This window comes from Solanum dulcamara, chromosome 6 (assembly GCF_947179165.1).
Source record: "Solanum dulcamara chromosome 6, daSolDulc1.2, whole genome shotgun sequence".
NCBI classification, from domain to species: domain Eukaryota; kingdom Viridiplantae; phylum Streptophyta; class Magnoliopsida; order Solanales; family Solanaceae; genus Solanum; species Solanum dulcamara.
Window position 1 is genome coordinate 56,645,289 of NC_077242.1, and position 72,089 is coordinate 56,717,377.

A 72,089-nucleotide genomic window follows, 5' to 3' on the forward strand; every position below is an offset into this window, starting at 1 on the left:
TTTTGCTCAATGGGTCATTCTACGACTCTTCTCTACGAGCTATAGAAAGCCCTACGAGCCGTAGAGGGACTCCTTCACATGGATGGGTTCAGAATTTTGAGACTTTTTTCCTTGTTTCTAACTTTTTGACTTATGGGGTCTTACAATATCTCCCCTTTGGAAATATTCGTCCTCGAATGAGATTAACTTATCATACGGAGGACACAAAAAGAGGACTAGCAACACAACATGAACATGATAACATCTTAAAATGCATGGAACATGAAAACTTCAACTTAACACAAAACTCATGACTTTAAAAATCAACTTTGTTATTCATGAACATGCATGCATATGAATGACATAGGAGGAACTGAATACGTAAGAGTTCAACTAGTTGGATAAGAATAACTTACTACTTTAGGCTTGAGTATAGGAAAAGAGGTATGGGTATCGTTTCATCATATCCGCTTCCACCTCCCAAGTAGCACTTTCTACTTGTTGATTCCTCCATAACATCTTGACGGACACAACTTCTTAACTTGCCGGTCTAAGATTTCCATCGGAACTTCTTCATAAGTCAAATTTTCTTCAACACTTAAATCTTTCAATGGCACAATGGAGTTTGGATTACCTACTAACTTCCTCAACATAGACACATGAAACACCAGGTGAACCATAGCCAACTCAAGTAGCAAATTTAACTCACAATCCACTTTGCCAACACATCTCAACATCTTATAAGGTCCAACATATCTAGCGCTCAATTTCCCTTTCTTACCAAAACACATTATAGCCTTCATTGGTGAAACCTTCAAATAGACCAATCATCCACCTCAAATTCAAGCTCTTTTTTCCTAACATCGGAATAGGACTTTCGATGACTTTGAGTAGTCTTCAATCTTTATCTTATGATTCTTACCTTCTCCATAGCATCAATACAGATCTAGACCAATCAAGTATATCTCACCAACTTCAAACCATCCTATCGGGGATCTACATCTCCTCACATGCAATGCTTCAAAAGGAGCCATTTAGATGCTAAAGTGATAACTATTATTATAGGACAACTCAATAAATGGAAAGTGTTCATCCGAACTTCCTTTGAAATCAATAACACATGCCCTTAACATATCTTCTAAAGGTTGGATCGTTCTCTCGGCTTGACCTTCAGTTTGGGAATGAAAAGAGGTACTTAGCTTAACTTTTGTACCGAGACCCTTTTGAAATGACTTCCAAAAATGTGAAGTGAATTGTGTACCTTGATCCTATATGATGTACAAGGGAACACCATGAAGTCTCACCAACTCACGTACATAAAACTTAGCATAATCTTAGGTGCCATAAGAAGTCTTAACCGGTAGAAAATAAGCCAACTTGGTCATCTGATCTATCACGACCCAACCCCATAGGCCATGACTAGGCTCGACCTGGACACCCATATACATACTTATTAGTTGTATTTAAGCTGAACTATGAATAATATAATAATTTACAAAAGATCTTCCAATGGTTCATAATATCTTCATATAAATACATTCTTATCATTTTTCTCATGTGGGTATTCTTACTCTTCTTTGTATTTCCGGGTCACCACTAACCATACCTTGAAAGGACACGCAAGCCGACAAGGCCGACATTACATATCAATATTCATAGCACATCATATAGATATAGCTGAATAAACTTATACACAACCCACACATATATCTACAGACCTTTAAGAGTATCAATAGTATCATATGGCGGGACAAGGCCCCCGTCGTACCCCTGAATAAACAAATATATACATCAAAAGAATCGGTACCAAAATATAGGCTACGGTACAATGGAGAACTCCAAAATAGCTGAGTAGAAATCCTAAGTTGGCGAATTTCTAAAATGAGTATTTGTACCTGGGGTCATAAAATGCAACCCTCCGAAGAGAGGGGGTCAATACGGAATACATACTTAGTATATAAAGCATAAAATACCATAAAGGAGATCACATCTGAAATAAAGATTCAGGAGACAAGTATAATAATCAATAAATCACTGTACCTGGATCTTATGAAATGAACTCATGTATATTATCATCATATATCGTACCCGGCCCATTATAGGACTTAGTGTCATAATTATATCATTATATTATCATATGTATATATATACCGTACCCGAGCCTCTAGCAAGGGACTCGGTGAATGGAGTAGTGTACACTTTATCATACCCAGCCCATTATCGGACTCGGTATCATAACCATATCATCATAAAATCATATCACCATATACCATACTAGGCCTCTAGTAAGGGACTTGGTGAATAATATAGTAAAATTACGCACGACAACATACCTAGACTGGGACTCGGTAAATAATAGAATAACAATATGCACGAATGGAATATCATGAGCAACCATGTACAACTAGATCATCATCTGAGACTCAATAGAATAAAGGGAATAACTAACACTAGAATGCCCAAAGTATGAAATTTATTGGCTAAGGCAGTGTAGTCTGCGACAGGTCCGCAACAGATCCGCGTCGTAGACCTGGCCATGAGGAATAACCCAAGAAAAATCAAGAATTTAAGCATGAGGTAGAATGGTCTGCGACAAGTCCACGTCATGGACCTGGGACAAATAACGATCAAAACTGAAGCTTGAATATAATTTGCTAGACAGTGTGGTTCGTGACAAGTCCCTATCGTGGACCTGGGTGTGGGTAATGCAACAAGATAATGCGAACAACTATTGTAAGTTAAGGACACTAATTATGATAAAGCCTATAAAAAATAGGGACTTTTATACACTTCAAATGTATAGAGGACTCAAGGGGCAATAGCTCAATCACATTAGGAGCTCTAACATCAAGAATTAAATAAGGATCATAAATTACATTTAGAATTTATGAATAGAATTACCCCAAGCTCATATCATTCATTACTTAATCTAAGACATGCCAAAAGAAAGAAGAGATAGCTCTACATACCTTAAACTATATCTAAATATCCAACGTCTATTTCTCGATCTCGCGGGTCTAAAATTAAGATAACATAGGGCACAATTAGATATCCACATCACTTACTAACTAATCCAAGTACAAATGAAACTTAATAAAATTCGAGCAGCATTTCCCCTGCAAACTTAATAATCCTCAAAATTCCAATTTAGCCAAACACCAATTAAAATGTCAATGACAACAATACCAACAATTTCATATCAGTATAGAATTTAAGTCCATCCTTAATTTACTTCCAAAATAGCCCAATATACATTCGGATGTCGATGCTTGTATTCACTTCTTTATTTCTGTATATCCATAGTATAACAACAAAAACAACTATAACCAATCCTCCGATATTTCAGTCTATGAAACAATCCCCAAAATATTATTGCAAAATAACCACAATTATCATACCAAACAGTACCAAAATATATATATTATATCTCCATACACTTTATTCTTCCAAATTCAAGAACAACAACTAATCAACAACATCAACAATTATTATACATCAAAACTCAACTAATTCCATCCATTTAATCCACCCAAAACATTCTCTTAATCCATAATTTTCAACAAAATGACAAACGAGTTTATAACGTTATTTTCTCCGTTCTAATTCATTAAAACTCTAAATAAACTTATTAACAATGAGAAATGGACTTTAATATTACCTTAAGTATGGAGTAACCACATTAACACTTTCATTCTTGGATGAATTTTTAGTTTAAATTGAAGGCAACGCGACGTACAACACTTTTCTCTTCACGAGCTTCAGATTTTGGAGCTCGGATCTTGGTCGAATTTGATGTTTCTCTTTAAGATCTTCCTCTCTCTCTCTCTCTATCTCTGGAAATTTCTGGATATTTCTTGGTTTGAGAATGAGGAAAAAAGCTAAAAATATCCCTTAAATAATGTGGGTATTAGGCCTGACCCGAGTTGGATTCTGGTTGGGTCTAATCCACTGTTCAGCTCAACCCTTCTTCCTTAAAACATCCATTTCTCCTTATCTCGATGTCTCTTCTAGACCCACAACCTATAGTTCGAAATATATTTCAATTATATACAACTTTTAGTTTGAAAGTTTTCCCAAATTCTAAAGAGGTTATGGCATCCCAAAGTCGGATTATCCAAAAATGTGACTTTAAAAAAAAATATTTTTGATGGCTTTCGCTTTTATTTGGATCAAGGATCCTTCTTAAGATGTCTTTAACTTTACATATATTATACATATAACTTGTCATTTACAACGAATCATGTCATTTTAAAATTCAAAATTAAAAATCATTGAATTTATGTTCGTTAATTCATAAATAGTCCAATGTGCAAAAATATGAAATATAACACGATCTATAACAACCCAAATGGAATCAAGTTTCTTCTTAGTACGAGGCAAACTCATTATGAAATCCATATTCACATCTTCCTACTTCCAAGTAGGAATCTCAATATCTTAAGATCGACCTTCCGGTCTTTGATACTCAACTTTAACTTGTTGGCAATTTGGACACATAGCTACAAACTTCGCTATGTCCTTCTTCATGCCATTGCACCAATACACTTCCCTCAAGTCGCGATACATCTTGGTGGAACCCAGATAAATCGAGTATTGGGAACTATGGGCCTCATTCAATATCAATTCTCTTAACTCATCAACATTAGGTACACAGAAACGACCTTGGTAATGTAGCACACCATCTCCCCCTTGGGAGAAAGCCTTAATGGCTTTTTCGGCAACCGACTTCTTTAACTCAACCAAAATTGGATCTTGGTCTTGCTTGTCCTTGATATCCACTACAAGAGATGATTCTAAACCATTATGAATAATAAGACCTCCGCCATTAGAATCAACCAAATACACACCTAAGCATGCCAATCTATGAACATCTTTAACCAATTCTTTCTTATCTTCTTCAACGTGTGTCATACTACTCACGAACAATCTACTTAGTGCATCGGCAACCATATTAGCTTTACCCATATGATACAACACACTAATATCATAATCCTTCAATAACTCAAGCCATCTTCTTTGCCAAAGGTTCAAATCTTTTTGCTTAAACATATATTGTAAACTCTTTTGGTCAGTGAACACATCCACATGGACACCATAAAGATAGTGTCTCCAAATCTTCAAAGAAAACATAACCGCCGCTAGTTCAAGATCATGTGTTGGATATTTTCTTTCATGCACCTTAAGTTTTCTAGAAACATAGGCTATTACATTATCATGTTGCATCAACACACAACCAAGACCAACCCTTGAGGTATCACACTATACTACGAAACCATTGGACCCTTCTGGTAAGGTCAAGATAGGAGCAGTAGTGAGATAATCCTTCAATTTTTGGAAACTCTTTTCATATGCTTCCAACCATTGGAACTTCACCTTTTTTTAGTCAACTTGGTCAAAGGTGACGAGATCGATGAAAACCCTTCCATAAATCCCCTATAATATCCGGCTAGGCCCAAGAAACTCCTAATACTGAAAGGAGATAATGGTCTAGGCTAATTCTTAACTGCTTTGGTTTTCTTAGGGTCAACCATAATTCCTTCACCGGATACAATGTGACCAAGGAAGACGACCTCCTTTAACAAAAACTCACATTTGTTGAACTTTGCAAATAGTTGTTTATCTCTTAGAATTTCCAATACAATCCTCAAGTGACTTGCATGCTCCTACTCATTTCGAGAGTAAACCAAAATGTTGTTGATGAATACAATCACAAACATATATAGGTATTGATTGAATACCCTATTCATTAAGTCCACGAAAGTCGTAGGAGCATTGGTCAAACCAAACGACATGACTAGAAACTCATAATGGCTATACCTCATCTAAAATGTTATTTTGGGAATGTTACACTCCCTCATCCTCAATTGGTGATAATCGGAACAAAGGTCTATTTTGGAGAATTAACTTGCCCCTTACAATTGATCAAACAAGTCATCTATTCTCGTAATTGGATACTTATTCTTGATGGTTACCTTATTTAATTGCTGCTAATCAATGCACATAGTAATGAACTATCCTTCTTTCTAACAAACAATACGATATCACCCCATTGGGATATATTTGGCCTAATAAAACCTTTGTCTAACAAGTTTTTCAATTAATCCTTCAATTCCTTTAACTCCATCGGAGCCATCTGGTAAGGAGGAATAAAAATAGGTTGAGTATCCAGAAGAAAGTCTATACCAAAATCAATCTCCCTTTTGGGAGGGATATCGAGTAAATCATCGGGAAAAACATCCGGAAACTCATTTATAATAGAAACCAACTCTAGGACAGGGGCTACAGAATTCTCATCCCAAACCCTCATAAGATAGTGTATACAACCCTTGGAAATCATCTTTCGAGCTCTAAGACATGAAATAAATTGACCATTAAACACGGGGTCACTACCCTTCTATTCTAGGATCGGCTCATTTGGGAATTGGAACTTAACCACTCGAGTTCTACAATCAATAGAAGCATAACATGTATATAGCTAATCCATCACAAGGATGATATCAAAATCGGTAATCTCAAGTTCAACTAAATCACATAAGGTAACTTTATGGAAGACTGTAACCAGACAACTTCTATAAACTCTTTTAGCCACAACCGACTCACCTATGGGAATATAAATAGAGAAAGGATCTGATAATGTCTCGGGACTAACATCAAATCTCATGGCCACATAAGGGAAAATAAAAGATAAATATTCACCCGAATCTAGGAAAGCATAGGCATCATAGAGAAAGACCTATAACATATCGATAACAACATCAGGAGTCTCCTCCACCTCTTACCTACCATGGAGAGCATAAAACCTACTATTGTGTTGACCACCTTTTGGTTGCACTTGGACACCTTGAGCAACTTCTCATTGAGGACGAACATCCTTGACCTTGCATTCCTTAGCATGATAACCCGGCTTACCACACTGGTAGCACACATTCAACCCGACTAGGCATTCACCCTTGTGGTTCCTACCATACTTCTTACATGCGGGAGTAACTTGGCCTATAGGAGCACCCCTTGAGGTTTAGGTTTGGGTACCCTATCTTTGTCAAACCATGGAATAGTGACATTAGAAAACCCTTGGCTGAAGTACTTTTGGTGAAAACAAAGACGTCCACCACTTCCAGACTTAGCATGAGAGAATTCACTATCATCAGTTCTTGGCCTCTTAGACTCCCTATTATTCACCTTTAGAGTCTCACTTTCTACTTGCTCCTCATAGTTCATGAGTCTGGATATATCTATCTCTTAAATCAACATCGCCATTTTTCATTCTTTTGCAACCATGTCCGACACACTCGATACAAATTTGCTTATACGAGCTCTTGAGTAGGTAACCATGAATGGAGCATTTTTTGATAATTGAGAAAACTTAAGGACATACTTTCTCACACCCATACCACCTTGCTTGAGGTTGATAAACTCTTGAACCTTGGCCTTCCTGCACTCTAGCGGGAAAAAGCGATCAAGAAACACACCTTTGAACTCATCCCAAGTCACGGGTTCCAGCTCTCTAGGCCTCTCACTTTTCTATTGATGAAACTAAATTTGAGAAACACCCCTCAATTGGTACATAGACAACTCTTCCTTTTCAACCGGGCTAATCCCCATGATCTCAACATTATTATAAATGTTATCGACAAACTCTTGGGGATCCTTATCAAATTTAGAACCCCAAAACTCTAGAGGATTCATCCTCATGAAGTCAAGAACTCTTATTGCCTTCATACTAGCATTCGAATTCATGGGAGCAACTACCTCACGAATTACTTAGCTGTAATGGCTTGAGCAAGTACTTGAAAAGTCGCTCGAAACTCGGCATTGGAAACTTGATCATTTAGAGGGTCATTCAGAGCTTGTTACTTCTCTTCAACCATGTTCCTTCTAGCAGTGTATCTTCATGTAGGCATATTCTCAAAATTGCAAAGAACAAGCATTAGAGGGAAAAGACTTCACCACTCTACCGCACGACATAGATCATTAAAGAAGCGACACTTTTCCTAAGACATTTTGTAGCCTTCTATTTATGGATGTGGTGCACTTCACACCAATGAATAAGATTTTACTTAACGCGGCATGTTAGACTCCTAAGATTCTTCTAAAGCTTATGCTCTGATACCAAGTTTGTCATAATTGGACCTAGTTCCTAGTCGTAACACGGCAATCGGGATGTGAGGGCCCCAACCATAAGTTATCTTAGCTTATATCGCATACATAAGGTAAAGAACAAGATAAATATGAGTAGAAGTAATCATTAAGTGGGGAATGGGACTAAGGGAAATCAACTTTATAACTGCCCAATTCGGACTACACCAATGAATATTGTCTAAACATGCCTCTAGTCTAATCTTTGATGGAGGCTTAGGACAAGATCCTAGCTTACCCTAATAATAGAAGAAATGTTTAACACTAGTAACATGAATAAAAGTCTTGTCCTCGGTAAAATGAGGACTCACCAACTTATTTGAAATCTAACGAAAACTCTTGCCATAAGCAGGGTAGTTGTGAGTGTTGTTCATCCCTACATTATGAGATAATGTAGGCAAAATAAGCATTAGTATATTTGAATGTACTAAGTATGTGAGGTATGCATGAACAAGTAATAGTATATTTGAATATGCTAAGTATGTGAGGTATGCATGAACAAGTAAAAGAACGTATAAATATGACAAAAGTTGCATGACCAATCAGAGTGCACATGAGTATAGCTTAAAAGCAATTTAAAAAATAAGAAACTCTTGGTCAATGCATATCATAAAACTTCAACTTTCAAATCATAACTTGATACCTCATAACTTAACTTGAACTTGAACTTATATGGGATAAAACCGTTAACCAACAACTAAGACCATACGAGGTACTACAGGGAATCCAATGACTCCTGCATTGAAACAAACCGATGAGTCCTATATCGAAATAGGGGAGGCTTTCTTGCTAGGGCATACTCCAAGATAACTCAACTAGGCTACGTGGATCCACTAGCTAGGCCATAAAGGAAACCTACGTGGGCAACATAGTTTGGGACTTTAGGTTGCTACTAGGATTTCCTTAGATAACCAACTGTATTATACGACCAAACCCTGCCTAGAAGTCCTCTAGGTACTTAGTCAATATCCCAATGAAAAATCATAAAACATAATCATAACATAGTAGGTAAAGATAGTTATTGCCTATCAATCCATCTTTAAAATATTTAGGAAAAGCTCATCTTACTTGGTGATTCATAAAAATCTATAACTTCGGTGAGAATTCTCCTTATCACCATCTCAAAATATCTAATGATCTTAACTCTAATCATCATCTCAATCTTTAACTTTAAAATTATAATCTCAATTGTAACTCATTGCAAAACTATCTTTATAAATCATTTAACTCATGATTAACTCATAAAATCATCTTTACTTCATAATCATGCTTGAAAATATAGCTTTATGCATAGGCATCCATAATTCAACTTGAAATCATATAATTCATATAAGAACATGAATATAAAGATCATTGATAACAATTAAAAATAAAATCTAGTCACCCCAATGTAATTCATCAAAACTAGGGTTCATAATCAATTGTAAATTGAATAAAAACTTGAAAAATCTTTGAGACTTCATGGGTGAAAAGGGCTCATGAATCAATCCCCACATACCTTGCTTGAAATTACTTAAAATTGAGAAGAAACTTTGAAGAAATCTGGAAACCCTAGCTTGAATTTGGAGAGAAACCTTGAGAGAATTTGAGAGTTCTTGCCTTGGAAATTTTGAGAGAATAAACTGAATAGGAGGAGATTTTCAAGAATAGAGTAAATAGACTTTGAACTTGGCCATAAAAGTGTCTAGGTTCTTTGAACCGAACTTGGAAAAATACATAAATGCCTTTTATTAAATCCTAGATTTAAGTCTATGAATGGGTTCCTACGGGCCATCTAAGTGTTGACGAGTCGTCCAAATAACTCATCCTGCAGGTTTGTGAAAAGTCTTGAAAACATAGTCTCTGAAGTTTTTGAATGGCCAATGTTTACGACCCATAGTCTCAGAAATAGTCCATTCTTAAGGCTCATCTTATAGGTTTGAAACCTGCAAATATACTAGTCTCTGAATTTTTAGGACGGGTGGTTCTTACTACCCGTCATTGCTTCTATGAGCCGTCCTGTCAAGTAGTCATTTTGGCCTTAGGGAAACTTCAACTTTTTCTCAAAGGGTCACTCTACGACTCTCTTCTATGAGCTATAGAAAGCCCTACAAGCCATAGAGGGACTCGTTCACATGGACGGGTTCAGAATTTTGAGACGTTTCTCCTTGTTTCCAACTTTTTGACTTACGGGATCATACATTTTCCCAATACATGATGGCATAAGCTAATTGAGAAGTGGTAGATCCTGTGAACCCAAATGTGGGTACAGCAGCAACTAGGGTTCAGGACTTCACTTAGATGAATCCTCTAGAATTTCATGGTTTAAAGGTGTATGAGTATCCACAAAAGTTCATTAAAAGGATTTCAAAGATAGTGGACATCATGAATATGACTCTGATGGAAAAGGCTGACTTGGCTACTTATCAATTTAAAGGTTTCGCTCAAGTTTGGTTCAACTAATGGAAGGAAAGAAGGGCTATTGATGCATGTCCTTTGGATTGGGACAAGTTTAAGGTATTTTTCTAGACCATTTCTTACCTCTTGAGACAAGAGAGGCTAAAGTACAATAGTTCATTAACATGAAACAAGGTAAAATGAGTGTCAGGAAATATGCTTTGAAGTTCACCGAATTATCCAAATATGTTTTGAGAATGATAGCCGATTCTAGAACTCTTATAAGCAAGTTTATTTGTGGTATTTTGGATATGGTTGTCAAGGAGTGTAAAACCACAATCTTTCTCAAGGATATAGATATTTTAAGGTTGATGACTCATGCCAAACAAATTGAGAAAGAGAAGCTTAAGGAGAAGACTAGGGAGACTAAGAGGGCAAGGACCGATAGTGGTAACTTTTCTCATTTTAAGTTCGGTAATGGTGGTCGATCTCAATTTTCATAGAAGTAATCTAGCCCAACTTCATCTAGTGCTCCAACTATGAAGTTCTACTAAGATAGGATATCAAACTCTAAGCTTCAAGGAGGAGCTTCTAGTGGTCAGATGTCATAACCCATGCCTAGGGCCTAGACGTGATATGGCTATTGAGGAACCCAAAAATACCTCAAATAAGCCTTTTAGCATTTTTTTAGTCTTTCATAGGTAATGAAAATAAATAAACAAGCAAAAATCATAATAGTAAATCTTCAACTTACATATATCCAACAATACCTCTAACTTTTAGATTTAACTGGGCTAAGACAAGTCCCTAGCTCACCCTCAATCATAATAGAAAAAAATGTCATAGTAAGTGTCTAAACATCTCAAAATATCATAAGCTAGAAAGATAATAGAGTATTATTCTCGAAATATGGGAACTCACCAAAAGTAATCTTTAAACGAAATCTCAACTAGCCACGTGGAGGAGAATGAGGAGGAGCATTGGTCCCTACATGGTGATATCATATAGGCAAAAGAGTATGCGTTAGTACTTTGAATGTACTAAGCATATAAGCATGCATGAACATTGAGAAAACATTAAAATATTTATGTAATATAAAACATAATGCAATGTATGCATAATCAATCATATAGATATCATTTAAAATATTTATTTTGTGGGAAAATGACCATAATCAATATTTAAGACCATGCATTTATTACATGGAATCCAACATAACCCCCTACATTGGTCGGGGAGACTACTTTCTTGGTAGAACTCCGTCAACTTCATTCATTTCTTTAACTTTAACTTTAAGGGCTATTTATGGATCCATTAGCCTAAGCCTACAAGGGCTCCTATCTTGGCACATAGTTAATGAGACAAAGGGTTGCTACTAGAATTCTCTTACCGAATCTCACCTCAATAACCCATTTATTGCTAAGTCAATCCCACAGAATAGTTTAATACTTTAAAATAGTCATAGCATATAGCTTGAGAATTCAAAACATCATATTCGGTAGAATAGCTCATTAAAATCTTTGGTAATTCAAATATGCAAGAATTGTCCTTATTGCATAAAGAATCCATTATTCATATCATTTCATCATTCTTTCATTTCATAAAACTCCATTTTGATCATAGATATTGCTTTCATAAACATTCATTTGGAGTCAAAGCTTTCAAGTCAAACTTCATTGAAAACATAGTAAGACTAGGTGGGTTAATATCATTTCAACTTTCAAACATGAATGTAAATAAAATTATACATAAATACTTTGAATATATCGATTAAAAATTATATTTTAAACAACCCATCATGAATTTCAAGAACTTTTAAAGAGCTAAATAGAGAAAATACTTACAAACCATCAATTCATACATATGAAATCATTTTGCATCAAAATAAATCAATAATCATTAGTTTAACCATGATTCATTCTATTAAGTATAAATAAGAATTACCCATAAGAAAATCTTACTTGAAATCAAGATATTTAGTTAAAAGAGTTTTGAACTACATGGGTGGAAGAATCCATGGATAAACACCCACATAACTTAGAGTAAAGCTTAAAGAAAATAAACATAATTTATCATATAATCAAAATACTTTAGGAATGAGAGTGGAAGGATTACTCTCATTGAAGTATTACATACCTGAAATCCGAAGCGTTACTCAGAATTGAAGGACTTAATAAACACTCTTGAATTCTAGCATTTTCTCCTCGCTGGAGCATTTTGTGTACTATCCGGAGTATATGAATTACCAGAATAGTATTTCTAAACTACTAAGAATTAAAACTATATTTTGAGAATGATTAAAGGAGTTTATAGAGAGAAAAGTTGCATAAAAAAGCTTGATGAATAAAATGATAAAATAAGGTGGGTATTTATAGGTGTGAAGGAGAGACCTAACAATAATTAAAATAATTATAAAAAAAATCTAAAAATTTAATGGAAGATTGTGCTGTCATGAAGGACTATTGATGTCATGGTGATGTCAAATAGAGGACTATTGATGTCATGGTGATGTCAAATAGAGGACTATTAATATCATGGTAATGTCAAATGGATCTAGATCTTTTCATGGTTGGTGAGATAAACCTTTTGTTAACGGAATACTATTTTTTGGAGCTGCGTTTGAAAAAGATATCTTCCTTATTAGGATTTAGTGTATATATGAATTGTTTCTCTAGAAGTATACTTTCATGTCGTTCAAGAATCAACTAATTTGGAGCATCAATATGATTTTTCTTCTACAAATACTCCATTTCGTCACAGCACCATGTCTTACAACAATTAATTTATTTGACCTATTTAACCTCCGAAACATAAAATATGATCTTCATAAAAGTTGTAGGTAATGATATTCGAGTTATTCAAAAATTTAAATCATCTAATTTGGACAATTTTATTAAAAGTTATATGCAAAATACAGAATAAATATCATTTTTATCGAGAATTAAAACATCATATACAATGTTTTTAGGGGGTGTTACATCAGACTATCCCCGCATATAGAAAGTGTGGGAAAACCATCAAAGAGATTGCCTAGCAGGTTCTGATGCATATTTTGGTTGTGGTAAGATGCATTATAAGGTGAGAGATTTCCCTTCGATTTGTAGCAAGGTTAAAGATGGTAGTCCAGAATGGTTTTGGTTCTGGTGATACCAATTACCCGGCTTAGTAGGTTACTTCATCTGGTTCTGGTGATGATCAGTGTCAGAATGGTTTTAATTCTCTTCATACTCGACAAGATTAGGAGCATTCCTTGATGTGGTTACTAGCATGTTACAAGTCTTTCAGTTTGATGTTTATGCTTTGTTAGATCCTAGAGCAAATATTTCTTTTGTGACTCCTTATGTAGCTATGAAATATGATATCGGCCCTGAAATCTTGGAACCTTTGTCAGTCTCTACTCTTGTTAGTGATTTTATTGTAGCTAAATGGGTTTATAGAAATTTTCTGGTCTCAATTTTTCAAAAGACACCTCAGTTGATCTTGTAAAACTAGATATGACTGACTTTGATATTATTCTTCATATGAATTGGCATTATGCTTGTTATACCTCTATTGACAATAGAACCCGAGTGGTTAAGTTTTAGTTTTCGAATGAACCATAGATTGGAAGGGTAGTGATTCAATGTCTAAAGCTCAGTTTATCTAGTAAAGCTAGAAAGATTATTTCTAAAGGTTACATGTATCATCTTGTTTTGGTTAGGGATACGAATTCTGAAACCCCTACTCATGAGTCAGTTCCTATTTTGAATGGGTTTCCAGAATTATTTCTAGATGATCTGCCTGGTATTCCTCTTGAAAGGAAAATCGACTTTGGAATTGACCTTCTTCTAGATATCCAACATATCTCTATTCCTCTTTATAGAATGGCTCTGGTAGAACTTAAAGAGTTGAAGGATCAGTTAAGGGACCTTTTGGACAAGGGTTTCATTAGACTAAGTATCCCTCCATAGGGTGCTCAAGTTTTCTTTATTCGCAAGAAAGAAGTTCTTTTCGTATGTTTATATATTATCGATAGTTGAACAAGGTAAAAATTAAGAACAAGTATCATATCCCAAAGATTGATATCTTGTTCGATTAGCTTCAAGGTGCTAGTTACTTTTCAAAGATTGATCTTCGATTGGGTTATCATCAACTTAAAGTGAGAGAATGTGACATTCTAAAGATTGCCTTTATAACTTGGTATGGTTACTATGAATTTTTGATTATGTCTTTTGGACTAACAAATGCTGCTGCAGCTTTTATGAATTTGATGAACAGGGTGTTCGCACAATATTTGTATATGTTCATGATTGTGTTTATCGATGATATATTAATCTATTCTCGGAATGAGGATGAGCATGCAAATTATTTGAGGATTGCATTGCAAGTTCTTAAGGATTGTCAGTTGTTTGCTAAGTTTAGCAAGTGTGAGTTTTGATTAAGGTCACATGCATTCCTTAGACATATTATTTTCGGTGAAGCTATTAGAGTTGATCCTAAGAAGATGAGGCGGTTAAAAATTGGCCTACACCTCTTTCTCCCATAGTTATTCGAAGTTTTTTGGGTTTAGCTGATTACTATAAACAGTTTGTGGAAGGATTTTTAATCTATTGCTTCACTTTTGACTTTTTAAACTCATAAAGGATGAAATTTTAATGGTTTGAAGCAGGTGAGAAAAGTTTACAAGAGTTGAAGATCGACTTACTGCAGCCTCGGTTTTGACTTTACTAGAAGGATCTAATGGTTTAGTTGTACTTATTTTAGGTGAGTTAGTGCATATTTATTCAGGCGGAGGCGGACACTGATTGACTACTAGATCTAGGGACGAGACTAATCCCAAAAGAGAGGTCTTTCTTTAGATTTATGAAATCGCTTTGATTGAAAATCAAGTCGAGAGCCAATTAGGTCGATCAAAATGTCCTTATTTCACAAGCTCTATAACATTATCAAGTTAGAGTCTGACTATCTCTATTCTAAGTAGCACTCGAGAAAGCACACACAAAGCAGTGTATTGTGATGCCTTAGGGATTGGTCTTGATTGTGTTTTGATGCAAAATGGTAAAGTGATAGCCTATGCTTCTAGGCAACTTAAGGTTCATGAGAATAATTACCCGACTCATGACTAAGATGGTTGTGTTTTCTGTGAAAATATAGAGACAATTTTTATGGTGTTTATATAGATATGTTCACCGATCATATGAGTTTGCAATATGTGTTTAAAAAGGATTTGAATCTTCACCAAAGAAGGTGGCTTGAATTGTTCAAGGATTATGACTTGAGTGTTCTTTACCATCCGAGAAAGGCATACAGATGCTCTCAGTAGATTATCCATGAATAGTTTTGCTCATATTGAAGATGTGAAAAAGGAGTTAGTTCGTGATGTTCATAGACTATTGGTTGATTTTGAAGATGGTGGTGTTATTGTGCAAAAACTCTCAGAATCATCTCTTGTGTCAAATGTGAAGAAAAAATAAGATAGTGATCCAACTTTGATTGAATTAAAGAAATCAATTTCTGAAAAATCTATAGAGGAATTGTCCCAATAGGGAGCTAGTGTACTTCATTACGAAGGTCGCTTATGTTTTCCGGATGTTGATGGTTTGAGGCGACAGATATTATTGGAATCCCATAGTATATTCACCCAAGATCCACTAAGATGTATCATGAGTTGAGGGAAGTTTATTGGTGGAATAGCATGAAGAAGGATATTGTGGAATTTGTGGTGAATTGCCAACAATTAAAGGTTGAGCATCGAACACTAGAGGTTGGCTCAAGATATTTGAAATTCCTACTTGGAAGTGGGAAGACTTGAAAATGCACTTCATTACGAACTTACCTCATACCCATCTACAACAAGATTCAATTTGGATTGTTGTAGACGGAATGACTAAGTCGGTGCATTTTCTTCCCATTAAGACTTCTTACTCAACCGAGGATTATGCTAGGTTCTACATTCAAAAGTTGGTTAAGTTACATAGTGTTCCATTATCTATCATTTTAGACAGAGGCACTCAATTTTGGAGATTATTTTGGAAGGGTCTTGGCACTCAAGTTAAGCTTAGTACAACTTTTTACCCTCAGACCAATGCTCAAGCCGAGATGAATATTGAGACATTAAAGGATATGTTAAGAGCCTATGTGATTGACTTCAAAGGTAATTGGTATGACCATTTTCCATTAATTGTGTTTGCTTATAATAATAACTATCATTCAATTATTCAAATGGCTCCTTTCGAGACTATTTATGGTAGGAGGTGTAGGTATCCTATTGGGTAAGGTTGAAGAAGTTTCCTTGATAGGTCCAGAATATGTCCATGAAGCTATGGAGAAAGTTAGACTCAATAGAGAGAGTTTAAGGATTTCCCAAAGCTTGTACAAATCCTATGCAGATGTAAGAAGAAGAAAGCTCGAATTTGAAGTTAATGATTAGCTTTACTTGAAAATCTCACTTATGAAGGATGTGATGCAATTTGTGGAAGGGCAGCTTAGTCCCAATTATGTAGGCCCATATCAAATTTTGAGGTATTTTGGTAAGGTGGCTTATGAGTTGGATTTGTCTTTGAAATTAGCATTGGTGCATCCGGTACTCCATGTTTCCTTATTGAATAAGTGTATGGGTGATCCTGCTTTGATTGTGCCATTGAAGAATGTTGGTGTAAAAGAAAGTCTCTCATATAAAAAGGCTCCGGCTGAGAGTCTTAATCATCAAATTTGGAAGTTGAGAAATAAAGAAGTTGCTTCTGTTAAGGTTTTTTGGAGGAATCAATTAGTTAAGGGTGCTAGGGAGGCCGAAGCCGACATGATATCCGATTATCCTCGTCTATTTCCCTCCACTTTAGTTTCAGCTTGAGGTATTAGCTCATCATGTTCACCCTTTTGGATTCATGCATCTTAGTCATTCTCATATTTTCATATGCATACATGTTCATGAAATCAATTTTTAAAGTCATGTTTTAGCTTGGGATTGATTACTCCTTAGTTTTATGCATTTTGATGAATTATGCATTCATGTTGGGGGTTAGATCTTTTTTCTACTCTATTCATGCTAGCTTGAGTCCCATTCAAGGATGAATATTCTCAAGGTGGAGATATTGTAATACCTCAGAAGTTGAAGTTCAAAAGTTTGTTGGGAAGGAAAAATTGCAGAAATCCTTACTAGTGCTAATTCAGACGGGCCTACCTACGGACCATCAAGGACCTATGGTCAGTAGGAGGGTGTTGTAGATGAGGTCCTGAAGTTTCATTATTTTTCAAGTATCAGAAGTTTTTGGACGATCTTGTAGGACAGGCCATATGGATGTTAAAGGCCGTAGAGGAGCTCGTAGTGTTGGGTTCAGAGGCACTTTGTTCAGGGTTGGGTACACGAGGGTGTTGTAGATAAGTTCATAGGATGAAGTTAAGAAACTTGTATTTTTGACCTTGATTCTACTAGCCCTTTTTGACGACCCGTAGAGTGACCTACAACTCATAGATAGTGCCCATGGTTCATCTCCGATAATTTAATTCTAGGGATATTTTAGACATTTCCTAATTCCTAAACAATGTAACCACCCAAACCCTTCAAAATTTCCCCATTCCCTCTCATTCACTCAAAACCCCAAAACTCTCTCAAGAAATTCTCTCTCAAGGTTATCTCCTTCACCAGGCTAGGGTTCAAGGATTCAAGTCTCCTACTTCAATTTCAATCTAGGATTTCATTGAGGTGTGTGCGAATTTAATCCACGGATCACTTTTCATCCATGGACTTCCAAAGTATTTTCAATTGATTTTTTCCTAAACCCTAGATTTTTGATGATTTTGCATTGGGTTCAATCAATTATAGTTTGTTTCACTTCTATTGATCTTATTACGCATGATTTAATCTTAATTACATGTTTTGATGATTTTCTCATTGAGGTGTGTGCGAATTTAATCCACGGATCACTTTTCATCCATGGACTTCCAAAGTATTTTCAATTGATTTTTTCCTAAACCCTAGATTTTTGATGATTTTGCATTGGGTTCAATCAATTATAGTTTGTTTCACTTCTATTGATCTTATTACGCATGATTTAATCTTAATTACATATTTTGATGATTTTCTCATGGACCCATGCATTATGCCTATTTTATGATTATAAACTATGTTTGAGAATTCTGCATGCATCATGATTTATGAACTATGATTTTAAGGATGCTTCTAGATAAAGCATCAATGATGTTTTTAATAAAAATAAGGTTGCTTCAAAACGTGAAGTATTCTTAACATGAAGGATTTCCATGATTTTCTGTGAACAAGCCTATAATGATTTAGATGCTTAGATAAGTGTCTTTATGAATATGTTATGAAATCTTGATTTGTTAAAGAAGTTATTCTTATGATTTCAAGTATGTTATGATGAATTTGGCCTTACAAGATTATTATCATTTTCAAAGACTATGATATGATTATGACTATTCTTGTTGAGAGTTGTACCTAGCACCGAGTTAGACAAGTGGCGATTACCCAGATCCCAGAACTACTTGCCCCCATAAGATTTGCCTTAATTTGCCCTAACTAGTGGATTCACAAATAGCTCATGTTAACAGTCTGTTAGTATTTAATTTTTTAATTATTTTGTTATATAAAATTACCTTGCCACTTTTAATTGTTTACCACAAATGAATCTCAACCATGAAACAATTAATTGTAGACATGACATGAATCCATATTACCATTGAACAATACTGGACAAAATTTTACTGGAGTGGATCTTTTCCCAGCGTTTGGCCACAATATCCAAGTATTTGGCAAGTGATTTTTGGGTGAAGTTTTACCATGTGTTTGTCCATATATTTTCAAAAAAATATTTGGCTTTTTCAAAAAATATGATGTATATCCATAAATTCTAAAAATGAAATTATCCATAAATTTGCATTATCATTTTATAATGAACATGTTGCGTTAAAAAATAACCTTATATCATAATTGATGACAATCAACAACAATAAAAATAACAATATGGGCAAGAATAGTACAATAATCGCATATTCAAACTTGTCACTGATTCAGGATAAATTATAACCAATTAAAAACAAGAAAAAACTACACAAAATTGACTTAATTGTGAAACTATTTACCAAAAATGGACCGAACCCAATCTATTTAGGCTTAATGGACAAGTGGCTCAAACTATTTACCCTCTTACCCCACTTTTTCTTTCTTATTTCACGCATGATGTCAGCTGACGTCAGCATCACTACTATAAATTAATCCTCTGTGATACTTACCATATCATTATCATATAAAATTGAGTTTTTAAAATAAATAAATAAGAAACAATTAAGAGAAAATTATTAAAGTCTCAATCTTATTTATTAAATTATAAATTAGTAGAAAATATATTTTTATATTTTTTTTCTCTTTTAGCAATTGTTTTAAAAACTTGTGTCTAAATTATGATTTTTTTTAAATTAAAAATATTGAAGAAATGAAACATACCTCTATAATACCATGACAGTATGTAGATATATCTTAATGGTATCATGGATGATTGAGTAATCTCATCGAAGGACTGAAGCAAACCTCAATGAAAACACTGATCAATTATTCTTTGGTACCACAAGAGTATATTATACTTTGATGATATCAAGGAGAAAAAAGCAATCCTTCAATGAAAAAACTGCTCAGTTACTCTCTAATACCATCAGAGTATATTTATATATTATAATATACTATGATAGTATCAAAGAGAGAAAAAAAGGTGAGCGCTAACGTCGGCACGCGAATAAAAATAGATGTATGTCATTTTAAAATAAAAGGAAAGTATGAAAGTAATGGAGGATTTAAATGTAAATATTTTACTTTTTGGAGGTATAAGTGTTCTTTTTCCTAAAAAACAAGTTGTTCTTTTTAATGGAGTTGGTTATATATAAATATTAATTGAGATTAATAGATGAGTGTTTTTATAAATTATAAAAAATAGAACTTGGGAATATGAATGTTTGCTAAATATATTGTCAAGTAATGACACGTTATATGGCCAAACACTAATTTTCAAGTTTCTTCCAAATATATTTATGGCTAAACGAGATTGTTGGTTTATTTTTTCAATTTCTCTCACTAAAATAAACAGTTAGAAAATTTTGAAAGATTATAAAGAAATTCATATGTATATGTGTGTTTATATATATATAAGGTTGGCAAAATGATGTAACATATTTCTATTATCAAAACATGAATTTATATTTTTCACTCTTTTTTTCCCAATTCTAATTTAAAAAAAATTGTTCTTTCGTACTTTTACTTATTTAACCCTTTACAAGAAAAATAATGTTTTGTGAAATTTATTTCACTTCTTTCCATTTTCAGAAAATCAAAGAAATGATAGGAATATATCTAAATTTGAATTTAAAATTCTTTATTTATAAAACTTAAACTTAGCAAATTATTAAAATTTGTGAAATAGTAAAAAAAAAAAAAAGAAGAGTTGTTTGTCCAAAAATATATATATATATTTACTCTAGACATGTTAAAGTGGAGTATATCTACTCTCAAATTGTTTTCATATATACGGATTTTATATGAATTAGATCCCTCGTAAAAATTGATTAAAGTGAATAAAATTTCCTTTTTTTGCCTTTTAGTAATTGAGAAGTAAAAAAATAATTTTATTGTAAATTATTGTTGATGCTTCAATAGAACGTACAATAACACATTTTATTGTAAATTATTTATTTTGTATGATCACGTGAAGAACGGTAGTTTTTACTAGTTCTCTTATTATATATAAGAGAGAGTTGAAGGTTGAAGTAGGTACGTCTTTGTCAACGTACATGTTTTAGTAAGGGCATTTTTTTAAAAAAAAAATTAAAATCATTTCTTTTGTTATATTTTTATTTTATTAGTGTATAATTTTTGCGAAATTATGATACCCACTTAAGCTATACCATTTAGTTTTATCCATTGAAGCAGGCACGTATCCGTTGACGTGCATGCTTTAGCAAAGGCATTTTCGAAAAAAAGATTTAAAAATTATATCTTTTGTTATATTTTAATTTAATTATTATAATTTTTACGAAATTATGAGACCCACTTTAGCTATACCCTTTAGTTTTAAATTCATATCATTCAGCTTTACCTTTATTACTGAGAATGTAGCTAATATGTAAATTTTGTAATTATTTTGAGTAAAAAATCAACTGTTAATGAAAAAAATACTTTAATTGTGGACATCCCTCTTCACATTAGATTTACGAGAAAAAAGAATGAAATAATTTAATACCGCACAATCTTTTATATATATATATATATATATATATATATATATTTGGAGCAAAAATTGAAAATCATTTAATCAATACCACTTAAAATTTAATAATATTTATCATGTGGATGATTTAAAATTATTTAATTAACATCACTTTTTTTTGGTTAATAATTAACATCACTTACAAAAATAAATTTGAGAACAAATATTAGGCCTATGCACAACACAAATTTTTTGTAATTAATTCAAAATAAAAGGGACAACAACAACAATCCAGTGAAATCTCACAACGTGGGGTCTGGGGAGGGTAAAGTATACGCGGACCTTACTCCTACCAAGGTAGGACGACTGTTTCAAAATAAAAGGGAATACATTTTAAAATATTTAAAGTATTAATATATACCCCAAATTTTTTAATTACTCTCTAATAAGATCCAAATTTAATTTAATCAACCAATTTTAATTTCTAACACTTGGATATATCTTTTTGACTCATTTTTGGCTACAAAAAATAGGGTCTTAAGACGAAAAAGTTCTTAATTTAAAAAAGGTGATATTGACTTGGTCAAATGAGATTAAATGAAATATGGACTTGATTAGAGTGATTAAAAACTTTAGGATACATATTAGAATTTCAAACCTTTAAAAAGTCTTCCCTGTTATTTCAAATTTCAAAATTTGAAATTTCTCCCTTTTTTTATTAGCTATCAATCTCTCTCCTTTTCTTTCTTTTTCCGTCTCTTTTCAGATTTTCTCTTTCTCACTCCATCTTATTGTTCTTGCTTTCTCTCTTCCTTCATTATCATCATCATCATCTTCTTCTTCTTCTTCTTCTTCTTTGTCGTCGCCATTGTTGTCACCGCCATCATCACCCCCGTCATCGCCGCCGTCGTTCATTTTCTTATCACATTTATTCTTTTTGTTTGTTTTTATTTTTACGGAATGTTTTACTTTGATTTTGAGAATTTCAAAAAAATTATTTAAGTTGTTGAAAAAAATTCTACAAAACATCAAGCAACTATAATAGTTGTTGCAGCAATTGCGATAGTTGTTGCAACAACTATGATAATTACTGCAGCAATTACGATAGTTACTACAAATAGTTGTTACAACAACTATCATAGTTGCTACAACAACTACAACAGTTGCTTGAATTTTTGCAGCAACTTTAACAATTGTTTGAATTGTTGCAGCAATTGTTGAATTATTATAGCAACTTCTGCATAGTTGCTGCAGCAATTTCGATAATTATTTAATTTTTTTAATAGAAAATAAGGTGTACATAGAAGGGGAGCCTTGGAGTAACTGGTAAAGTTGCTGTCATGTGACAAGTAGGTTACGAGTTCAAGCCTTGGAAACAACCTCTGGTAGAAATGCAAGGTAAGATTGCGTACAATAGACCCTTGTGGTCAAGTCTTTCTCCGAACCCTGCGCATAGCAGGAGCTTTAGTACACCGCACTATTCTTTTTTATAAAAATAAGGTGTACATAGGAGGAGATAATAAATACAACAGTGATTGTGATAGAGGAAAAGGTTGGTGGTGTTGGTGGAAGAAGGGGTGATGGTTGTTGTAGCAATGGTGAAAGAGAAGAAGAAGAAGAAGGAAGAAGTGGTGATAGAGGAGGAGGTGATGATGATGGAAGAGGGAGAATAATGTGATGATGGTGATGGAGGAGGAGGAGTTGATGGTGGTGAAAGGCACGGCAAAAGCAATTAGAAGGGTAGAAAAATATTGACGATAAAAAAGAAGGGGGGGAGTAGGGTGGGAGGGCGACAGAGGACAAGAGTGTGGGGTGGAGTCAGAGGGTCGTTGTATAGGTAATAAAATTTAAAAATTTTAAAATTAGTATCATTGACACTAATTGTTAATGTTAAAATTGTCAACTCTGCTCAATAATCATTACTCTTTCTTAATTTTGGAATTTTTTGTAACCCTAAAGAAAAAATTCCCTTTCTTTGTTCAAAACCCCTAGTCCACTTCTCATTCTGCAAGGGACGATGGCGGACCGTGATCGAACTCGAGACCGCGACCGTGATCGTGAGCGTGAACGTGAACGGGATCGTGAGCGTGACCGAGAAAGGGACAAGGATAGAGACAGAGATCGGAAACGAGACCGGGAAGACCGTGACCGGAGAGACCGTGAACGTTCTTATACCCCTGACCATAACAGAACCACTCGGCATACTCGCTCCCGTACTCGTTCCCCTTCCACTGACCGTCACCGCCACCGCCACCGTTCTACCTCTCGTTCCCGTTCTCCTACTGACCGTCGCCACCGTCACCACCGCCGCAGGAGTCCCTCAGCTGAAAGTCCTCCAAGGAAAAGACATAAAGATGATGGTGAACGGGATAAGGAAAGGCGCAGAGAAGTTTCGGATTTTGTGGATGGGATAGCCAAAGAACAACACAAACAAAAGAAGAAGAAGAAGGAAAAGGAGGATGGAAGTGGGGGCGTTGGTGAAGGAGGAGAAGAGATGATGGATGAGGATGAGGATGAGATTGAGGTGATGAAGAAATTTGGGATACCAGTAGGGTTTGATTCTACAAAAGGAAAGCCAGTGGCAGGAAATGATGTCGGTGCTGTAAGAAAAGTCACCAAACGCCAGCCTCGACAGTACATGAATAGGCGTGGTGGGTTCAATCGGCCCTTGCCTGCTGAGTGCAACCGCTGAGATTTCCAGGTCAGGGTTCTAATTTTCTCTATAAAGCCAAGAGCTTAGTACATATATTTTGGGGTTAGTTGTGGAATTTTGAGTATTAGAGAGTTGATTGTATGCATATTCTAGTATTTCAAACCTAATTATGTTATTTGATTAGGGAGAAATATATCAGCAAAGTATCATTGTTTTGGATTTGAAAAAGGCAGACAGTGTAATATAATGAAAACCTAATGTATTAGTAAGTTGTGTTTATCAACATTGCCATTTGAAGTTTTGAGTGCATAACATGTGCATGTTTGTTTAACCTTATATGCGTTTAATTAGGCTTCAAATACTATCTTACCAAGTGTTTTACTCAGGGGACTGGTTGCGGAAGCAGCCGTTTTTCAAGCTTAAATTATGATACTCCTTCAAAATAATTAGATAATCTAAAAGTGCATTTGAAGAAATATTCCCTCCAAAAAGCTTTTCTTTTAAAATTATCCTCCTTGTAGATTGTGGCATTGTTCTTTGTCCTTTTGTTGTGTCATGTTCATGAATTTTATTTTAGAAAAATATAAGTTTCTGGGAAACACTTACTTGCTGATTTTGGTGGTATATTATGAAGAGTGTGCAAGAGATCTGATAGTCATGGGAAAGAGTGGAAACCGTTTGTGCATTAGCAGAATTGAGTTTGCATAGGAACAATGATGCTCTGTTGATGCATACTTATCCTATTGCGACACAAGTTATGGATCAATAGTCAAGATTCTCATTGTCACCCTTAATATTTGAACTAAATTGTAACAGTAGTGGGTGCTTGTGAGTCAATCATTCAAGGTGCTTTTCACGGTGACATATTAACCCAGACTGGGTTTATGTTACTTATAATTTGGTGAATTCTCCTTTATGGTTATCTTTGTCTTACCTGAAGAGGTTGGATGAAGTTATTGAGTGGCTTAGTGCAAACTGTTCCAGACTTCCTGGTGTAGCATTTTTTGTTTAGTGATAGACTCTTATAGCCTGTTTGGCCAAACTTATCCCCCCACCCCCTCCCCCCCCACAAAAGTGCTTATTTTAAAAAGTAAGATGTTTGGCTAAGCTTTCGGGGGAAAAAAGTGCTTCTGGGGAGTAGCAGAGTTGTTTTTCAAAAGCTAAAAAAAGTAGCTTTTCCTAAAAAAGTACTTTGAGAAAAATAAACTTAGAAGCACTTTTAAAGAACCCGGTCAAACATTAATTACTGCTCAAAAGTGATTTTCAAATTTAAAGGCCAAACACACTGTTTCTCACCATAAGTATTTTTTGAAAAATACTTTTTAGTATAAGTTGATTTCAGAAGCTTGGCCAAACATGTTATTAGTAGTCTAAGGTAGGTGAAACATTGTATAATCTATACCTGTTGTAGAAAAAAATGTAAAAAACAAAAAGACAACAACATACTTATTTATAAAAAAGAAAAAGATAATAACTACACCTTAAGACTAAACAAGTTGGGAGTCATCTATATAAATCCTTTAACCATGATTCTAGATTTAGAGCCTAGTTGGATTGACTTTTAGCTTTTGACTTGCAAGCCAAAAACCATAAGCTTAGCTGCTTCTTCTTCTTCTTCTTCTTTTTTTAAAATCATTTTAAGCTTAAAACAAGTGCTTGTAAGCACTTTTTTAATTTACCCAAACACTCCAAAAGTGTTTACAAGCTATTTTGTCTTAAAATCACCTAAAATAAGCCAATCTAAACATGTTCTTAGAGCTCGTTTGGATTGGCCTATAAGTTGCTGAAAACTGCTTATAGCTTATAAGCTGTTTTCATCTTTTTTGAATGTTTGACTGGCCTACTAAAAGTGCCTAAAATAAGCCCCAAAAAATAATTGGATCTGTTTGGTTTAGCTTATCTAAAGTAGCTTATACTGTTCTTTAAATTAGCTAAGCCAAACAGACACTTAAATTTGTCTCAAAGCCAATGTAAAATAAAAAGGAAGAGGAAAATAAAAATTTTTAGTCTTACCACGAGTTTTGGGATTCAGGTTTGTATTGCACTTTAGTTTCTTGAGCTGTGCTTTTCTGTGATGTGTAGTGCAAACCTTCTTAACATGACTTGAGCTTGACAAAGTTAGGTCAAGGGCAAGGTACCTTTAATGTGCCAATGGTAGACCTTACATGCTATTTTTCTTTTCATGTTGTAGCTCCAAGCTAAATATAGAAAAGAATCATGCTCTTGGGGCTTTGGTTTAGTGGTAAGAGCGCATCATATGATGTGTGGGTTAGGTGCACCCCACATGATACGAGTTCTAACCCTGCTACATATAAATACTTCGTATTTATTTACCTGGAGAAGGGTAATACGGGTGGACTTGTTAACCACTGAGCTCCGAACCGAACACCATTATCCCGCAAAATTTCTCAATCATAAAAAACTTTTGGAGAGATGCATTGTTTTATTTGAGGAGCGTGCAAGTTGACCCAGACACCATCGTTATCGAAAAAATAAGGACCTTGTTTTACTTTTACCTTACTAAAAGAAAAGAAAGATAAAAATGTTGTGTTAGTCTCATTATGTTTTCTTTTTGATATGGTAAACCCCACCCACCCAAACCCCCTACCCAAGAATCCAACAATCCCTTTTTACTTTACTTCTATTTCCTTGGTGATGCAAATTCCCAAACGTTATGGTTGGATATGGGGGTCCTTAATACTAGGCGAATGATGCAGACACATCTTTTATGTGTATTTTTTTAGATGAAGTAATTGATTCCATTCATGGCATCAAGAAGATGCAAAGTAGTAACAAAAGACTGAGCACTAGTATGTTATCTCTAGTACACTATCATAGAGCAAACAAAATCTACAAAGCTATCAGGGGAATCCATTGGGGACAAAAAATCCAACTACATAAATACGAAAGTCATTTAGCTTTGAGCATAGATTGGCTAGTTGAGAGGCCATCAAAACATCTTCTATTTCTTTCATTCCAGATAGTCCAAAAGATGGAAGCTGGTATCATCTTCTAAATCTTTTTGATGGTGTTGTCAACTTTCCAGTGGCTCGAGCATTCAAAAACTTCCCTGATAGTGTTAGGCATTACCCATATGAGGCCAAAAAGGGAGAGGAACATGTGCCATAAGCCTGCAGCAGCTGGACACTGCAGAAACAGATGGCTATGAGTTTCTGCTTCTCTGTTGCACATGTGGCATCTATTCACAATCTGAAGCTTCCTCCTTTTAAGGTTGTCCTGTGTTAGAGTGGCTTCATGCATTGCTGTCCAGGTAAAACAAACAATTTTGGGTGGAATTTGACCTTCCAGATTAGCTTCCAAGGCCAGTTGTCAGTGATAGCATTTAGGTCCATTGCTATCTTGTAGACTGCCTTCACCGTGAACTTTCCTCCATCAGTATGCCCCCATCTGAACTGGTCTGGTGCAATGTCATTCCCTATGAACCTATTGAGAGCTTGTAACAGTTTGAGAAAATCCTCTATTTCCCAATCTTGCAAGTTCCTTCTGAAATTTAGATTCCAAAAATTTCCATGTCTTTAATGCTGCACTGTTGCATCTGGCTCCCAGGCTATTTGAAACAAAGCAAGGAAATCACCCTTTAGAGTGGTGTTCCCCAGCCATCTGTCCTTCCAAAACTTGACATGCTGACCATTTCCAACAATCAGATGATGATTTCGTGAGAATTCATCCCAAAGCCTGCTTATGCACTTCCAAACTCCTACTCCATGTGGGCCAATTTCTTGTTTAGTACCTAAAGGGAAGTTTCAAATATCACAGAAGAGAACTTTGGCTTCACCCAATATGCAATGCTAATGAATTGACATGTATGATGTTGGAGAATACACTTGTTCCCCATTCATTGTGCACGGGTTCCCTTAGGGGTTTATAAGGTCCTTGGCTACCCTACACATTGCATTGGAGGCTTAGATTTTTTAACATGGTATCTCAATCAGACTTTAGTGAGCCCGTTTGCACAACCACTCTCTCTCTTCATTTTCTATTGCTTTGGACTTCTCTCATTACTAGTGTTTTGAGAAGTGAGAAGCGGAAAAAAGTGACAGGGGCTCGCTTCACAGAAGCGAGAAGCGTGAAGCGAAGTGCATGCTTTTTTCAGAAAAAAGTGCTATTTAGTATAAAAATATAAAATATAAAATATGCATAGATAATAAAATATGCCCCATTGGCATATTCACTTCAACTTCATCATCCATTTCATCATCATCAACAAGATTAACCATGGATGCTTCAGGATTCATTTGAGTTTTAAATTCATTTTTTTCGTAAAATACTCTTTTATTTCTTCCTTCACACTATTCGGGACCTTTGGACACACTTTAACATCTTATAACCACCAATAAGATGCTTCTTGTGACGAAATATTCCGCCATTATATGTCATACCACAAAACACACATTTGATTTTTGTGTTACTGCCCATAGCAATTCTATATGCCCAAGCTGGATTCCTTTTTTGTGCCATTAAGAAAATACAACTTACTACAAAGAAAAAATAGAATAATAATTTAGTCACACAAGTCAAATTGTCAAAACAATAACAGAGCAGCTGCAGCAAAATTAAAAGAGCAACTGCAGCAAAATTAAAAATAATAATAAAGCAGCCAGATTATGTGGAAAAAAAATAGAGCATATGCTTTATCTTCAAAAGAAATGGCCAAACTGCTGAATAAAACTTGAAAAAAATAATTCTACGTAGACGACAGTTGCGCAGAAATAGAAAAAGAAGAAGAGAAGAAGAGATGAAGAGAAGAACATCGCAGCAGTTGCGCAGACGGCAGAACTGTTGAATGGAAATAAAAATAGAAATAGAAAGAGAAGAACAGAAGAAGAGAAAAAGAAAAACTAACCTGGTTGAACTGTCGAAGTTGAAGAAGAAGTCGCAGCAGCTTGGAACAATTAATTATAAGTTTTACAGATTTTTTTTAAAAAAAAAACCCTAGTGCCGCTTTTTCAAAAAAAGCGAGCTTTTTTCTCGCTTCTAGATGAAGCGTGCTTCTCGCTTCTCCCATGAAGCGCACACTTTTTTGAAATCGCTTCGCTTCACGGTGTTGAAGCGCTAGTGCCTCGCCTCGCCTCGCTTCGCTTCACGCTTAAAGCGAGCGCTTCGGCGCTTTTTCACAACACTGCTCATTACTCTGTCCATGGAGCTGCTCTGTGCTGCTTCTCCCTCAAATCAACCCATCAATCTACTGATATTTCTCGAGGCCCACTTGTTATAGGCCTAATCTGCCTCCCTCTATCTCCACTTTCTATTGCGCCTCCTCTCTTTACTACCAAAATAAAATCAGACAAAATTCAATCCTCGTGTGAACTCAAGTACCAGTTTAAGGAGTACACTTGTCTTTCATCAGTTGTATAAGGGTTTTTGAAGGGGTATATAATGTCATGGGCTACTCCACCCTGGCCTTATGGTTTTGGGTTTCCGATATGATGTCTGCATATCTGTTTATTTTTGATAAGCTTCTCAAGTGTTTTCTTACCCCACTGTGTGGGACTACGCTGGGTATGTTGTTGTTACTGTCGTTCTCAAGTGTTTTCTTGGTAAACCACTATTTAAACAGGTTTGTCTGCAAGCCACCTTATTTTCTTGTTTGCTTTGAAATTGTCTTGATGTAAGAAGCGTAGTAGTTTTCTGCTTAGTAGATGTAAGATTAATTGCTGTTATATAAAATTATAAATGGAAATTCTGTGAGAGTGTTGACTATTTGGAGCAGAATAAAGGAAGAAATAGATACCAGGGGCTATGTTGAGTGTTTGGTTTGTTGTTTTCAAAATAATATGCATTGCATAAATTTTAACAATAGGTTGTTTTTTTACAAAAATACCCTTCACTTTATTTAATTTTTTATATTTTCTTTGCAAGCTTTAGTTATTCAATATTCATTCTTAAAATAAAACTTTCATCTTCTTTAGCTTAAATATTTTTATGTGTGTATTTCCATGATGTTTGTATGTATTTAAAAATAAAACTTTCTTCTTATTTAATTTAAAAATAGAATTTTCATTTAAGTTTGTTAAAGTAAAAAAAGATTTATGAGAAATTAAAATATAAATAAACATAAGAATTAATCAAATAAATTTATAAATAATGTAAATATATATGAATGTGAAAAGTGATGTATAAAAAGGATTTAAAGGATATCTTTGTCATTTACCTATTTTATCCCGTTATCCCGGGATTAGTATACCTCCAAGAGGAGGGATAACTTATCATATACTAATTATTAATCCCGGGATAAGTTATCCCAAGCTTGCCAACCAAACAACAAATTAAGTGCCACTATAATTTAATCCCAAGACTATTTGGTGTTATACTTCGCACCAAACAACCCTAAGGGTACGACTAGTACTAACCTTTTACCCTAATATGCAACCTCCACTCCTTCCTAGCTAGAGTCATGTCCTCGATAGTATAAAGTTGCTCCATTAACTGTCTAATAACCTTTCCCCAATAGAGTCGGGTGTTCGGTCGGTTCGGTTCAATTTGCAAATTTCATTTCGGTTTTCGATTTGGTGAAAATGTTAACCAAACCAAAATAAAATAAATTCTGATCGTTTCGATTTTTATAATTTTGATTCGATTTATTTCGGTTTGGTTAAACCAAATTTAATCAACAATAAAACAAGGATACACATATTTTCAATCACAAGACAACAATTCAGGTTCTCTCAAGTCTCGTCTTTCTGTAGTTACTAGTGAGCAGAATTTTGGCCATCATATGTACGGTACCTTACAATTTATAATGTGGTATATTATCCACATGCACCACAACTCCACAAGCCTATCACCTATGACAATTGACAAAACTGCTGGTTGGTATGGTTAGAACTTAAAAATGTGCCACAACACAAGCACTTGTTGCCCCAAATGCTATGGAAGAAAAATTTGCTTGTGTATTTTAAGTTTTCACCTGTGCAAATTACCAGTAGGCACTAGCTGTATTAATGTCACTTCTACAACAGACAACAATCAACACTAAACAGTACTCTCCAGCAGCAACAATCAACCACTGCAATAACATCCAAATTATAGATTTGCCTGTGAAAAAATGAAATTCTTTAGACAAATGATAGACATTCCATAATAACATATATAAAACTGCCAAAAAAGTATGTATAGAAGTCTTTTACTTACAGTTACTTGGATTGTTCAATGTTTAGTGTTCAGTTTGGTTGGTTTTTTTCGGTTTGAACCGAAATAGGCCCAGCACTACTCCCCAATACTTTTTTGGCCCTTCTCTACTCCTTTGCGTACCCCCTACAACTAGCCCCTCGCACCTCCTCACTGGAGCGTCAACGTACCTCCTGTTTACACACCTAAACTATCTCATTCTCGCTTTCCTCATCTTATCAGTCATAGAGGCCACTACCACCTTCTCCCGGCTAACCTCATTTCTAATCTTGTCACTCCTAGCATGCCTACACATCCATTCAACATCTTTATCTCTGCAACATGCATTTTCTGAACATGTGAGTTCTTGACTTACCAACACTCCAACCCATACAACAAGAACGGTGAAACTACCACTCTATAAAACTTACCTTTAAGTTTAGGCGGTACTTAACATACAAGACTCTAGAGGCAAGCCTCCGTTTCATCCAATGCCACACTGAATTTGCAATCCAAATATTCCGTTTTGGTCCTGCTCAACCTGAACCCTTTTGATTCTAGAGTTTGTCTCCAAACTTCCAACCTAGCATTAACTTTGTTCAGTGTCTCATCAATCAGTAGTATGTCGTCAGCAAATAACACACACCATGGAACCTCCATCACCAAGACAAATAAGAAAGGGCTAAGGACTGATCTCTGGTGCAGCCTTATATTAGCTCGGAAGTGCTCCGAGTCTCCTTCCACCATTCTAACCCGAGTTTTGTCCCCATCTTACATGTCCTTTATCGCCCTAATACAAACCATCGGGACACTTCTAGCCTCCAAGCTACTCCAGAGGACATTCCTTGGAACTTTGTCATAGGTCTTTTCAAGGCCAATGAACATCATATGTAGGTCCCTCTTCCTTTTTCGATATTTTTCTGCCAGTCTCCGCACAAGATGGATATCATCCTTGTATGAACCAAATTGATTCTCGAAAATAGACACCCCTCTCTTCACCCCATCTCCACCACTCTCTCCCAAACCTTCATAGTGTAGGTTAGCAATTTCATACCCCTGTAATTGTTATAGTTTTGAATATCACCTTTGCTCTTTTGTTTCATTGTACTCCACCTCCATTTGTTAGGCATTTTTGTCTTAAAAATTAAAAGCAAATATTCACAAAATATTTCAATGTTGCTCAAAGGACAATTGATAAGTCTCTTCTTTCCGTTTCTGTCTTTATGAAGATCAATATTTTTTTCTGTGCAATTACAATTGTATGCATAAATGGTTAGCTCAAAAGAAATAAATTGATATTTTTACATTTTGTTCATTCTGGCATGAGTTGCCTTCATTGTTCCAGCTTGTCAACACATCAGGTCTACCTGGCATTGCACATCTGATGCCTATGAGACTGGTCAACAGATCCATAGTTGTCTAGTAACCCCGCAATGTAAAAACGGATGGCTGATTATCTCTGCATCCTGTCCACACATGTAGCATCTCGAACATGGTTGCATTCCCCCCTCCTAAGATTATCCTATGTCAAAACAGATTCCTCAACCCACCAGCCATCTAAAACATGCCACTTATGTGGTATCTTGACTTTCCAAATCTGTTTCCAGGGCAACAATGTGAGTTGGGAACCTGCCTGATTTAGATCTCTATAGGCCAACTTGACAGTGCAAATGCCACTGCTATGCTTTGGTCATCTTAAGGTGTCTGCACCCTCTTATAGGCCATTCCTCTGCTCCAGAGTTTCGAAGAACTCTAAGGGTTTGTTTGGTAGGAATTATCAGGAGAAATAGTCCATGTATTATGTATGGTATTATTTAGTATTACGTTTGGTAGGAATTTTGGGTCTATGTATAATGTTTGCCTCGATTTGGTACCGCTCTAGCGGCCCGCACCGAAACAATGCTTTACCCCTAGATGTTCAGTCAACTACTGCGCCTCAACACATTTCGGGGAGAACCAACTAGCTCTGGGTTCAAGTGGCGTTTCACCCCTAACCACAACTCATCCCCTGATTCTTCAACATCAGTTGGTTCGGACTTCCACTTAGTTTCACCTTAAGCTTCATCCTGGTCTCTAATCCATGGATTAGTTATACACCCTACATGGTATTAGCTAATACCTTCCATTTGGTGGTATTAGTAATACATAGGTTTAATACCATGGGATTAAGCTATGTAAAGACAAAAATACCCCTCAAATCCTTTTAATCATTTTATTTATTTTCTTGATTTTATGTTTTATATTTGTACTAGTAAATTTATTTAAATAAATTAGCTTACAAATTTTATTATTTAGAGAGTTGTTTGTTGTTAAATAAATCAAATACAAATCAATAAAATATTTGAAATGTGAGTTGTTTAACATTTATTAATTGAAAGCAAATATATTACCACATGACGTTTATGATTTTAATTGATGTATTATTTTATTTGTTGATATATATATGGTTTTCTAATTATTTATATTTTGAACAATTTATAAAATTGCATACATATTAAAACTACACCTTGCAATTTTTAGGTGTAAATGTAGATGGTTTATTTGATTTTACAACCGTTTACCCTTTTTTCAGTTTTAAAAGTAGATGGTCTATCTTTTTTAAATTGAAAATTGATGTTTTGTGATTGATCAATTTATTAAGATGACAATTATTTACCCTCAAATAATTCAAGTGAGAAAATAACAAACATGACAACAAAATTGTTCTTCTCCTAGTTAGAAGACCACAAAAAAAAATTAATCCGGCGTTTATCTATCTTTGACTCAATTACATAAAATAGAAAATCTCATAATAATTCAAGAGTATAATTGGAAAGAAGCTTTTTGTAGAGTTTTAATCCAAACACAAGATTAGGTGGGAAGCAATGAACCAAACACTTGATAAAAGATAATCCTTTCATTACTAATCCCTGCGTTCTTAATCTTTGTACCAAACGACCCCTAATATTCTTGGCATCTACCAATCTTGCAATCTCCTCCTGAATCTTGGAGTCCAGCCTTGTGTGGACTAAACTACCTGTAAAGTTCACTCCTTTGTAAACTTATGCCAAACAAATCAGGGAATAACTGCTTCAGCTTACCATTCTCATGCCAAAAATCTTCCCAGGACAGTTTTCCTTCCATCCTTCACATTATATCTCAGTTTTTCACTAAAGTTCCACCACAAATTTCTGATAGATCTCTGTACACTGACACCATATGGAGTGGTTACCCTTTAGTCATCCAGTACCCTTCCTTGCCATACTTTGTACCACACCGCCCCATAATGTTTGTTCTTCTCTAGTGAACCTCCATAGCCACTTCATTAACAAACATTTTTTTTTGTTTCATTAGGTTCCTCGTACTCAGACCCCATCTAATCACCTTTCCCTGACCTAGAAAATTCCTTCTTAATGCGTCCAGTTTCTTTTCCACGCTTACAGGTAAAGGAAAAAGGGACATTGTAGGTAGGAAGAGCATCAAGGACAGAGTTGATTAGGGTCACCCTTCCTCCCAAGGATAGATACCGTGATTTCCACCTTGACAACTTTTTCTCACACCTTTCTAAAATTCCAGTCTAAGTTTCTTTGGATTTACTCCTTGCTCTTAATGGCATTCCAAGGAAAGTAGTTGGAATACTTCCAATTTCCCCTCGAAGAATCTCTGCTTTCTGCTGTAATCTGTTCACATTATTTACTGGATCAATTTGACTCTTTCTCCAATTGATTGACTAAGCATCAAGAACAGTTTGTATTTTGGGAGAGAAGGTGATACTGTGATATATTGGCCTCATCCCTATTCCTTTTAACCATGTAGCTGGATATTGGATTATTGCTGGCAATTCTTCTTTTCTTAATCACTTTTACTGGCTCTTGTAAGCAGTTTTTGTACTGTTCTCAACCAATCAAAAGTTTGGAAGCACTCATATTTTTGAGAGTTTACTGAAATGTGATATTACTAACAGTCTTTCATCAGATAAACGTTCCAATAACATGAGAGCAGTTATGTGATGCATTTTTCTTTTTGGTGTGTCCTAGAAACAATGAATACATTTTAATATCTAGAAATAGTTTAACTTTAAGCTTCCCATTTTACCTTAATGAGATGATTTATAGCCATAAAAATATCTCTGACTTGTTTTAGGCCACAAGTTTCCAGTGTCTCTTTCTTAAACTCCGTGCCCAATCAAATTACATAACATAAAATAAGACGGAGGGACTATTTCTAAAGGACATTTATTTACCCAGCTCATTTTGTAGTTTTTTTCTCGTGTTAGAAGTATTGTGATATAATAAGGGTGGAAAGTGGTGAAGTTTATAGGTAATGACTTTGCTTTCATGGGGAAGGTTCTATGGCTGGATAGATTGTGATGAGTGTTGCCAACATGTGGTCTGATATTGAAAATTTGTTAGTTCAAAACTGCATGTCTCCTGAATTTGGAGCTAGTATTTTCGATATGTAGGGTTATTTGTTGGAATAATTATTCGATGATGTATCTGCATTTGCATGTTAAGGCTCTTCTTTATTTGTGGTACTTAGAACAAATAATGATTTTTAATGTGATTCTCTGGTCTATCTACAGATGGAAATGCATTTTCTGCCAGGCTTCTTATATGAGTCTGTCCCTTTATTCAAGTAATGGAGACAATGTAAGATACTTTCAATTGTCTGTTTAGGTAGTAATGTGCTATATTTCTCAGAACTTCATGATAATAGTACTCGAATAGTTTCACAGTTTGCTGGCAGCCTGCAGACGATCAGTAACAGATGCATCGTTAATTCAGGGTCCTGCCAAATGGTTAGCTGGTTAATCAAGTGCCCCTTCTCCCTCCCTTTAAAGCAGTCATTCTTAAACACCATATGTTATCTCATTGAGGTTACTGATGCGAACGTGCATGTGGACCATCACATCTTGTGTTATGTGTTCTCAGATCTCTTGTGAATGGAAGGCACTTCTTCATAAATCAGCTTGCATTTGGATTCAGCTATACTGTTGCTCGCTATGCGCACTCAATTCTTGTATTGATCCCTTTCTGATACCTTTTATTGATTCGTCCCCTTGTTTCCAATGATCTCTGTCAATTTGTTTCTTGATGTTACAGAATCATTCCCAGTTTTGAGGCATAAGCCTTTTAACTCAGGTGGGGTAGTGTGCATGATATCTGATTGTTCACTTCAGTATGGAACTAGTTATAATGGAAAATGAGATTTTCACAGAGTAGTAGTCTGATTTAGTCTTGTCAGGGAAAGAAAGAAAGAGAACGGAAGTGTTTTCGGGAAAAAGGGTTCCTAACACTTGTGTTTTCTTCTCCAAAACCTTTTTTTAGGGGGGTGGGGGTGGGGGTGGGGGTGGGGTGCGGTGGTGATGGTTATTTGATGACTTCAAGAAGTGGTCAACGTGACCCAGTTGTGTAGATGGCTAGGTTTGAACTAAGTTGAAATTACTTCTTGTTTTATTTTTAACATTATCCTCTTTTGGCTGATTTTGTTCTCTTTGAAGAAACTGTAAATTGTTCAGTGTTGATTTATAAATAACGTAATAGAAATTACATCATCTATGGAAGCCCACAAAGGAGCTACTTGAACTTTTCTCTGGGGGCCTTAGTGATTGAAAGTTAAATAATTAGGACAACTAATATTTACAGTATCTCTTAAGATAGGGTCCGACTGGAAGTCTGGAACCCGAACTTTGATTTCTTCTCAGGTCAGCCTCACTACTGTCCAAAAATAAGTGTAAAATGAGTAACCATTCTTAGATGTAATTGCAAGTGATTTAAGTGCCTTTCTAGCCGGTCAAGATTTCTGATTAAACGGGCACTAAACAGTTAAGGGAAAACTTGTTACATTGCCGCTACCGTCTTCTCACTTTCCAAATGATGTTCCTCATTTTGTTTTGGGCGTTTTGTTCCTCAAATGCTGATAAATAAACAAACTTGTCTTCATAATCAACCTGAAGGAACAATTAGGCCAATAGGTAGAAAAGGGATTTGCTTGGGAATTTAGGGTAGTTATCTCTAGTGCTAGGGCTATAAAGTTGTTCAAACATCTTTATTTGGTCTCTTTGTCCAGCCATTTCTGTTTTATTTTTACTTGCAACATCTGCAGATTGCAGGTACAAACACATCTAAAGTGTTTTATATTTATGGACTCAGGGTCCGTACACACATTTAAAGTAGTAGTAAGCTAGTTCACTTTTTTTTTGGTGGCCTGGGAAATTTGGTATATCCTACTATTTGTTTAATATTGTTGCCGTTTTTGGGGTTTGTCCATCCGGTCTCCAGAACTAGCGTTCCCTATCAAAGAGGTCACATTCATGGTTCCCAATACTTCCAATCAAGGGTGAGGAAGTCTTTACCATTCCACTCCCACCCCTTTGTTAAGAGTCCTTACTGAATTTTTTTGGCTCGAGTTAAACATTTTTCTGCAAAATGCTAACGTTGATTTTTTTTGTTTTGCTAGTGTCCAGAAAAGAGAGTGATTGACGAGGAATTTGACTAGCTTTTTAATATTTTTGACATGGCTAGAATTTGTTATAGCATCTTCCACTTTTTGCATATGATTTCTCGCAATTTATTTTTCAGTGTTCCAAGTACCCTTTCTGAAGTAACATAATACCCTTTCAACAAATTTAACATGAAACCAAACACCATCATGGAAATCTTAAACATTCCGTTCAACACAAGCTTGTTTTTGAAATTTCCTCGAAAATTTAAGGTACCTTCGACAGCTATTACCATTTACCACCTTGTTGTAAATAGCATTTAGCCATTCCATTATTTTTTTCAAAACTAAGAAATACAATTTCAACCATAGACCTTTAGGTCCCGAGTTCAATACTCACGCCCTTTACTGTCCTCCAAGGTTAAAGCTCAGTTGTTTATGGAATAAACAGAAAGACCATTACAAAAGTTTTAGGGAGGGGGACTGAGAACACAGATAGCAACTTTTATGGTGCAGGTTTCTGAATGAGGAAGGCCATGCACTGCGCCTGTTTAACATTGTCAAATGCCAAGCAGCGAATAAAAGCATTTGGGTAAGCTTTCTTGCATTCTTGGATTTCATTGAGAACCTGGGAAGAGTCATTGCAGCCAAACATGGGCAACTTCCAGAGTGTCCAGTACCTCCCATCATAGTATCCTGGCATGCTGCTATTTTCCCTATGTACATATCCCACCTATCGCATACACAAAGCAAAACATTAGTAAGTCATTATATAAACTATTAGTTTTTAGTTTTTATATACTGATGGTGTAAATTCACGCTATCAGTTGACCTAAAAGGTTACATGGAAGTAGGAGTAGTGCAACAATCCATTATTATAATGAGAGAATATAATCTCAAAAATACATATGAAAAATCCTTAAGCAGATGGTAGATAATTCAATCGGATTTCTGACATAATTGGCGTGTGAACCCAAACGAGCATCAGACACTTATAGGTTAGGTCCCACGTTCTTTGTTGAAGAGCCCGTATAATGTATACCCCATTTTGGGATCACCACTTATAAATTTACAAATATATCACATGGGATAACTTTAGGCATGCCATACCTAAAGTTAGGCTTGACAATTTCATGGCCGAAGTTCAGACACATGTCTGATTATATTATTGTGCCTGAACTTCAGGCCAATACACTTGAAGTCGAACCATTTAAAACTAAACTTTTATCATATGTAGTTTTATTCAACAATTTTTGTTTGAGCTTCAACCTTTTTTTGCAATTTTTATACGAAGCCCAACTTCAAACACCACATGTCTGAAGTTGTTCCGAAGTGAATAGACAAACAAATTATTTTAGAAAGTTATGCGTGTTAACTATCGGTGTCCAAATAAGGTACTTCATGAAATTTTTATTCCAATCATCATGGCTAGCCAAAGAACTTCCATGTTCAGAAGATGGAAGTTGCGGAAATGAAGATGCTGAGATGGATGTGTGGACAAATTAAAAGTGATAGGATCGTGAATGAGGATATCTGGAACAAGCTAGAAGTGGCTTCACTATAAGCCCACCGATCCTCAATCGCTATAACTATACCTTCACCACCACCAAAATACTACTGCAAACAATTTATGAATAATATTTTGTACCTCGGTTAGCATTAGGAGATTGATGTGGAGCTCTAGCATATACTATCAGTTGTTTGTGAAGGATAGGTGAAACCCATCCATATTTATACTTGGTTAAAGTGCTCTAATTAGATATTCAATATTTTTTTATATGACTGATTGGTGCAAATAATTCTCTGAAAGGTTTTCTTATATTCATGTAAATGATGATACCTGGTCAAATTCAAGGCAAGGAATCCAACCCTTTTTGATCATGTAATCAACCTCCTTTGCAATGGACGACTCTGATTGAGGTGGCAGATATGACAGTGTCTCAAACTTCTTATTATCGATCGGATTCCAAGTCTGTTCATTCCATGCACCCAAAAATAGTTAAAAGAAAATTTTGAATTCTACTTAAAATGTAATTTAGTACCTACATAACGTGATCCCACACAATAATAACATATCTAGTGTAGTGGGATTTGGAGAGGGTAGTTTGTATATAGCTTTACCCCTACCTTATGCCTTATGAAGGTAAATGCAGTACTATTTGCGATAAGACTCTCGGCTTAGATAAAGCATAATCAACAAGACAAGTGAGTAATACAAATACTCTCTGCTTAGGTAAAGCATAATCAACAAGACAAGTGATAAAACAAATACAACAACAAAGAAGTCATTCTTAAATAAAGCAGAATCAACAAGACAAGTGAGACAATCTTTTTTTTTTTTTTTTGTCGTTGTTTAATCGCTGAGTAAAACAAAAAGGAACCTTGTGGGGTTAATTGAGCAGTGATATCAGAAAAGTGAACAAAAAGGATGTTATAGCTCGAGAATGATAGATTGATTTAATCGTGTACTCTTAAGTAACTTAAATGTAATGGCAGGTAAACTTTAGTTATAAAAATACCTTTTTTTAAAAAAAATAAAAAAATAAATTAAAAAGTGATTATTTTTAAGAGCAGAGGTGTTTGATTATTATTTTTTTGATTATTTTAAAGAGTTGAGGTGTTTGATTAATTTTTTAGGAAAAAATAAGTTTTTGAGTAATAATAGAAACTATTTTTGTTCAGCAAAAGAAGAAACTATTTTTTAAAAGCTGAAAAAACTTTTTTTTTTGTTGCTAAAAACATACTTTTAGAACTTTGAACAAACACAAATTGGTGTTATAATATTGGAAAAGTGTTCTTCAAGTTAATTAGCCAAATACAAATTGCTACTCTCTGAACCGTACTTTTTCAAAAAACACATGAGAAAAATTAGTTTTCAAAATAAGTAAATTTTAAAAGCTTAACCAAAGAAACTATAATCATTTTGTTAATCAAGAATAAATGGTACTCCAAGTAACTTATAATACCAAATTTATTTGAATCCAATACTTTGATGTGTAACATTACTAAAATCATAATCATAATAAATCATAAATGTGAACTCACAACTTTAAAGATCCAATAATATCAATGCTAAAAATGATTAGATCTGATAAAATTTAAATCTTGAATTTGTTGGTTGCTACATGCAACTTGCTATAACATGTTAGAGTGCACCGATGGTATAACACATTTTAAAACTAAAAGGAAGTCGAATTCACAAACTCCCAGTGAAGATCAAAGTTGAAGAACCAAAATAATTTACCTTCATGCAGTAAATTTTAGAGCGATTGGAGAGAGTGTTTTTGGGACTCCAAGTGATTGTATCCTTAGCTGCAGAAAAAAGGTTTGATTTTAAAGCAAGATAAGTTGATCCAGTAGTTGGAGCTACAAAACTTGAGACAGACATGTTTGCTCTTTCACTATATAAAAATGAGTTTATGTGGAAGATGTGATGCTTTTATGTATAAGAGTTGGTATTGTTGAAGTGGTTACATAAGAGGACAAACGAGAGTGAGGTACTAGAGTTGGGTGGAAGGACGGTATCTACGAGGATGGGACTTTTGTTAGGCATCATAATGGCATTGGTTTCATCACCATTCTGTTTTATCATACACCTCCCTTCATGTTTGTTTTTATAATAATGATCTACCCTGTACTTTGTCATACTACACTCATTTTGATATATTTTCTTTGTATCCAGGAGCACCCATTGACTCCCATCTAAGCTATATATATTTATATATAAATATCTCAAAAAAAACGGATATATTGAACCAAAACATTGATGGGTGCGTTGGTTGGGATGATAGAATAAAGTTGCTTTTGTGGTGGGAGGTGCACGGCGTGATAATAACGTGGATCAAATGTTTTAAAATATTATTCTCCACTGCATTTTCTTCTTTCTTTTAGTCTCCTTTTCTTTTTCACTTTCTTTATTTAATTAAAATTTACTTTATAATTTTCTTTACCCAATTTCTTGTGACAAAGAAAGAGTGAAAAAAAATCATTGTCCAATCACTCTTTTTTTTTTTAAAAAAAACAATTCTTGTCATTGACTAAAAAAATCTAACAAACTAAGAGCATGTTTGGATGAACTTATTTTAAACAACCTATAAGTTGAAAATTGCTTATAAGTTAAAAAAAAAAGTAAGTGCAGCCCAACTTATTTTTTTTTGACTTATAAGTTGTCTTCAACTTATAAGCTGCTTAAAATAAGTCCATCCAAACAAACCCAATTATTTATTAAGGCTTATTTTAAGCACAAAATGACTTTACGTTGGCCAGCCAAACACTCAAAAAAGCTGAAAACAGCTTATAAGTAACTTATAAGTCAATCCAAACGGACTCTAATTCATTTTATTTTCAAGAAGTGATTTTTTTTTAGTAATGGTAAATATTAGTTTTTTCATTAACCTTTTAAACTACCGTGTTTAAATAATTGCGTACATATACTACGTGAATCGTGATTTGTAGCTACTCTATCTTATATAAAGGGAAAATACATAAATTCCCCTCTAAAGTTATATCAAAAAGTCAGTTACATACTTAAATTATCATGACGACCTATTACATACCTAAATTATCTAAAAGTGAAATTATTACCCCCTCTATAATTGACGTGGCAAAAAAAAGCAGCGCGTCAAATTCTATAAAGTAAAAAAAAATTAAAAAAACAAAATCACCCCACCCACGTCATTTCTTCTTCACACCCACCTACTCTCTTCTTCTTTACACCCACCTATATTTACTCCTCATTTTGAATCTTGATTTTTTTTCTTTCAAAACCCATTAAGAAGAAGAAGAAGAATTCTCCCCATTTTGGTGGAGAAGACGATTGGGGTTTGTGAGGGGGGGGGGAGTCGAATGGGTGGTTAATAATTAATTAGAAGTTAATTAGTATAAAATATAGTTAATAAAATAAAAATTAATTAATAAAGAAAAGAAAAGAAAAGAAAAAAAACTATAAAAAATCGAATGGGTAGTTAATAATTAATTAAGATTTAATTAGTATAAAATATAGTTAATAAAAGAAAAGTTAATTAATAAAGAAAAGAAAAGAAAAGAAATATAAAAAATCGGATGAGTGGTTAATAATTGATGGATAGTTAATAATTAATTAGGATTTAATTAATATAAAATATAGTTAATAAAAGAAAAGTTAATTAATAAATAAAAAAAGAAAAGAAATATAAAAAATTGAATGGGTGGTTAGTAATTAATTAGGAGCTAATTATATAAATTATAGTTAATAAACGAAAAGTTAATTGATAAAGAAAAGAAAAAAAATATAAAAAATCGAATGGATAGCTAATAATTAATTAGGAGTTAATTAACATAAAATATAGTTAATAAAAGAAAATTTAATTAATAAAGAAAAGAAAAGAAACAAAAATATAAAAAACTATAATTTTTGATGTGGCGATGATGTGACACCACGTGGTAGCGAGTGTAATACACCACATACTATGAGAGTTGTGTTATGTGTTCAGGTGTGTAATAGTTTCACTTTTAGGTAGTTTAGGTGTGCAATAGGTCGCCATGATAGTTTAAGCGTGTAACTGACTTTTTGGTATAACTTCATGATAGTTTAAGCGTGCAATAGCACGCACACACATAAATTTCTGGATCCGCCACTATTTCTATCACCTTGCTATTCGGATCAGATTTCACACACCTCAACTAATTCCATCAAAACTAACACAAATGAGAAGAATCATCTAATGTTTTGTCTCCACTACGATTTGAACCTGAGGCCTCATTGCTGCCAACTAAGGCTGGCAAGGGAACTGGTTTTTTTCCGGTTCAATCCGGCTCTGGTTCCGACTCCAGTAGAACTGGTAAGGACCTGGTCACTTGTGGTACCAGAACATGCCCTAGAACGAGTCCTAGGTTTTTACGCGGTAGATTGGGTTTCGATTCGATTCAATGCTAACAGATTTTAATTTTTTTAAAATTGTAACGGCTATATAGCTGTTTTCAGCTTGTGGCCATTTGGAGGAGGGGGGGGGGGGGGCACTAACAGCGAATAACAGCCTCTGCCCTCCCCATAACACCCAGGGGCAGTCCTACGTGTTTGCAAGCGGGTTTAATTGAACCTACTTCATTCCAAAATTTACTGTATATGTAAGAAAAATTATTGCTAAATTGAATATAATGAATAACTTGAATCCATATGGTACAAAGTAGTTGTGGAACAACGGTCCAGGGGGTTCAAATCCCCGCTGAATGTGCAGGTTCGAATACCCTCCTTGTAGCATTTCATGTTGGTATTTGCTACTTTTAGTTCAGTATTAATTAGTTGGCTTTGCTGCTTTTAGAAAAACAAAAAAATTACGTAACTATTATGAAACTATATAATAAGAAGAAGGAGAAAGTAGGGGAGAAGAGAGAAGACTTCTTATTTCTCTTGAGGGATATTTAAGAGTTAATTACAATGAAGGAAATCCCCTTTATTTATAGGGGAAAACTGACTTGGTCCTAACTTGTAGGATTCCTAATTTTTCTCTCAAGAAATCCACATAATAGACATTCACTATAAAACAAATATGTTTATTACACTCACCCTTGGATGTCTATTTGATAGATTATGTGCCTCGTTAAAACCTTACTAGATAAAACACAGTGGGAAAAACTTCTAGTGAAGAAAAAAAAGTACACAATCTAATAATATGCATTTTCGGATGCCTCATTAAAAATCTTACAAGGAAACCCCAATGGGAAAAAATCTTGAGAGAAAAAAAGAGTACATCGCGTATTAACTCCCCCTAATGAGAACATCAATTCAAAATTTTGAATCTTCGCATTCCAAGCTTGTACATCATCTTCTCAAAATTTGTAGTTGGTAGAGACTTGGTGAATAAATCAGCCATAGTATTACTTGAGCAAATTTGTTGCACGTTGATATCATCGTTCTTGGGAGCTCATGTGTGTAGAAAAGCTTTGGCGATAAGTGCTTCATTCTATCTCTTTTTATGAATCATCCCTTCTGGATCAAGGAATTCTGCAAGTTCCTCACTTCAATTTCTTTAAGCAAATAATCTATTGCCTTTTGAAGACTTTTCAAGAATTTTAATTCAAGTCATCAACTTACATAACAATACGAAAGATTTTTGATTGATTTAATCCATATGAGGATTATAAACAAGTTTTCAAGAACTTGGATATGCTTCATGCATTTTGAATCCTTCAAATATTTTCATATCAATTTTGTTAAGTGACAACATTCATCTTCTAGAGTCTAGATTGCAAGTCAAATAAGCTTTACGCTTATCAAGATGCATTATTCCACTTTTTTCACTTGATAAACAATTCTATGTCAGCATGCTTTAATTGATCATAGAATTCAGATCCTCTTAATCTTTTACAATATTGTGCGCTATTGTATCAAAGTATCATCGGCATATATCATTTTGTATCCGTTCACAATACAACATAACTTATTGAGTAATCACTTCATTATTTTTAGATACCTACCCCTCTTATGAGGTTTCATAAAATGTTATGTCTTAGGCTCTTCAAGAGCACATTACCTCATCATTATGATCATTTTAATCATGCTCCTCTCCTTTTTCAAGGATTATTTTATTTAGAACCAATTGATCTATCATGCTTCATGCACGTCATAGACTCTGTCCTTCAGGAACATTCAATAGAAGCATTTTCAACTCCTGGTTGCTTGTTATCTCAATTTTGTGCTTTTGAACAAATAGCACACAAATTTCAATATTGCTAAATTACTCAGTTAAAATCTCGTTGAAAGCACTTTAGTAAGATAGAGATGGAATTCTTACCTCTACTAGCGGTGATTGAATTTTTAAATCAAAAGGTCAAATTGAACTTCACATACCCTTTTCTTATACTACTAATTAGTAATACTTACCTGATATTTAAAGCTAACTGCTTTGCCACTTTAATAACCAACCTGGCCAACTTAAGTAGAGGAGAAATTTCCACACGTGCAAAGAATCCACAATAATGCCTGACAATTATAAACGTACATGGGCTCACGGAGACGGTACTATAGTAATGCTCTAAATTTAATTGAGAGACCAATGAAAGTTGAGATTGAGTCCTCTGCGTTCTTGAAACGTATACATGGGGATATTTGTGAATCTATTCACCCACATAGTGGGTTGTTTAGATACTTTATGGTGCTAATCGATGTTTCTTCTAGATGATCTCATGTGTGCCTATTGTCATCTTGCAACTTGGCATTCGTAAAATTATTGGCAAAAATAATATGATTACAAGCACAATTTTCTGATAATCAGATTAAGTCCATTTGTGTGGATGTGCACTTTATCATGATGAGATCATGACTCACATTTAGAAGAGGTAGAATAATTGAGAAGAAATACATCTGAAATTTACTTCTGAAGTAGTAAATATGAAATTTACTCAACAAAATAGCACATGTTATGGTAAACTTAAAGTTTACTAGTGCAGATAATTGACATGAACTATTTGGCCATCCGAAAGATGTGCATATTGAATATTAGATATATATTGATGAACTGAAAGATTCTTCAAGAATTTTTTATGTCGCTTGTTCTCATGATAAGTTGATTGGATCAACTAATATTGGGATTAAATTCCTAAATTCTGAAAGTATAAGAGGTGGATGAGAGCCCCTTCACCTTTCATGTGATATGTTAAAAGATGCATCAATAAGTTAAACACATGTGCGTTTATTGTCAACCTGCAGTTTGACATTTGCAAAATTATTTGTGCAAAATAATTGAGTAAGATCAAAACTTTCAGAATATGTAATCAAGATAATTTATCTTGATAATATTGATAATTATCCAAGCTGCTGTGACATTGAATGCCTCAAAATAAATAGTCAGTCATTGTTTATGAGAACCAAAATTCATAGTCTGGAATATGATAAATTGCATACAAAAGTATGCATCAGACTAATAAATAATGATCAATTTCCCGCTCAATTGATTTATGGTCAAGAATCGTGTAATTTTTATCTAATAATTTTGATGTGCGGTATATGATTAATGAATATACCATGATGCACTAAGATGAATTCTCCAAAGTAGAAACAATGAATACATTTTAATATCTAGAAATAGTTTAACTTTAAGCTTCCCATTTTACCTTAATGAGATGATTTATAGCCATAAAAATATCTCTGACTTGTTTTAGGCCACAAGTTTCCAGTGTCTCTTTCTTAAACTCCGTGCCCAATCAAATTACATAACATAAAATAAGACGGAGGGACTATTTCTAAAGGACATTTATTTACCCAGCTCATTTTGTAGTTTTTTTCTCGTGTTAGAAGTATTGTGATATAATAAGGGTGGAAAGTGGTGAAGTTTATAGGTAATGACTTTGCTTTCATGGGGAAGGTTCTATGGCTGGATAGATTGTGATGAGTGTTGCCAACATGTGGTCTGATATTGAAAATTTGTTAGTTCAAAACTGCATGTCTCCTGAATTTGGAGCTAGTATTTTCGATATGTAGGGTTATTTGTTGGAATAATTATTCGATGATGTATCTGCATTTGCATGTTAAGGCTCTTCTTTATTTGTGGTACTTAGAACAAATAATGATTTTTAATGTGATTCTCTGGTCTATCTACAGATGGAAATGCATTTTCTGCCAGGCTTCTTATATGAGTCTGTCCCTTTATTCAAGTAATGGAGACAATGTAAGATACTTTCAATTGTCTGTTTAGGTAGTAATGTGCTATATTTCTCAGAACTTCATGATAATAGTACTCGAATAGTTTCACAGTTTGCTGGCAGCCTGCAGACGATCAGTAACAGATGCATCGTTAATTCAGGGTCCTGCCAAATGGTTAGCTGGTTAATCAAGTGCCCCTTCTCCCTCCCTTTAAAGCAGTCATTCTTAAACACCATATGTTATCTCATTGAGGTTACTGATGCGAACGTGCATGTGGACCATCACATCTTGTGTTATGTGTTCTCAGATCTCTTGTGAATGGAAGGCACTTCTTCATAAATCAGCTTGCATTTGGATTCAGCTATACTGTTGCTCGCTATGCGCACTCAATTCTTGTATTGATCCCTTTCTGATACCTTTTATTGATTCGTCCCCTTGTTTCCAATGATCTCTGTCAATTTGTTTCTTGATGTTACAGAATCATTCCCAGTTTTGAGGCATAAGCCTTTTAACTCAGGTGGGGTAGTGTGCATGATATCTGATTGTTCACTTCAGTATGGAACTAGTTATAATGGAAAATGAGATTTTCACAGAGTAGTAGTCTGATTTAGTCTTGTCAGGGAAAGAAAGAAAGAGAACGGAAGTGTTTTCGGGAAAAAGGGTTCCTAACACTTGTGTTTTCTTCTCCAAAACCTTTTTTTAGGGGGGTGGGGGTGGGGGTGGGGGTGGGGTGCGGTGGTGATGGTTATTTGATGACTTCAAGAAGTGGTCAACGTGACCCAGTTGTGTAGATGGCTAGGTTTGAACTAAGTTGAAATTACTTCTTGTTTTATTTTTAACATTATCCTCTTTTGGCTGATTTTGTTCTCTTTGAAGAAACTGTAAATTGTTCAGTGTTGATTTATAAATAACGTAATAGAAATTACATCATCTATGGAAGCCCACAAAGGAGCTACTTGAACTTTTCTCTGGGGGCCTTAGTGATTGAAAGTTAAATAATTAGGACAACTAATATTTACAGTATCTCTTAAGATAGGGTCCGACTGGAAGTCTGGAACCCGAACTTTGATTTCTTCTCAGGTCAGCCTCACTACTGTCCAAAAATAAGTGTAAAATGAGTAACCATTCTTAGATGTAATTGCAAGTGATTTAAGTGCCTTTCTAGCCGGTCAAGATTTCTGATTAAACGGGCACTAAACAGTTAAGGGAAAACTTGTTACATTGCCGCTACCGTCTTCTCACTTTCCAAATGATGTTCCTCATTTTGTTTTGGGCGTTTTGTTCCTCAAATGCTGATAAATAAACAAACTTGTCTTCATAATCAACCTGAAGGAACAATTAGGCCAATAGGTAGAAAAGGGATTTGCTTGGGAATTTAGGGTAGTTATCTCTAGTGCTAGGGCTATAAAGTTGTTCAAACATCTTTATTTGGTCTCTTTGTCCAGCCATTTCTGTTTTATTTTTACTTGCAACATCTGCAGATTGCAGGTACAAACACATCTAAAGTGTTTTATATTTATGGACTCAGGGTCCGTACACACATTTAAAGTAGTAGTAAGCTAGTTCACTTTTTTTTTGGTGGCCTGGGAAATTTGGTATATCCTACTATTTGTTTAATATTGTTGCCGTTTTTGGGGTTTGTCCATCCGGTCTCCAGAACTAGCGTTCCCTATCAAAGAGGTCACATTCATGGTTCCCAATACTTCCAATCAAGGGTGAGGAAGTCTTTACCATTCCACTCCCACCCCTTTGTTAAGAGTCCTTACTGAATTTTTTTGGCTCGAGTTAAACATTTTTCTGCAAAATGCTAACGTTGATTTTTTTTGTTTTGCTAGTGTCCAGAAAAGAGAGTGATTGACGAGGAATTTGACTAGCTTTTTAATATTTTTGACATGGCTAGAATTTGTTATAGCATCTTCCACTTTTTGCATATGATTTCTCGCAATTTATTTTTCAGTGTTCCAAGTACCCTTTCTGAAGTAACATAATACCCTTTCAACAAATTTAACATGAAACCAAACACCATCATGGAAATCTTAAACATTCCGTTCAACACAAGCTTGTTTTTGAAATTTCCTCGAAAATTTAAGGTACCTTCGACAGCTATTACCATTTACCACCTTGTTGTAAATAGCATTTAGCCATTCCATTATTTTTTTCAAAACTAAGAAATACAATTTCAACCATAGACCTTTAGGTCCCGAGTTCAATACTCACGCCCTTTACTGTCCTCCAAGGTTAAAGCTCAGTTGTTTATGGAATAAACAGAAAGACCATTACAAAAGTTTTAGGGAGGGGGACTGAGAACACAGATAGCAACTTTTATGGTGCAGGTTTCTGAATGAGGAAGGCCATGCACTGCGCCTGTTTAACATTGTCAAATGCCAAGCAGCGAATAAAAGCATTTGGGTAAGCTTTCTTGCATTCTTGGATTTCATTGAGAACCTGGGAAGAGTCATTGCAGCCAAACATGGGCAACTTCCAGAGTGTCCAGTACCTCCCATCATAGTATCCTGGCATGCTGCTATTTTCCCTATGTACATATCCCACCTATCGCATACACAAAGCAAAACATTAGTAAGTCATTATATAAACTATTAGTTTTTAGTTTTTATATACTGATGGTGTAAATTCACGCTATCAGTTGACCTAAAAGGTTACATGGAAGTAGGAGTAGTGCAACAATCCATTATTATAATGAGAGAATATAATCTCAAAAATACATATGAAAAATCCTTAAGCAGATGGTAGATAATTCAATCGGATTTCTGACATAATTGGCGTGTGAACCCAAACGAGCATCAGACACTTATAGGTTAGGTCCCACGTTCTTTGTTGAAGAGCCCGTATAATGTATACCCCATTTTGGGATCACCACTTATAAATTTACAAATATATCACATGGGATAACTTTAGGCATGCCATACCTAAAGTTAGGCTTGACAATTTCATGGCCGAAGTTCAGACACATGTCTGATTATATTATTGTGCCTGAACTTCAGGCCAATACACTTGAAGTCGAACCATTTAAAACTAAACTTTTATCATATGTAGTTTTATTCAACAATTTTTGTTTGAGCTTCAACCTTTTTTTGCAATTTTTATACGAAGCCCAACTTCAAACACCACATGTCTGAAGTTGTTCCGAAGTGAATAGACAAACAAATTATTTTAGAAAGTTATGCGTGTTAACTATCGGTGTCCAAATAAGGTACTTCATGAAATTTTTATTCCAATCATCATGGCTAGCCAAAGAACTTCCATGTTCAGAAGATGGAAGTTGCGGAAATGAAGATGCTGAGATGGATGTGTGGACAAATTAAAAGTGATAGGATCGTGAATGAGGATATCTGGAACAAGCTAGAAGTGGCTTCACTATAAGCCCACCGATCCTCAATCGCTATAACTATACCTTCACCACCACCAAAATACTACTGCAAACAATTTATGAATAATATTTTGTACCTCGGTTAGCATTAGGAGATTGATGTGGAGCTCTAGCATATACTATCAGTTGTTTGTGAAGGATAGGTGAAACCCATCCATATTTATACTTGGTTAAAGTGCTCTAATTAGATATTCAATATTTTTTTATATGACTGATTGGTGCAAATAATTCTCTGAAAGGTTTTCTTATATTCATGTAAATGATGATACCTGGTCAAATTCAAGGCAAGGAATCCAACCCTTTTTGATCATGTAATCAACCTCCTTTGCAATGGACGACTCTGATTGAGGTGGCAGATATGACAGTGTCTCAAACTTCTTATTATCGATCGGATTCCAAGTCTGTTCATTCCATGCACCCAAAAATAGTTAAAAGAAAATTTTGAATTCTACTTAAAATGTAATTTAGTACCTACATAACGTGATCCCACACAATAATAACATATCTAGTGTAGTGGGATTTGGAGAGGGTAGTTTGTATATAGCTTTACCCCTACCTTATGCCTTATGAAGGTAAATGCAGTACTATTTGCGATAAGACTCTCGGCTTAGATAAAGCATAATCAACAAGACAAGTGAGTAATACAAATACTCTCTGCTTAGGTAAAGCATAATCAACAAGACAAGTGATAAAACAAATACAACAACAAAGAAGTCATTCTTAAATAAAGCAGAATCAACAAGACAAGTGAGACAATCTTTTTTTTTTTTTTTTGTCGTTGTTTAATCGCTGAGTAAAACAAAAAGGAACCTTGTGGGGTTAATTGAGCAGTGATATCAGAAAAGTGAACAAAAAGGATGTTATAGCTCGAGAATGATAGATTGATTTAATCGTGTACTCTTAAGTAACTTAAATGTAATGGCAGGTAAACTTTAGTTATAAAAATACCTTTTTTTAAAAAAAATAAAAAAATAAATTAAAAAGTGATTATTTTTAAGAGCAGAGGTGTTTGATTATTATTTTTTTGATTATTTTAAAGAGTTGAGGTGTTTGATTAATTTTTTAGGAAAAAATAAGTTTTTGAGTAATAATAGAAACTATTTTTGTTCAGCAAAAGAAGAAACTATTTTTTAAAAGCTGAAAAAACTTTTTTTTTTGTTGCTAAAAACATACTTTTAGAACTTTGAACAAACACAAATTGGTGTTATAATATTGGAAAAGTGTTCTTCAAGTTAATTAGCCAAATACAAATTGCTACTCTCTGAACCGTACTTTTTCAAAAAACACATGAGAAAAATTAGTTTTCAAAATAAGTAAATTTTAAAAGCTTAACCAAAGAAACTATAATCATTTTGTTAATCAAGAATAAATGGTACTCCAAGTAACTTATAATACCAAATTTATTTGAATCCAATACTTTGATGTGTAACATTACTAAAATCATAATCATAATAAATCATAAATGTGAACTCACAACTTTAAAGATCCAATAATATCAATGCTAAAAATGATTAGATCTGATAAAATTTAAATCTTGAATTTGTTGGTTGCTACATGCAACTTGCTATAACATGTTAGAGTGCACCGATGGTATAACACATTTTAAAACTAAAAGGAAGTCGAATTCACAAACTCCCAGTGAAGATCAAAGTTGAAGAACCAAAATAATTTACCTTCATGCAGTAAATTTTAGAGCGATTGGAGAGAGTGTTTTTGGGACTCCAAGTGATTGTATCCTTAGCTGCAGAAAAAAGGTTTGATTTTAAAGCAAGATAAGTTGATCCAGTAGTTGGAGCTACAAAACTTGAGACAGACATGTTTGCTCTTTCACTATATAAAAATGAGTTTATGTGGAAGATGTGATGCTTTTATGTATAAGAGTTGGTATTGTTGAAGTGGTTACATAAGAGGACAAACGAGAGTGAGGTACTAGAGTTGGGTGGAAGGACGGTATCTACGAGGATGGGACTTTTGTTAGGCATCATAATGGCATTGGTTTCATCACCATTCTGTTTTATCATACACCTCCCTTCATGTTTGTTTTTATAATAATGATCTACCCTGTACTTTGTCATACTACACTCATTTTGATATATTTTCTTTGTATCCAGGAGCACCCATTGACTCCCATCTAAGCTATATATATTTATATATAAATATCTCAAAAAAAACGGATATATTGAACCAAAACATTGATGGGTGCGTTGGTTGGGATGATAGAATAAAGTTGCTTTTGTGGTGGGAGGTGCACGGCGTGATAATAACGTGGATCAAATGTTTTAAAATATTATTCTCCACTGCATTTTCTTCTTTCTTTTAGTCTCCTTTTCTTTTTCACTTTCTTTATTTAATTAAAATTTACTTTATAATTTTCTTTACCCAATTTCTTGTGACAAAGAAAGAGTGAAAAAAAATCATTGTCCAATCACTCTTTTTTTTAAAAAAAAAAACAATTCTTGTCATTGACTAAAAAAATCTAACAAACTAAGAGCATGTTTGGATGAACTTATTTTAAACAACCTATAAGTTGAAAATTGCTTATAAGTTAAAAAAAAAGTAAGTGCAGCCCAACTTATTTTTTTTTGACTTATAAGTTGTCTTCAACTTATAAGCTGCTTAAAATAAGTCCATCCAAACAAACCCAATTATTTATTAAGGCTTATTTTAAGCACAAAATGACTTTACGTTGGCCAGCCAAACACTCAAAAAAGCTGAAAACAGCTTATAAGTAACTTATAAGTCAATCCAAACAGACTCTAATTCATTTTATTTTCAAGAAGTGATTTTTTTTTAGTAATGGTAAATATTAGTTTTTTCATTAACCTTTTAAACTACCGTGTTTAAATAATTGCGTACATATACTACGTGAATCGTGATTTGTAGCTACTCTATCTTATATAAAGGGAAAATACATAAATTCCCCTCTAAAGTTATATCAAAAAGTCAGTTACATACTTAAATTATCATGACGACCTATTACATACCTAAATTATCTAAAAGTGAAATTATTACCCCCTCTATAATTGACGTGGCAAAAAAAAGCAGCGCGTCAAATTCTATAAAGTAAAAAAAAATTAAAAAAACAAAATCACCCCACCCACGTCATTTCTTCTTCACACCCACCTACTCTCTTCTTCTTTACACCCACCTATATTTACTCCTCATTTTGAATCTTGATTTTTTTTCTTTCAAAACCCATTAAGAAGAAGAAGAAGAATTCTCCCCATTTTGGTGGAGAAGACGATTGGGGTTTGTGAGGGGGGGGGGAGTCGAATGGGTGGTTAATAATTAATTAGAAGTTAATTAGTATAAAATATAGTTAATAAAATAAAAATTAATTAATAAAGAAAAGAAAAGAAAAGAAAAAAAACTATAAAAAATCGAATGGGTAGTTAATAATTAATTAAGATTTAATTAGTATAAAATATAGTTAATAAAAGAAAAGTTAATTAATAAAGAAAAGAAAAGAAAAGAAATATAAAAAATCGGATGAGTGGTTAATAATTGATGGATAGTTAATAATTAATTAGGATTTAATTAATATAAAATATAGTTAATAAAAGAAAAGTTAATTAATAAATAAAAAAAGAAAAGAAATATAAAAAATTGAATGGGTGGTTAGTAATTAATTAGGAGCTAATTATATAAATTATAGTTAATAAACGAAAAAGTTAATTGATAAAGAAAAGAAAAAAAATATAAAAAATCGAATGGATAGCTAATAATTAATTAGGAGTTAATTAACATAAAATATAGTTAATAAAAGAAAATTTAATTAATAAAGAAAAGAAAAGAAACAAAAATATAAAAAACTATAATTTTTGATGTGGCGATGATGTGACACCACGTGGTAGCGAGTGTAATACACCACATACTATGAGAGTTGTGTTATGTGTTCAGGTGTGTAATAGTTTCACTTTTAGGTAGTTTAGGTGTGCAATAGGTCGCCATGATAGTTTAAGCGTGTAACTGACTTTTTGGTATAACTTCATGATAGTTTAAGCGTGCAATAGCACGCACACACATAAATTTCTGGATCCGCCACTATTTCTATCACCTTGCTATTCGGATCAGATTTCACACACCTCAACTAATTCCATCAAAACTAACACAAATGAGAAGAATCATCTAATGTTTTGTCTCCACTACGATTTGAACCTGAGGCCTCATTGCTGCCAACTAAGGCTGGCAAGGGAACTGGTTTTTTTCCGGTTCAATCCGGCTCTGGTTCCGACTCCAGTAGAACTGGTAAGGACCTGGTCACTTGTGGTACCAGAACATGCCCTAGAACGAGTCCTAGGTTTTTACGCGGTAGATTGGGTTTCGATTCGATTCAATGCTAACAGATTTTAATTTTTTTAAAATTGTAACGGCTATATAGCTGTTTTCAGCTTGTGGCCATTTGGAGGAGGGGGGGGGGGGGCACTAACAGCGAATAACAGCCTCTGCCCTCCCCATAACACCCAGGGGCAGTCCTACGTGTTTGCAAAGCGGGTTTAATTGAACCTACTTCATTCCAAAATTTACTGTATATGTAAGAAAAAATTATTGCTAAATTGAATATAATGAATAACTTGAATCCATATGGTACAAAGTAGTTGTGGAACAACGGTCCAGGGGGTTCAAATCCCCGCTGAATGTGCAGGTTCGAATACCCTCCTTGTAGCATTTCATGTTGGTATTTGCTACTTTTAGTTCAGTATTAATTAGTTGGCTTTGCTGCTTTTAGAAAAACAAAAAAATTACGTAACTATTATGAAACTATATAATAAGAAGAAGGAGAAAGTAGGGGAGAAGAGAGAAGACTTCTTATTTCTCTTGAGGGATATTTAAGAGTTAATTACAATGAAGGAAATCCCCTTTATTTATAGGGGAAAACTGACTTGGTCCTAACTTGTAGGATTCCTAATTTTTCTCTCAAGAAATCCACATAATAGACATTCACTATAAAACAAATATGTTTATTACACTCACCCTTGGATGTCTATTTGATAGATTATGTGCCTCGTTAAAACCTTACTAGATAAAACACAGTGGGAAAAACTTCTAGTGAAGAAAAAAAAGTACACAATCTAATAATATGCATTTTCGGATGCCTCATTAAAAATCTTACAAGGAAACCCCAATGGGAAAAAATCTTGAGAGAAAAAAAGAGTACATCGCGTATTAACTCCCCCTAATGAGAACATCAATTCAAAATTTTGAATCTTCGCATTCCAAGCTTGTACATCATCTTCTCAAAATTTGTAGTTGGTAGAGACTTGGTGAATAAATCAGCCATAGTATTACTTGAGCAAATTTGTTGCACGTTGATATCATCGTTCTTGGGAGCTCATGTGTGTAGAAAAGCTTTGGCGATAAGTGCTTCATTCTATCTCTTTTTATGAATCATCCCTTCTGGATCAAGGAATTCTGCAAGTTCCTCACTTCAATTTCTTTAAGCAAATAATCTATTGCCTTTTGAAGACTTTTCAAGAATTTTAATTCAAGTCATCAACTTACATAACAATACGAAAGATTTTTGATTGATTTAATCCATATGAGGATTATAAACAAGTTTTCAAGAACTTGGATATGCTTCATGCATTTTGAATCCTTCAAATATTTTCATATCAATTTTGTTAAGTGACAACATTCATCTTCTAGAGTCTAGATTGCAAGTCAAATAAGCTTTACGCTTATCAAGATGCATTATTCCACTTTTTTCACTTGATAAACAATTCTATGTCAGCATGCTTTAATTGATCATAGAATTCAGATCCTCTTAATCTTTTACAATATTGTGCGCTATTGTATCAAAGTATCATCGGCATATATCATTTTGTATCCGTTCACAATACAACATAACTTATTGAGTAATCACTTCATTATTTTTAGATACCTACCCCTCTTATGAGGTTTCATAAAATGTTATGTCTTAGGCTCTTCAAGAGCACATTACCTCATCATTATGATCATTTTAATCATGCTCCTCTCCTTTTTCAAGGATTATTTTATTTAGAACCAATTGATCTATCATGCTTCATGCACGTCATAGACTCTGTCCTTCAGGAACATTCAATAGAAGCATTTTCAACTCCTGGTTGCTTGTTATCTCAATTTTGTGCTTTTGAACAAATAGCACACAAATTTCAATATTGCTAAATTACTCAGTTAAAATCTCGTTGAAAGCACTTTAGTAAGATAGAGATGGAATTCTTACCTCTACTAGCGGTGATTGAATTTTTAAATCAAAAGGTCAAATTGAACTTCACATACCCTTTTCTTATACTACTAATTAGTAATACTTACCTGATATTTAAAGCTAACTGCTTTGCCACTTTAATAACCAACCTGGCCAACTTAAGTAGAGGAGAAATTTCCACACGTGCAAAGAATCCACAATAATGCCTGACAATTATAAACGTACATGGGCTCACGGAGACGGTACTATAGTAATGCTCTAAATTTAATTGAGAGACCAATGAAAGTTGAGATTGAGTCCTCTGCGTTCTTGAAACGTATACATGGGGATATTTGTGAATCTATTCACCCACATAGTGGGTTGTTTAGATACTTTATGGTGCTAATCGATGTTTCTTCTAGATGATCTCATGTGTGCCTATTGTCATCTTGCAACTTGGCATTCGTAAAATTATTGGCAAAAATAATATGATTACAAGCACAATTTTCTGATAATCAGATTAAGTCCATTTGTGTGGATGTGCACTTTATCATGATGAGATCATGACTCACATTTAGAAGAGGTAGAATAATTGAGAAGAAATACATCTGAAATTTACTTCTGAAGTAGTAAATATGAAATTTACTCAACAAAATAGCACATGTTATGGTAAACTTAAAGTTTACTAGTGCAGATAATTGACATGAACTATTTGGCCATCCGAAAGATGTGCATATTGAATATTAGATATATATTGATGAACTGAAAGATTCTTCAAGAATTTTTTATGTCGCTTGTTCTCATGATAAGTTGATTGGATCAACTAATATTGGGATTAAATTCCTAAATTCTGAAAGTATAAGAGGTGGATGAGAGCCCCTTCACCTTTCATGTGATATGTTAAAAGATGCATCAATAAGTTAAACACATGTGCGTTTATTGTCAACCTGCAGTTTGACATTTGCAAAATTATTTGTGCAAAATAATTGAGTAAGATCAAAACTTTCAGAATATGTAATCAAGATAATTTATCTTGATAATATTGATAATTATCCAAGCTGCTGTGACATTGAATGCCTCAAAATAAATAGTCAGTCATTGTTTATGAGAACCAAAATTCATAGTCTGGAATATGATAAATTGCATACAAAAGTATGCATCAGACTAATAAATAATGATCAATTTCCCGCTCAATTGATTTATGGTCAAGAATCGTGTAATTTTTATCTAATAATTTTGATGTGCGGTATATGATTAATGAATATACCATGATGCACTAAGATGAATTCTCCAAAGTAGAGTGGGATATATATTAGTTTGCCTAACATAAGGGGGAAATAATAAGCAATCAAGAGTTGAAAATGCTTCTATTGAATGTCCTTAAAGGATAAAGTCTACGACATGCATAAAGCATATTCTAAATATGTTTATAACACTAACCATATTTAATATGCTAGCTCATAAATTTACTATATTCATATTTTCTTTTATTTTTTTCTATTTCACCTTGTATATTTTGTTTATTAATTACTCAAATTCAATAAATTTTCATAATCTTGTTACTTCAACAAATATTTTTTAATTGAATTTTGGTACTCTCTTTCATAGAGTTTTTCTAAAATATATAATAATTTTCGTTGAAATTATATATAATTTGTTAGATTACTTTGATTTAGTTAAAATAATTGTAAATAGGTTCTTTGTAAACTTTTAATTTTTTTCTCTACTTTATTAAATAAAAAAAGTGTTGAGTTGTAAAAAAAAAAGAAGCAAAGAGGTTACATTATTAACAAAAAATAAACAAATAAAAAAGCAATAGGCAAATTGTTCGTTGTGCTCAACGATGGTTACACTATTGACTATTACTATCTATCTCTATTCTTTAATTGGATCCATTTATGTAAAATGTTGGGTCCTCCACTGACACCTCCTACCCTCTTAATCTCCTTACACTATAAATATATATCATTTTCTTCCATTTTTCTCACAAATTCACAAACAATTTTATTAGTCTTTTAAAAATTCTCTCAATTCTCAATCTCTCTCATCAGTAATAAATTTATTTTGTCCTATTGGTTAATTGAAGTTCAGAGATTTTTTAAAAGTAATTTGCAAACTTCAATTGTTATCTCTCAATTTCGGCTTTTGGTTATACGTCTGCTTTTATATAGACGGTCGATATATTTGTTCCAACTTTAATCACTTTATTTATTTATTTATTAAGTTACTATATTTTTTTGTTATATTTATCTTGCTTGTTTATTTTATATTTCAATTATTTTAAACTTTAGATATATGGATTCGCAAAGAAATAGTGATAAAAAAATCAATGTCCGCAAAAAAAGGTTCTACTAGTAAAGGTGGGGGTGGAAGTAGTTCTAGACAATTGCCACCTAGATTTAGAATTAATACCGATGATTTTACTCATGTTGATAAAAAATTTTATGTGACGTCCAAATGTTATAGAATTCAATTACGAAAATGAAATAGACCATGAGACATTAAATAGACGTTTTGCTAATTTTGAGAAAGAGTTAGAGGAGAAAGTACAAATACAAGACCAAGAACAAGATGACACCCTTGCTAGTCCAGCTATGGATTTACCGCAACAAAATGATATCCTCCCTTTACCTACGTTTTCTAAGATCGCAAAGGCCAAACATCCTAAAGGATCTTTCGTTTGAAAATTTTTAGTACGAAATAAGGAAAAAAACTACTGCCCTGTAAGACCCGAACCGTCATTAAATAGGAAACAAAAGAACCGTAAGGAAAATGTGTCAATTAGGGCCCACGATCCCGCTATATCTGGATAGTCCCTCCACAGCGATACTACTCCAACGGGACTCCTGCTGCCAGAACGGGAGGTCGTGCGATAGAGCTTAAGTCATAATTTTCTTATATTCCCACTCCTCCCAAAGTGTAATTTATGGGTGAGGGTTATTGCAAAAACCTTTAAAAAGGCTGCTCAAACTTGGGAAGGAGGGAGGAATGAATCTCAGCCTCGGAGGATTTCCAATTGGCAGATTTCAAGCTTATCTTACCCTTCAGACATGTGAAATCAAGGATTGGAGATAGTTACCTCTCTACGACTGCTTGGCGCCCAGGTAGCTAGGCTTCTCTTATCTGAGTAGTTAAATTTATACTTGTTGCTTAGTATAAAGGGAGTTAATTAGAGGTTTCATAATTAGGCTCTGGGTCATAGGTCACAGGCAGAAATACGGGTGTTTTAAGTGGTCAAACTTGATGTAACCTGGATAAGAAAGTTATATAATAATTTTGGGGAAATTGTAGTGGTATTCTCATATTTAGACTTGTGTGTTTGTGTCTACCATAATTGTACATATATTAGTAGGAAAAATGAGAAGGATTGTGATACACCCTATGGGTTAGCAACTTATCTTAATTGAGTGCAAGAGCCCGAGTAATTGTATATATATTGATTATATTTGCTTCTTGTAACTGTAAATGTGGATTGTTGTGATTGCGATGATCGGATGTCATATTTCGATACGTTCTTAGACCGAGTGTCACATTTCGATACATTACTAGATCGGGTGTCATATTTCGATACGTTCTTAGAATGGGTGTCACGTTCCGACACATATATGGTTGAGTCTGGTCACATGAGAGGGCCAAGTGTGTGTGGATGGTCCCATGAGAGAACCCAATAATATCTATCATTTTATGTGAATAGTGAGTGTAACTGTTAATGGACTAAAGGGTAAGACTCTTATCAAAGAACCTCGTTGATTCTATAGTTGTTATTAGTTATGGATTGAGAGTCAGCATAGGCGCATTCGTGGGTAAGACTGCAGGGACTTGTGAGGGCAAGTTGTGATATGTGTGATATTCTATACCTTCTGGCTTAATAGTGGAGGTTGCTTGTTGATAGATAGTGGATTTCATTAGAATTCAATCAGGTGTTACTGGTTGTCGTACTTATTATGCAAGAGACAGAGTTAGTTAAGAGGTATGGTTATGAGATAACTAGGTCATGTCTGGTATGGTAAACGGGTTAAGGCTAGTGGTAGTTCTGTTGCCCCTGAGTGGGTAAGGTAGCCGACTGGCTTGATGTTAGGGTGTTCCTTGATGACCTTGTGGGCTAGTAACCTACAGGTCTCAACCTCAAAAATCAGAGTTGGTAGTGAACCGTAGTTAGTAGGTGAGTGAAGCACTAAAAAGGTAAGAGTAAGGAGTGATTTGTAAGTTATTGTGGGTGGGGACATAAACCTTTACTGCTTATGATCTTCTCTTATTTTCTTATGTATTATGCGGTGGGTATTAGATAGACCGATGATACCTACCAGTATGTATTGTTTGTAGTGATACTACTCTTGCTATGCCACTTGGCATAGTTTGGTTGCAGGGTTAGTGGAGTTTCTTAAGTGAAAGTGAAGATGATTCTCCAGTAGCTTCTACTCCTCCTCCATCGTGGTTGGAGTTGTATCATTTATTTTATTTTATGTCCTATCTTTGTAGAGCTCTTGTACCCGTTTATACTAGTATCCTTGAGGGGGAGGTGTCAGAATGTTTCTTGTAATAAACCTTGAGTTTTAAATTAATATTGGTGTTTTATATCCTTTTAGGCTCATAATTGTATTTTCTTTTACTTCCGCATTGTTAATTCTATTTAAGAGGTAAGGGTTCTCCTACTCAGATATTAGAGTAGGTGTCCAAATGGTCCAGTAGATTGGGTCATGACAAGTTGGTATCAGAGCTCAGATTATCGATCTCCCAGTACAAGAGCAAGTGTGGAATAGACTCCTGCGGATTGGTGTGTTGATCTCCACATCTAATCGATAGAAAGCTATAAAACATTCTAGGAAGTTGTTCCATTTCTTCTCTCCATTCATGCGGTTTGTCGCTTGTGGTATGGATGGAGTCCAATTGGTATCTCGACGAAGTAAACTTGGTGCTGTTATCCCAGTCGAAGGGAAACAATCAAAGGAAATTGGATCCGAGAAGGTTCCAATTGGTATCTAGCCTTACCGGCTGAGTAAATGTATAGATGGTCAACTAATTGCCATCCATGAAGTGGATTAAGTTAAGAAATTGATTGGCTTTTGTGGCGTGGTTTCGAATTGGTGGCAATGCATGTAGTACTTGCCTAAATTATATGGTGTGATTAAATGCATGTACTATTTGCCTTGAATTATATGGTGTGATTAAATGCATGTAGTACTTGCCTGGATTATGTGGTGTGATTAAATGCATAGTGTACCTGCTTGTGTGATATGACAAGAACCTGTGCCTAGTGCTTGTTGAATTGCGTAGCAGACTGTGAAGTATACAAGCTGGACTTTTGAAATTATATGGGATATAATTATATGACTTCGGTAGACTGTAGTCAGGAAGGGGAATCAGGAGCGGTTTATATGCAATGTTCTAATGATGTGAACTCCCGACATGGCAAAATGATAGATTTATTGAGGGAATGTTATTTTACATCCTTATAGATTGCCTATCGTGAGTATGGTAGGGGGACAAGAATGATGAATAATCGTAGAGAAACTCTAGGTTCGAGATAGTTAGGATCGGTTGGGAGATCATGAGAAGTAGGATGAAGTTGTACCTACTAGATTGTGGTTATAAATGAGTTCTTTAAACATAAAATTGTGATGTATTCCTACCCAATAATCATAGGCATCTGTGTGTGTGATGCGCGTGGTTATGCTAATGTAGTGGGGGAGTGGTTTCCGAATGCGTAGTTTTGGGTTCGATCCGGGAGAGACCACGCTAATGTTCTACTGGAATGAGTCAATGGGGCTAAGTTTTAACTCTGGGAGTCATAAAGGGATATGGGACAGGAAATACACCAGAAGAAAATTGTCCTGGGATTCTGTCTCGGCAGATCCCTCCCCAACACAAATATCCTTCCAGAGGGGGATGGAGCGTGATAGAACCCCAGCTAAACATCCCCTGTTTTCCCCTTCTTTTGCCAAGAACTCCGAGGCATAAATTGACTAACCCTATGGTCAAAATAGTGCCCAATAAGATGGAGTGTGTATATATATATATATATATATATATATATATATATATATATATATATATATATATATAATATATTGCGATCTTAAAGGGAATATTAGCATCCGAGTGCTTACAAAAATTAGAAAAGTAGTAGAGAAAGAAATAAATTGTTTGTTAGATGCCCAAATGGGCCAAACCAAATGCTAGCAAGTCCTAACTGGGGCGAGGGGGAGTGTCAATATCGAGTCAAGGTCCTCCGGTGGGCGCTCTCCTGTTCAGGTATCGTTCGGGAAGGAGAACTTGATGAAATCTTTCGGGTCAAGCCTTAGGAGATAAGAAGGAGAATATCACCTTAATTGTCTTCCACATCTGGGCCATCGGGCGGTCTATCTCTATGTTCTTCCTCCTCTCCCATCTCATCTGGCGGCGGAGCATCGCGACCTCCAAAGCAATGGAAGGTGGCACTAGAGCTGAGGGTCTAGCAAAGGATCCTCCTAGATGGCTTCAGACCACAACTAAGTCCTCCTCCAAGCGGGAAGCTAAAAAAGGTGCCTACGACTGAGTGGGAGGGACCCCTCCTCCTCCTCTCTTTCATCCTCTGCTCCTATTGCTGCCCGACTGCTATCACCATCATCCGTCCTCTTCGTCTGCCTTTGAAAAAAAGCCTGCCTGATTAGTAAGGGGTGAAAGGGGGGGATCCATGGGGAGTACCTCATCAGAGACTAGAAGTGGTACCTCTGTCATCTTGCACATAGCAGTGATCAGTCCCGGCAGAAAGAACGCATTTTTATCGCCCCAGTAGAACATCTTCCATTCGAAAATGATCTGGGCCCCCACATTCAGTCCTATGCCCTGTATGGCGCAAGTCACCACTAAAGCCTTTAGAAAGGTCACGTCAGTGAGGTTTCAGAAAGGAAGGACCCTTCTGGCCACCAAATGTAGTCATCTCTTGGAATCATCTAACTAGTCAGTGTTGGTGATGCCTTTTATACTGGGCCAATGGACCCTATTTTGGTTCTTCGGAGCCACTAAAGTATCCTGTAACCACTCCAAGTGCATTTCTCTCAACTTGGCCTCATAGTCCGCATTAGTGGTGTCGAGTACCTCGAGCATAACATTTATGTAGTGGGAACTTAGTGGGATGTCCACTCCTTAGATGCAGATGGTGGGGTGAGAGTCGTCTCAATGCACCATAGGAAATATGGTGTAGAACTCCCTCACCAACCTGAGCGCACAACAGTGGGAGTTTCAGTCAATGGGCACTCTAACTCCTCCAGACGGGCATAGAAGTTTCACCACTCCCGTCATGGAGAAGCCACTCTCACCAAGAACTTTGTATTCTGATAGTCATGGTGTCTACCCCAGCTGGCGACATCGAGAAAGCGGACGAATGGTGGGTTGGCATCATCATTGTGAGCTATAGTGGTGTAACCTGCAAATTTCCATAAGGATACAGTTAGAACCCGATGGTGTTGTATGAAAATGGAGGAAAATATAGACCTGAAGGCGAGGTTCTGCCTTGCAAAATCCCTCCAAAGCGACATGATTCCGCTAAAGCGGCCCCGCCAGAGCGGGATGAAGGCCGCTCTGGTGGCCTTTATCTGGGTCGAACACCGAGATGTGTTATTGCGTTTCCTTACCCCCAATCATGTGTTTTCTTCAAAACATTTACAAGTCGATGCTCTTAAAGTACCCTAATACCCTTTTATACAAATAATTTTGCTTAAAACTCCAAAAAGTTGGCCTGATCAAAGTTTTGGCCAAGAACACTTTTCAACTTCCACACCCCTTTTTTCAGAACCGATTCGGGTGAAACCCATTGTCAACCTTACGCCCAATACATAGTGAAGATTTTGTGAACGTAAGGGAAGGATCCATGCTATGTTAATCTATCAATGCAAGCAAGTTATTTCAAAAAGTTGAATTACTACCCCATAGACCTTTCTACTCAATTGATTCTTAACATGCTATCGTTGGTATGTATATAATGGCGTAATATAAAGATTGAGTTAGATTCTTGCCGTAGATTAGATGTTCGGAGCTAGGAGTTTGAGAGATGTTTTGGAAGTTAAAGGGTGAGTGTTAATATAAAGATTGAGTTAGATTCTGTTATGTCGGAAAAAGACAGTTTAAAATTAATTTCAATTTTTTAGAGAAAAAATCACTTTTAGAAAAGAAGAGACGCCATTTAATTTTTTAAAGAAATTAAAAAAATTTAATTTAAAAGACCCTAACAAATTTAAGTCTTAAAAATTCAGAGAAAAAGGTACGAGGTTCTTATTTCCACTTTGAGAGAGTGTTACGCAATCTCAGTGGCCGCTAACGAGCGGTTATCTGATGATTTGAAAAATTATTTGACTAACTTTTGAAAATATTAATTTAAAAGAAAATGAAGACTTTAAAATTATTATTTTTTTAGAAAAAAATGATCAAACTTAAACATTGAAAATAATATACATGTGTATAAAAAAAGTAAAAGTTTATTAAACAACTAAGTAAAGGTAGAAAATCATTTAAAGAGTAAATTAACATGAATTAATTTATCTTTAGGGGAATCTAATTAAGTTAAAATAAATTAAAATTAATATCTAAGCAAGCATAAATAAATAAGTAAATAAATTATTAGAACCCGAATAAAAATAAATAAATAATACATGAAAATTTGGTCCGACACTTAGTTTTTGTACGTCTGGACTAAGCTGTTGGGCCATCTGCGTTTTGGGCCTTAAGCACAATTTTACTGTATATCGTAGCTATATATACACTGTATATTGGGTTGTATGTATGTTGTATATAGTGTATACAATATTATTTCTATATATCAAACTGTATACACACAATATACCACCTGTTTGTTCCTTATATTTGTTGTATATCACTATATATCATATTGTATATACACCATATATTAGTGTATACACCATTATTTTCTTACATATCGGGCTGTATATATAATGTATATCAGTGTATATGACACTGTTTTTCATCTCTATTCCATGTATACAATCCAATATCAATATTCAAATTATGTATATTAGCCTCTTTTCTATGTATCAACTTTTCAACAATTCGAGCAAGAAGATGGAAGACTCAAAACTCAATGATATGCAAGGATGGAGTCCAAAGATGGACTCGAATTGATATCACATGCACCAAAATAAAATTAAATCAACATTTACTCATTTTAAGTTAAATCAAGAAATATATCCTGATATTTTAAGTTATGAAATTGATGGGCATCCTAGAAGTGAGTAATAACATGCATATATGTAGACAAAGAAAAGGAAAAAATAAATATATTCAAGTAAATAAAGAACACATATTTAATATATATGCTATACACGCTCAAATTTTAATAAAAGAATTAAATTAATTAGGTCATGAAAGTTCTAATTAAATAACATCTTAAGGCCCGACCACAAGGGTTTATTGTACGCAACCCTTTTTAAGCATATTTTTGTTATCTAAATCATGTTAAAAGAAGAAATTGAAATCATGAAAATCTATATTGTCAAAAAAAACTACTTGAAAAAATAATGAACAAAACTAAGAGCTTTCATGAAGTAATTCTAAAACATGATAGCTAATTAATCCTAACACATTCTAATTATAAGAAATTTTTATCATTAATCGAATTATTCTTAATACATGCTAACTAAAAAAATAAGACTACGAATCAACTAAGTATAAAACATGAAATAATTAAATAAAATAAAGCTGAGAATTTTTTTTACCTCTTTCCGGGCAGCAAGACTGAAGAGGACGAGCAAAAGACAACTTCACCACCACCCAAGAGCCTGATGGAACTCCAATCCACAAAAAGAAAAAAATGAAAATTTAGACTCGAACCTTCGTGGGTTCGATATTATAAGAACACTATTTTTAGCCTAAATTTCGACTTCAATCTCCTATTTTACTTGAAGAAAAATATAGATTGAAAGTTAGAAATTTTCACAACTTTTAGGCTGGGGATAAGAGTCCAAAATCCTAGCCAAGTTAAAAAAATTTCTAACTTTGGGGTGGCTAAAAAACCTCTCACTCCTTCTCTCTTCTTAATAAGAATATGAGCCTTTATATAAGCTTCAAAACCCCCAAACTCCTCAAGGATTTTCGATGTGGAGATTGGGGAATTTTTTATTTCTTTTTTAGAAAAAACTTAAAATTTTAAAAATGCAAACTATAATTAAACTAACCTAACTAACATTGTATTTAATTAAAAAAAATATTTTTGAGATGATTTTCGAATAACTACATAAATAGTAATCAAAGATATAGTTATATAGAAATATGTATATTATATAAAATTTATAAAAAGATAAAAATAGTTAAGAATAACATGAAAATATCTTTATTTTTATAAAAGCCAATTATTTCAAAATGTTCGAAATTCAAAGAAACTCGATAGCTAATTTGCATTGTGGAGGATCAAAATTGGGTGTCAACAAACCTTACGCCCAAAATATTGTGAAGACGTTGTGGACGTAAGGGAAGGGTCCATGCTATGTTAATCTATCAATGCAAGCAAGTTATTTCAAAAAGTTGAATTACTAGCCCATAGACCTTTCTACTCAATTGATTCTTAACATGCTGTCGTTGGTATATATATAATGACGTAATATAAAGATTGAGTTAGATTCTTACCGTAGATTAGATGTTCGGAGCTAGGAATTTGAGAGATGTTTTGGAAGTTAAAGGTGAGTGTAAGAAGAATGGGGAGAAACCATTATTCTCCCCTCCTTTTCTATCCAACACCCTGCCAGAGCAGTAGGGGTCCCTCCCCAATGGCCCCACTCCAGTGGGGAGGAACCCACTAGAGCGGGATGGTACATACAGACAAGATAGGTGGTCGGGGTCGAATTAGATCCTCATCGAATGTTAATCCAAGGTATTTCATGCCTTAGCTTAGGAGTATGCGAACTTTCTGTATGCCATGGCTAATTAGTCGTTGTTTTAAGTGTGCCCCAATCAATTCGTAATCATTTTCTACTTATCATTTAGGAATGAACGAGGGGTAAATTGGTATCTATTGTAACGACCCGAACTGTCATTAATTAGGGAACGAAAGAACTATAAGGAAAATATGTCAACTAGGGCCCACGATCCCCTAGAGCGGAATAGTCCTGCCATAATGGCGCCTCTTCATCGAGATTCTTGTCGCCGGAGCAGAATTTCTTATTTCCCTACTTCTTCCAAAGTGTAAGTTATAGACGAGGGTTATTGCAAAAACCCTCAAAAAGGCTGCTTAAGACTTAGGAAGGAGGGAGGAAGGAATCTCAACCTCGGAGGATTTCCAATCGGCAAATTTCAGGCTTATCTTGTCTGCTAGACATCTGGAATCAAGGATTGGAGCTACGTTACCTCTCCGCAGCTACTTGGCTTTAGGTAGGCTAGGCTTCTCTTATCTTAGTAGTTAAATCTATACCTGTTGCATAGTATAAAGGGGTTTCATAATTAGGCTCTGGGTCACGGGCAGAAATATGGGTGTTTTCAGTGGTCAAACTAGATGTAACATGGGTAAATAAGTTGTATAATGATTTTGGGGAAATTTTGTATTGGTATTCTCATATTTAGACTTGTAAGTTCGTAACTGCCATAATTGTACATATATTGGTAGGAAAAATAAGAAGGATTGTAATAAACCCTAGGGGTTAGCAACTTATCTTAATTGAGTGCAAGAACCCGAGTAATTGTATATGCATTAATAATGTTTGCTTCTTGTAGCTTTAAATGTGGATTGTTGTGGTTGTGAGGATTGGTTGTCACGTTTCGATACATTCTTAGATAGAGATTCACGTTCTGATATATTACTGGATCGGGTGTCACATTCTGGCAGTTCTTGAATCGAGTGTCACGTTCTTACATATATATAGTTGAGTCTGGTTCCATGAGGGGGCCAAGTGTGTGTGGATGGTTCCATGAGAGGACCCGATGATATCTGTCATTTTGTGTAGAATAGTGAGTGTAACTGTTAATGGACTAAAGGGTAAGACTCTTATAAAATAACCCCATTAATTTTTAGTTATTATTAGTTACGGGCTGAGAGTCAGCATAGGCTCATTCGTGGATAAGACTGCGGGGACTTGTGAGGCCATATTGTGATGTGTGATATTCTATACCTTAGGGCTTAATAGTAGAGGTTGATTATTGGCAGAGAGTAGATTTCATTAGGGTTAGATCAGGTGGTAGTGGTCATTCGTACTTGTTACACAAGAGGAAGAGTTAGTTAAGAGGCGTAGTTATGATATGACTAGGTCATTTCTGGTAAGGTAAATGGGTTAAGGCTAGTGGTGGTTGTGTTGCCCATGAGTAGGTAAATGTAACGACCTAGCCTGTCGTTATCTAAAAATATTTGCAGTAAAGGTATACAAATCTTATTCATCATAAGGTTATTATCAATACCTTGGTATGCGAGTGCATTTGTTGTGAATTAAGGTCGTGCTATGCTCATATCTCAAAGTTGAGCTGAAAGTGTTTTTTCGATTTAGTTTTGGACTTGAGTTCAAACTAAGGTGTACTTCAAATGACCATATCTTTTAGCCTATAATGTATTAGGTGGCCCATGACCTATCAAATTATGAGTCTTCTTTCCAACGCCACCGAATTTACCTCATTTAGAGTAAAAAGTTATGCTCTTTTTACTAAGCGTTATTTTTGCTGAAGCTGCTGTGGCGAAAATTAGGCGGTTGTGGCGGGACCGCCAGAGCGAGATGGTCTCGCTGTGGTGGGACAGATGGAATTTAAAGTCTAAAAAACCCCAGAATGGTTTATTTCATTCCCTCTTAGTTCTTAAAAGATCATAAGCGACCTAGGCTGATTTTTTTACTGATTTCCACTCTAATTTGTGCTAAAGGTAAGTAATTTACTTCCTAAACTTGGAATTCAATTCCTAGAACCCACAATTGTTGGTAGGTGATCATTGATGGAGGGTTTTGTCTTGAAACTAATAGAAGGAAAACCCTAGTTTTGGTGTAAAAATCATGAGTTTGGCCTAGGATTTGGGATTTACATATAATCTGGAAATATTTAGGCCATTTGTGATTGATATTGTATTATACTATTAGTTTAGACCAAGAACAATCTAAAGTTTCACTAAAAGAGTCAAAGTTCTTGATCAAACTTCTGCAGCAGTTGTTTGGTGCCCAGGTAGGCTAGGTTTCTCAATTGAGTAGTTATAAATTTGTTCCCATTGCATAATGTATCATAGATTGATGGGAGATTTTATTTTTAGGCCTTCGGGCATGGAGTCTGGATGGATGAATTTGTTGTTATTGTTGTTTATAGTAGAAATGTACTATGTAGGTCATGATTATGCTATGACGAGTGATGATAGTCTAGTTCTTGATTGTTAATCTTAATACTTCTTGTCGATATGGTTAATGGTCCTTTTAAAGTTAATATGTAAGGAAATTGCTGGGTTAGAATTCGTTGTGGACTGTGATTATGCATTGTGATTATGATATTCGATCGGGTGTCGTATTCCGACACATATAGTAGATTGAGTGTCATGTTTCGACACATATATTAGATCGATTATCGCATTTTGACACATATATAGGATCGGGTGTCACGTTCTGACACATACTAAATATTGGATTGGGTGTCATGCCAATATTTTAATAGTTTGGGTATGGGTTCCATGAGAGAACCATTGTGTGGCTATCATCTGTAAATTGATCTTAACTATATGTGTGATGATATAGAAACTGACATGATGATAATTGAGCATGCCCATTCTGTGTAATAATTGATATGAAAGGACTGAAGGTCCAAGTGTTACCATTTTAATAGTTATAATTGAGATTTACACAGTGAAACTATATATTGCAATTAAAATGGTAAATTAGTAATATGCTTCTATATATATACATGTTCAGATTATGTTATGGTTGCTATATGCATCTATATCATAGGTGTGAGGTCGTGGTAAACAAGAGGAGAGAAGGTAATGTGTGGTTTAACAAGATTAGTGACGTAGAGTCAGATATTGATGGTGTACTGTTGGTATATGTGAAAAAAGGGGATTGTAGGAGAAGTCTCAGTTACTGTCTCTGGCTAGGCCGCTCTGGCGGGAGGAATCCTGTTGTGGAGAGGCCGCTAGAGCGGGATAGGTCCCTCCACAGCAGGCCAGTATGGTTATGAGGTAAGTCTTAGTTCACTTGAATGTTTACCTCTTCCAAGTGAGATGTTAATTATTCTAGGGTCAGGTATTGGTGTGAAAGCTAAAGGTAATAGACTTATTAGATAGAGTTAGTAGTGGCCCATAGTTTGGAAACTCCTCTATGTGATAGAAGGGTTAGGCCTTGATTTGTATTAGAGTTGGCAGTGGACCAACTAGAAGGGATGAAAGTTAGGCTTGAACGAATTTAATGAGGTTATCGAGAATAGTAAGAGTTACGCATAAAGTCTTGGCGGTGTATTTCTTAAGACCATATTTTCTTCTCATTGAGTTCTTTATATTATGTTATGGATATCGGGTTGAACGATGATGCCTACTAGTATGTGTTGTTTGTACTGATACTACTCTTACTATGCCACTTGGCATAGTCTGGTTGCTGGGTCAGTGATGTTTCTTAGGTGAAGACAAAGATGATTCTCCAACAGCTTCTACTCTTTCTTCCCTATTGGTGGAAACTATGTCATTACTTTATTTATACGTTGTATCTTTAGAAGCTCTTGTACCTGTTCAGACTAGTATCCTTGTGGGTGTTAGTATATTTTTGGTAATAAAACTTAGAGTTTTAAAATTTTCAATTATGGTGTATTCTTAACTTTTAGTTTAGTATTTGACAATTGTTAAATTTCCGCATGTTATTTTTGTAAGGATTTTCCTATCTAGGTGTTAGAGTAGTTGCCCGGGTTGGGTCGTGATAGTAAGGTAGTCGGCTGGCTTGATGTTAGGGTGTTTCTTGAGGACCTTGTGGGCCTATCCAAATTGACATGAATCTCAATGACAATGACCAAGAATTGACAATTGGTAACGTTAGTAAATATAGAATACACGTAATCCAACAGAAAAATTACTTTTTTGGCATTGTTCATTTTGAATATTCAGTTTAAATAAGTTG

The 72,089-nt window shown here is 34.7% G+C and overlaps 3 protein-coding genes and 1 long non-coding RNA gene across 6 annotated transcripts; 2 read left to right on the forward strand and 2 right to left on the reverse strand.

Annotated features, from left to right (window-relative positions):
• Window positions 1-23,594: 23,594 nt before the first annotated feature.
• Window positions 23,595-36,658, forward strand: LOC129891172 (uncharacterized). Of its 3 annotated transcripts, none has more exons than XR_008767119.1 (3): window positions 23,595-24,381; window positions 36,023-36,089; window positions 36,168-36,658. XR_008767119.1 is itself a non-coding variant. In XM_055966445.1 (2 exons), exon 1 carries the CDS (start codon window positions 23,698-23,700, stop codon window positions 24,370-24,372), a length of 675 nt encoding a protein of 224 aa, XP_055822420.1. In that variant the 5' UTR covers window positions 23,596-23,697; the 3' UTR covers window positions 24,373-24,381; window positions 36,023-36,658. The 3 variants fall into 3 exon arrangements, 1 of the variants encoding a protein (XP_055822420.1); XR_008767120.1 differs by having other exon boundaries at window positions 36,176-36,658; XM_055966445.1 differs by having other exon boundaries at window positions 23,596-24,381; window positions 36,023-36,658.
• A 1,688-nt stretch (window positions 36,659-38,346) lies between these two features.
• Window positions 38,347-41,537, reverse strand: LOC129891173 (ribulose bisphosphate carboxylase small subunit, chloroplastic 3-like). The gene is made up of 3 exons (XM_055966446.1): window positions 41,126-41,537; window positions 39,722-39,853; window positions 38,347-38,614 (listed from the first exon to the last, which is right to left on the reverse strand). Exons 1-3 carry the CDS (start codon window positions 41,267-41,269, stop codon window positions 38,387-38,389), a joined length of 504 nt encoding a protein of 167 aa, XP_055822421.1. The 5' UTR covers window positions 41,270-41,537; the 3' UTR covers window positions 38,347-38,386.
• Window positions 41,538-46,951: 5,414 nt separating this feature from the next.
• Window positions 46,952-48,094, forward strand: LOC129892298 (uncharacterized). The gene is made up of 2 exons (XR_008767293.1): window positions 46,952-47,525; window positions 47,604-48,094. It is a non-coding gene; the product is annotated as an uncharacterized LOC129892298 (long non-coding RNA).
• A 1,688-nt stretch (window positions 48,095-49,782) lies between these two features.
• On the reverse strand, window positions 49,783-52,973 carry LOC129891174 (ribulose bisphosphate carboxylase small subunit, chloroplastic 3-like). Its single transcript, XM_055966447.1, has 3 exons — window positions 52,562-52,973; window positions 51,158-51,289; window positions 49,783-50,050 (listed from the first exon to the last, which is right to left on the reverse strand). Exons 1-3 carry the CDS (start codon window positions 52,703-52,705, stop codon window positions 49,823-49,825), a joined length of 504 nt encoding a protein of 167 aa, XP_055822422.1. The 5' UTR covers window positions 52,706-52,973; the 3' UTR covers window positions 49,783-49,822.
• Window positions 52,974-72,089: the final 19,116 nt, after the last annotated feature.

Excerpts from the sequence above, each read along its gene's own strand:
- LOC129891173 (XM_055966446.1), bottom strand. The coding sequence starts at position 41,269 with ATGTCTGTCTCAAGTTTTGTAGCTCCAACTACTGGATCAACTTATCTT. Across the intron at positions 39,854-41,125 it reads CTAAAATTTACTGCATGAAG|ACTTGGAATCCGATCGATAA; the intron begins GTAAATTATTTT and ends TGGAATGAACAG. Across the intron at positions 38,615-39,721 it reads CTTGCCTTGAATTTGACCAG|GTGGGATATGTACATAGGGA; the intron begins GTATCATCATTT and ends TGTATGCGATAG.
- LOC129891174 (XM_055966447.1), bottom strand. The coding sequence starts at position 52,705 with ATGTCTGTCTCAAGTTTTGTAGCTCCAACTACTGGATCAACTTATCTT. Across the intron at positions 51,290-52,561 it reads CTAAAATTTACTGCATGAAG|ACTTGGAATCCGATCGATAA; the intron begins GTAAATTATTTT and ends TGGAATGAACAG. Across the intron at positions 50,051-51,157 it reads CTTGCCTTGAATTTGACCAG|GTGGGATATGTACATAGGGA; the intron begins GTATCATCATTT and ends TGTATGCGATAG.
- LOC129891172 (XM_055966445.1), top strand. The coding sequence starts at position 23,698 with ATGGCGGACCGTGATCGAACTCGAGACCGCGACCGTGATCGTGAGCGT.